The sequence below is a fragment of the Notolepis coatsorum genome, assembly GCF_963971535.1.
Source record: "Notolepis coatsorum genome assembly, chromosome: 4".
NCBI classification, from domain to species: domain Eukaryota; kingdom Metazoa; phylum Chordata; class Actinopteri; order Aulopiformes; family Paralepididae; genus Notolepis; species Notolepis coatsorum.
Window position 1 is genome coordinate 193,399,699 of NC_140168.1, and position 72,089 is coordinate 193,471,787.

The following is a 72,089-nucleotide window of genomic DNA, read 5'->3' on the forward strand; positions in this document are numbered from 1 at the left end:
GGTGTCACAGGGTTGGTGCTGTAGTGGAAGGATCCAAAATGCAGCAGGAACAGGCAGATGATGGAACCCAACAGAGAGTGTATTTATTGATAAGCCACTAAATGACACTAAAAAAACTGGAACAAAGAGGAGACGGCTGACGAACCAGAAATAGCTAAACGGAAAACTAGAACTAAAAGCAGGAACAAACACGAGGACAGTGATGGAAGAAGTACACAGTTACTTTACTTAAGCTACTCAACTGATCTACAAAACACTTTTGAGGCGTTCCAAGACCTCTGGACACAGAGCCCAAGAACATAAAACGAAGATGTATCATTAGACATGTCAACTTTATCTTTATATTTATGTCAAATGTGCACGTGAAGGCACTCGCCTTGTGGGCAAATTATTGCTCCGGTTAAAGTTTGTGAATGTATTATCTTTTTCATTCCGATGTGTTGCTCTTGTTTTCTTCAGGGACGTTTGATTATATTGGGAGAAATGTTATTCGATGTTCCCTTCTGAATAGATATTTCCTTAATCTTTCTATTGTCATTTATTATTTAAACGTCACAGCATCTGGCAGGTTACCAATGGTGTGAATAATAATTAGTGCCTAAACAGTGCATTTAGGAAACAAGCGCAATTAACACTTTCACTGCCACACACGAGATATCTCGGGTTTCCGATAGTTGTTGAAAGCCACTCACGAGATTTCTCGGATATCTTTATTTTTTTAGCGATCTGAAATCATATTGCATTACGCGAGCCTACCAGAGTATACCCGAGCACCGCCGGCGATCATATGTGGAAAAAAGCGCCGCCTATCGTCTCCCAGATGACATAAGGGATTTTGGAATGGACTCAATGAAAATGGATGGGGAAAAAAATCCGGTACTCCACATTTTCCAGTCCACTGATCCAGCCGGGGTTACCACAGTTCATTCTGGAGCCTCTCAGCCTCGCGGAATCATGTGTACTACTGTATCACGTTGGATCCATACACTTATCGATTTTTTCGAATGGTGATCAGGAATTGGAATATACCTGATCATCTGATGTCAGGTAAGGAATCTATGTTATCAGTGTTAGGATAATCAGACTAATTTTGATGAAGATATAGGCTGTTTTGTGAAATGGGCTCTTTCGGTTTCACTGGAAAAGTCAGAGAGGAAATGAACACAGCGATTATCCGTGCGCGGCGCGAATGTGCTTGCGTGCACGTATAATATTGATCATCTAGCGATTCATAAATAGGCCGACGAATATCAACGTTCTGGAATATTCCAGTAAAAGACGATTATCACAGAATGGTCTAGAATGAACTGTTTTTTATTTCAAAACGGGTGCTTTTCAAAATGCTCTGAAACGGAAATGAAGCGATAAAAAACCAATCTGCCTTGACAGCACTGACTGGAAAAGTGTTCTTTGATAAGCGACGGGCAGATTAGACACATAGCCATAATTTAAAACATAGATTAGGCGATATTAACGTTAACATTGAAGTGGACCGTGGCATCAAGGGGGTAAAAAGGAAAACCCGGCGTGGCACTCAAAGTGTTAAGCAATTCTGTTGGGCCAACTTCATTTATTAGTGTACTTTTACTACTGTGAAATTAGTCGGACCAAGCCTATTAAATAAGATGAATCACCCTTAATAAATAAAGTTGACCCGACTCAAGTACATTAAGGTGGGCCAACAGAATTGCTTAATGCTGAAAGAAAGCCATTTAATCATGTGTTAAAGTGTATGTATGACTATAATTTATGACCATAATTCTTATCTCCTGCTGCAGGGAACACCCAGAAGAAACAACCAATACCACAACATATGATCATTAAAACAGTTAAACCTGTGATGTAGCAAACATTTATCTTGATCTCGTCTTATTAACTCTAAAAATCCATCATGAAATTGCATTAGTAGAAGATACGAGGTGAACCCTCCCATGGCTGGGATTCTACAGAACATAACACTTGTGGAGGTGGAGCAACACTGCCATCGGGTGGGCAGGATGAGGAAACACACATCATAAAATCCTCATCTCCCATTCCAAGGGAACAAAACCTACATAATATAATTATGCATTGCTTCGATCTGCCAATTTGTTGCTAATTCTATGCCTGTCTTTTTTATTTATTTTTTTACTAATGTGAAACACTTTGAGCTGCAATTCCTGTATGAAAGGTGCTATACAAATAAAGTTTATTATTATTCTGATAAAACATTTAATGAAATGTTCATCCAAGACATCATAAAAAAAATTTAGTCTTTAATCTTATTTCAAACATTTATACAAAAGGTAGTGATTTGTCAAAAACGAATCACTGTCCACATCCCACTGCATACATCCAATATGGACTCAACCCTTTCACTGCCGCACTACCAAATGGTTAACCCTTTCACTGCGACAATACAGAAGGTTAACCGTCTGTAGTGTGATAGAAAAAGGGTTAACCTTCTGTAGTGTGGTAGTAAAGGGTTAACCTTCCATAGTGTGGCAGTGAAAGGGTTAATAAAAACAACACGTTAGAAGAAGTCAGAAGGAGGAGTCACTTCTCACTTGTCCTTCTTGGCGTCGCTGGCCTTCATCAGAGCCTTGATGGCCCTCGCCCTCATCTCCAGCTCCAGAAGCTCCAGCTGCTGAACTGAGGGTTGGCACGATGAGGAGGAGGCGGGCACCGTGCCACCACCACCGCCGGAGCCCTGAGCGGGTGGCTCTGTAGCCGTGGTCTCCACCTCTTCCTTGGCCTCCTTGCCCGCGCCGGACGACGCCGACGACGGCGCCAAGATCTCGCTGACGCTCCGGTCGATGTCCGTCTCCAGGTCCTTCTTCGTCTCCGGCGGCGGCACGACGATGGTGGCGGCCGGCGGGACTTCCTTGACCGCGGCGGGGGGGTTGATGACAGCGGCGGGCTTGGCGGTTACCGCAGTGACGACCGCGGCCGCTGGCGTTGCCGTCGCGCCTCCCGGGGTTTTGGCTGCCGGCTGCTCCTTGTGCTCCTCCATGTCGCTGTCGTAGGTGTCGGCGTTGATGCTGAGGACGTCACTCTCCTCGCCGGACCCTCCGGCCTCTGGGAGGAGGTCAGAAACAACACATTTAGAGCCTCTGGGAGGACGTCAGAAACAACACATTTAGAGCCTCTGGGAGGACGTCAGAAACAACACATTTAGAGCCTCTGGGAGGACGTCAGAAACAACACATTTAGAGCCTCTGGGAGGAGGTCAGAAACAACACATTTAGAGCCTCCGAGAGGACGTCAGAAACAACACATTTAGAGCCTCTGGGAGGACGTCAGAAACAACACATTTAGAGCCGCTGGGAGGACGTCAGAAACAACACATTTAGAGCCTCTGGGAGGAGGTCAGAAACAACACATTTAGAGGCTCTGGGAGGACGTCAGAAACAACACATTTAGAGCCTCTGGGAGGACGTCAGAAACAACACATTTAGAGCCGCTGGGAGGACGTCAGAAACAACACATTTAGAGCCTGTGGGAGGACGTCAGAAACAACACATTTAGAGCCTCTGGGAGGACGTCAGAAACAACACATTTAGAGCCTCTGGGAGGAGGTCAGAAACAACACATTTAGAGCCTCTGGGAGGACGTCAGAAACAACACATTTAGAGCCTCTGAGAGGAGGTCAGAAACAACACATTTAGAGCCTCTGAGAGGAGGTCAGAAACAACACATTTAGAGGCTCTGGGAGGACGTCAGAAACAACACATTTAGAGCCTCTGAGAGGAGGTCAGAAACAACACATTTAGAGGCTCTGGGAGGACGTCAGAAACAACACATTTAGAGCCTCTGAGAGGAGGTCAGAAAAAACACATTTAGAGCCTCTGGGAGGAGGTCAGAAACAACACATTTAGAGCCTCTGGGAGGACGTCAGAAACAACACATTTAGAGGCTCTGGGAGGACGTCAGAAACAACACATTTAGAGCCTCCGGGAGGACGTCAGAAACAACACATTTAGAGCCTCTGGGAGGAGGTCAGAAACAACACATTTAGAGCCTCTGGGAGGACGTCAGAAACAACACATTTAGAGCCTCCGGGAGGACGTCAGAAACAACACATTTAGAGCCTCTGGGAGGACGTCAGAAACAACACATTTAGAGCCTCTGGGAGGAGGTCAGAAACAACACATTTAGAGCCTCTGGGAGGACGTCAGAAACAACACATTTAGAGGCTCTGGGAGGACGTCAGAAACAACACATTTAGAGGCTCTGGGAGGAGGTCAGAAACAACACATTTAGAGCCGCTGGGAGGACGTCAGAAACAACACATTTAGAGGCTCTGGGAGGACGTCAGAAACAACACATTTAGAGCCGCTGGGAGGACGTCAGAAACAACACATTTAGAGCCTCTGGGAGGAGGTCAGAAACAACACATTTAGAGCCTCTGGGAGGACGTCAGAAACAACACATTTAGAGCCTCTGGGAGGACGTCAGAAACAACACATTTAGAGCCTCCGGGAGGACGTCAGAAACAACACATTTAGAGCCTCTGGGAGGACGTCAGAAACAACACATTTAGAGCCGCTGGGAGGAGGTCAGAAACAACACATTTAGAGCCTCTGGGAGGACGTCAGAAACAACACATTTAGAGCCTCTGGGAGGACGTCAGAAACAACACATTTAGAGCCTCTGGGAGGACGTCAGAAACAACACATTTAGAGGCTCTGGGAGGACGTCAGAAACAACACATTTAGAGCCTCTGGGAGGACGTCAGAAACAACACATTTAGAGCCTCTGGGAGGACGTCAGAAACAACACATTTAGAGCCGCTGGGAGGAGGTCAGAAACAACACATTTAGAGCCTCTGGGAGGACGTCAGAAACAACACATTTAGAGCCTCTGGGAGGACGTCAGAAACAACACATTTAGAGCCTCCGGGAGGACGTCAGAAACAACACATTTAGAGCCTCTGGGAGGACGTCAGAAACAACACATTTAGAGCCGCTGGGAGGACGTCAGAAACAACACATTTAGAGGCTCTGGGAGGACGTCAGAAACAACACATTTAGAGCCTCCGGGAGGACGTCAGAAACAACACATTTAGAGCCTCTGGGAGGACGTCAGAAACAACACATTTAGAGCCTCCGGGAGGACGTCAGAAACAACACATTTAGAGCCTCTGGGAGGACGTCAGAAACAACACATTTAGAGGCTCTGGGAGGAGGTCAGAAACAACACATTTAGAGCCTCTGGGAGGACGTCAGAAACAACACATTTAGAGCCTCTGGGAGGAGGTCAGAAACAACACATTTAGAGCCTCTGGGAGGACGTCAGAAACAACACATTTAGAGCCTCTGGGAGGAGGTCAGAAACAACACATTTAGAGCCTCTGGGAGGACGTCAGAAACAACACATTTACATTTCGGCAGTAAAAAGAAGAAAAAAGCTAACAATGATTGTGGTCACAGGCGAGTGATGTCACCTCTAGACTAAGGGGCCTTTCTCACTCACCATTCGGGGTCGAATCAGCGCCCCCGGGGACGGGGGGGGGGGACGGGGGAGTATTCTCACTCAGACGGACACACCCCTTTTGGGTGCGAAGCGGCGCTGATTCGTACTACCCCCCGCTGAACCTGGGACGCTTGAAATAGGTGGTTCTTGGTGCGCGCCAGTGACACACACAACGTCGTTACTTGCTTGAATTGTGGGCAGATAAAAACACACAGCAACAACTGGACAATACCCACTAAAACGATATTTATATCTTCTATATATCTTCGAAATATATCAGATATAAAGCCCCTGGCTTGCACATAGCAGTCACGGAAAGGGGTAAAGACTTCCCTGGCTCGCATTAAGCCTGGTAACTTTTTTTGCCATAGCTATATGTCTACTATACTTTCTTGTTCGAATGCATTTATTTCTATAGACCAGTGGTGCCCAACTGCCCAACCAGTCGGCCGTGATCGACCGGTAGATCAATTGACATTCAATATAATTGATGCGAGCAATGTTACTACAAGCAACAACATCAGACAAGCATGTGGAGCCTCACAGCTCAGTGGATGAAAACATGAAGCCACGTTACAAAGCACTTCCCTGGCTCGCATTAGGCCTGGCAATTTTGTTTGCCATTGCTATGTCTATACATTGGTTTCTTGTTCGAATGCATTTATTTCTATTAGACCAGTGGTGACCAACCAGTCGGCCGTGGTCGACCAGTAGATCAATGACATGCAATATAATTGCCACGAGCGATGGGGTAATGTTAGCTGCTGAACAGGCTAAGCTAACTAGCGTTAGCCGTTAGGTGCTGGCTGGCTAACTAACGTTAGCTGCTAGCCACAATGCTATACTGTTATACTGGCATATTCCATTCACGTTAGCATGTAAGCTAACAAAATATGCGCCGATGAGACTAAACTCCGCTTTTGGTGTTCAATTGTGTTGATGTTAGTTTTGTTTCATCAACAAATGAGAGGCAGAACACACAGTGAATGTATCCGTTTTGTTTATTGCACGTTCTTTGCTGAAAAATAAGTGCTACAGTGGCTATACTAGACTAGTAATAGGCTAAGCTAACTAGCGTTAGCCGTTAGCTTAGCGTTAGCCCTGGGAAACGCTCAAACGCGGACTCTACAACACCATCTATTAAAGGAGCTCCCCTCTATACGGAGCTACTGAGCAGTTTTGATCCCGCAGCTAGACTGGCTGACGCGCCGTTCTACTTCCTGGTCTCATACCAAAACAGTCCTTTGTCCCAATGATACGTGCAGGCAGCTTTACTGGGAAAATGGTGTTTATTTTCCCTCACCGTCAAACAGAATGTCTTCATAAACTGATAAAATAATAATGAACACAATAACTAATTAGATACAAACATTTCGACCTGTGACCTGTTTCGTGCGTGCGTGCGGTCAAAAACAATTGCCCTTTCCGGCAGTGGCGGCCGCTGGCGCTGGTGCCTTGTAGGTCGCAGTTCGCGTTAATAGGTCGAGTTGAAAATTTAATGCTCTGAGATGCTCTGGAGCAATCTCTCTCTGTCTCTCGGATCAATCAAATCAAATAATTAACACATGTATGTTGTCATTTTAAACAACTCACCATTCATTCATTATGCATCAGCAGCAGCTAAATTATTGTTATAGTTCACAACACAGCAGCGCGTTTTGAATCGCTAGCCTATTAATTATCGTCTCAGCAAGCACAGTCAATACTTTTTTCCGTAGCCGCATTTCGCGGAGACAGCTGTGTATGAATGAATGAATGAATGAAAACTTTATTTAACAGATTGCAGAATGGGTACAATACAGTACGGCTCAATACATACAATTGTTAAGGGGATGCAGACCTGAGAAAGACGTTTGTCTTGTTTCCATCAGGGTCCCCCATTTTCAATTCATATAGACATTTATGACATGCACAACATACATGACATTTATGGCATAGGGACATATAGGTATTTAGTACTGATACATTTGTGACATAGGCGGTATTCAAATATACAGTACTGTTACCCCTAGATCCTGACAGAGTATATACATATGATGGGGAGGGGACTGTACATTAGGAGGGGGTGGGTGGGTGGGAGGGAAATATACATACGGCGGGGAGGGAATATATACATGCGGTGGGGAGGAGACTGTCTATTAGGAGGTGGTGGGGGTTTTGGGCATTTACGGTGGCCAGTTTCGAATTGCAGCCTCCCGTAGGTGCTCTTTAAGAGCGGTTTTGAATGTGGGCAGGGATTCACATTCCTTTACAGCTTTGGGTAGGGCGTTCCACATTGTTGTGGCATAATTGCGAAACGTGTTTAGTCCCTTGTTTGAGCCGAATCTGGGTTTCACATGATTTGTTGAGCTTCCTCTGGTGTAGTGGTTGTGGTATTCACTGACCTTTGGGAAGTATTTTGACATGTACATGGGCACCCCAGTCGTATAGTGTATCTTGTAGACCAGGCCCATTGCAAGTTGCTGTACTCTGTCGTCTACTCTAAGCCATCCTAGGTTGGCAAAGTGGGCAGGGGTGAGGTGGGTTCTGGGGTTCAGGTCAAGCAGTAGTCTGACCAGTTTGTTTTGTGATGTTTGTAATTTTGTTTTAAGCGCCTTTGAGGTGCTTTGGTACCATGAGGTGTACGCATAGTCATAGTACCCTTGAATGAGTGCTCCTGCCAGAGTCTTCAGGGTATTCTTGTTTACCAGAGAGGAGATCCGGTACAAGAATCTAGTTCGTTGGTTGACTTTTTTTATTACATTGGATGCCATTTTGTCACAGGAAAGATTTGGATCTAGGATGGAACCCAGGTAGGTAATTTCGTCTTTCCTTGTGACAATATTGTCACCCACTGTAACTGAGAATCCGTCGGTCTTGCTGAGTTTGTTATTTGAACCGAAGAGAATGGACTCTGTTTTGCCCATGTGTAATGATAGTTTGTTATCAGCGAGAGAGAGAGAGCGAGAGAGAGAGAGAGAGAGAGAGAGAGAGAGAGAGAGAGAGACTCACTGTTTAGTTGAAACGTCCAGGGCAGGAGAGCTTGATAAACGTGTATAATCCACTGTTGAATGATGTATTCCAGACCACTGTCCACTGTCTCCAGACTGCATCCGCCATATAGCTTGTTAGCCAAGTGTTAGCTTGTTAGCACAACACAAGTACATTTCTTTGTCCATTTTTCCGCGTCGAACAGACTGCAAACTACCTGGCGTTCTATCGCCATGCTCTAAGACAAACTCTAACCTTAACCAACTTTGAAAGAGTGCCTAAGCTTAACCATCTAAAGAACTTGCAGTCACGGCACGCTCTGCTGCCTGCATTTCACAACAACACAACAACACAACTATCTCTCACCAACGGACCGGAATAAGCTAGAATTGGAACATTAGAAATTGGATTCGGCCAATCAGAGATCGTCTCTGTGAAATTCTGCTACGGAAAAAAATACTGGCGTCGGCCAATCAGAGAGCGTCTCCGCGAAATGCGGCTACAGACATTCTTGACGCTACTGGCTAGACCGCTTCAAATCGCGCCCGGATTCCAACATAATAGTCATATTTCAACGCACAACGCGTTACGCACTGATTGGCTTCGACGGATACAGCGATCAAACCGTGACGCGCACTCAGAGCGCTATTGCGTCTAGCCCGGGCCAAAAAAAAAAAAAAAAAAAAGTGATGTCACTTCCTGTTCAAGAAAACGAGTATTTTTTTATTTTATATAATAACGTTATATTGTGCATTGGAAACACAAACATACTTAAAATGAGTAAATATTATTAATTTTAAACATGTTTATATTATTTATAGGGCTATAAAACAAAAAACTAAAAAGTTTTATTTTATTCTTCTTCTCTGATTTAACAGCAGTCAGCAGGTGGGTCGGCGCCCTTGCGCCCCTAGTGGCAGAGCCGCCACTGCTTTCCGGGTCAAAACTCCTCCTCATACAGGTGTACCTAACGCTTAAATAAAAGAAGCGCCACCCCCTGGTCACATAAATCCACTGCACATTAAATCCATTTTGGCCGTTACACCATCCATTTGTGAGAAAAGGGGGTGGGTTATATTGAAAAGGCTTGACAACAGAGGTTCAAATATAACTTCATATGTATTGGTTATTTGTTTATTTTATATCAGCATCCAGTCTCCAGCGCCATGTTAACACTTCCTGTGTTTACATTTTCGAGAGTGACATCATCGCCTACGGCAAAACGCAAACCGTAAACAGAACCCGGAGCGCACCAAGACTTGAAGTGTGTACACGAACTAGAGGGGGGGGGGGGGGGGGGAGTTCGCACTCAGAGACGGATCGGACCAGAACGGATCGGAACGGACCCGAATGGGTGAGTGAGAAAGCCCCTTAAGACACCCACCCACCCTGATACAAACACAGCTCTCACCACTAGACGACACCCACCCTGATACAAACACAGCTCTCACCACTAGACTAAGACACCCACCCTGATACAAACACAGCTCTCACCACTAGACTAAGACACCCACCCTGATACAAACACAGCCCTCACCACTAGACTAAGACACCCACCCTGATACAAACACAGCTCTCACCACTAGACGACACCCACCCTGATACAAACACAGCTCTCACCACTAGACTAAGACACCCACCCTGATACAAACACAGCTCTCACCACTAGACTAAGACACCCACCCACCCTGATACAAACACAGCTCTCACCACTAGACTAAAAGACACCCACCCTGATACAAACACAGCTCTCACCACTAGACTAAGACACCCACCCACCCTGATACAAACATAGCTCTCACCACTAGACTAAGACCCTGATACAAACACAGCTCTCACCACTAGACTAAGACACCCACCCTGATACAAACACATCTCTCACCACTAAACTATGACACCCACCCACCCCGATACAAACACAGCTCTCACCACTAGACTAAGACATCCACCCTGATACAAACACAGCTCTCACCACTAGACTAAGACACCCACCCTGATACAAACACAGCTCTCACCACTAGACTAAGACACCCACCCTGATACAAACACAGCTCTCACCACTAGACTAAGACACCCACCCACCCTGATACAAACATAGCTCTCACCACTAGACTAAGACCCTGATACAAACACAGCTCTCACCACTAGACTAAGACACCCACCCTGGTCCCTGATACAAACACATCTCTCACCACTAGACTAAGACACCCACCCACCCTGATACAAACACAGCTCTCACCACTAAACTATGACACCCACCCACCCCGATACAAACACAGCTCTCACCACTAGACTAAGACACCCACCCTGATACAAACACAGCTCTCACCACTAGACTAAGACACCCACCCTGATACAAACACAGCTCTCACCACTAGACTAAGACACCCACCCTGATACAAACACAGCTCTCACCACTAGACTAAGACACCCACCCTGATACTAACACAGCTCTCACCACTAGACTAAGACACCCACCCTGATACAAACACAGCTCTCACCACTAGACTAAGACACCCACCCTGATACAAACACAGCTCTCACCACTAAACTATGACACCCACCCACCCGATACAAACACAGCTCTCACCACTAGACTAAGACACCCACCCACCCTGATACAAACACAGCTCTCACCACTAGACTAAGTCACCCGCCCACCCTGATACAAACACAGCTCTCACCACTAGACTAAGACACCCACCCTGATACAAACACAGCTCTCACCACTAGACTAAGACACCCACCCTGATACTAACACAGCAATAATATGATGATAGAAAGTTATGGTTAGTTTAAGATAACAGTGTGGTTAAGGTTAGGGTTAAGGTAATGATTACCTTGTTTAGCGTCCTCTGGTTTAGTTTCCTTGAGGGACGATGTAGAGTCCACGTTGTTGTCTTGCCTTGAGGACAGAAAGAGAACAGTGTATCAAGACTTCGATAACGTCAACACTACGGATGGGAATCCATGCCATTTTATTGATACCGATGCAGATTCTGCTTATCGGTCTGCTTCTTTATCGATCCCATTATTGATTCCTGATACATTTTCTGCGTGGGGGGAAAGTAGGCCAACACGGAAACAGTTACAGCCTGAGAGGAAGCTTTAACTAGTCTGTCTGTCATCATCAAGAACGGATGAAATTACAGGATATTTGAGCTTAATATGTACATTACAATGATACAGGTATAAAGACACTATGGTAGTAAGTCGTACTGGCCAGCAGCGCAACTAGTAAGAGTAGGTAAGGGATATGTACAGATATAGATATAGTATCTATAGATGTAAAATAAAATTATATGCAGGTATGTACAGACAGATATATGGTAAGAGTATATATATGGTATATACAGCATTATACAATGGTATGCAAATTTCTTGATTCTGATTGGCTGAAACAGTCAAGTTAGACGTTGTTATTTCGTATAACACACTCCACGTGAGCCCAGATCCCTCCCACAACCGAATAACTTTTTTTCTGTCTGAATGAATCCGCCATAGATAGACAAATGGAAGTATGAATCGCTTTTGAACGAATCCTCCAAAAAAGATAGTCAACTGGAATATGTTAGTTCATTACACATATGTTGGATTATGTAATTACCGTAATTCCTCTAATAGTAACCCCGGCTTGTATTTGTTTCAACTGTAGCGGGTACCAGGCTTGTATTAGGAGGAGGCCTGTATAAGAGGGAGGCCTATATTTCAAATTTTCAAACGGATCATAATGAATAAATCAACATTTTGTGTCAGTTTGAACCCAGTAAAATGTACTGGGTTCATTTATTGAAACAAAGTACTGTATGAAATAGTAAACAGTGCAATTACAGGTGGTCACTGGTCATTTCAATGTTTTCAAAGTGAAATCAAGTAACTAGCTCAGTATGCAGCTCAGTATATTAGTAACCGGGCTTGTATTAGGAGGCCGGCTTATAATTGCTTAGCTCAAGAGCGCACCCGGCCATTAATAGAGACCCGGCTTGTATTTGAGACCCGGTTACTATTAGAGGAATTACGGTAATTTGTCATGACCCATTGTGAAACAAAAGAAATCGCGGACTTAAAAAAAAGAAAAAAATGTCTGTCGATCTTATTTCTTTTGTCAGACCATTGGATTTGATTGATTGATTGATTGAACATTTTATTAACGGAATGCAGAATGGGTACAATACAGTACGGCTCAATACACACAATTGTTAACACATTCCCCGCCAGACACGAGTTAACTCGTTATTGGCCGCCAATCGTTGAGCGCCAGACACCAGTTAACTCGTTTTTGGGATCGATATTTCATTTATTCGCTATACTATTCATAATTCATAGCTGCAGCCTCTGTATCCCCTTCAGAGTCGGTCTGAGCTGGCAGACGGTAAACACCGCCCTCTACTGCCAGGCGGAGCTATTGCATCTCATTCAAAAAGGGGCTGGTGTGTTTCAGGAAGCGATCTGAGCCGGGCGGGCGGGGTTTAAATATTCAGGCGAGTCAGTTCTATACAACGATGGCATTACTGTGTGTTTTATTGTATAGCAATAAGGTTGGGTGAATTGGGCCATTGTATAAAGGCATTACATCACTTGAAGTCGTGTGTTATACTCATTAGATCATGCCTAGGGGGGTCTAACAACCCTCCGCTGCGCGTCGGGCCTAACAACCACCCCTACGTGTGATCTAATGAGTATAACACACTCCTGCACGTGATGTAAAGCTTAATTATTTTATATATCATACAGACCGGAAACATCACTGCCTGGTATGGAAACAGCACGGCACAGGACAAGAAGGCCCTACAGAGAGTGGTGCGCTCAGCCGAGCGTACCACGGGTATTGCACTACCTCCCCTGCAGGTTCTATACAACAAGAGGTGCAAATCCAGAGCCTGCAGAATAATGAAAGACCCCCACCACCCCAATAACAGCCTGTTTCAGCTGCTGAGGTCAGGCAGACGCCTGCGAACCCCAGCTACTAGGACAGAGAGGCTTAGGCTTAGCTTCTTCCCCCAGGCCATCAGAGTCCTGAACAATGAACATTGAGTACCACAGAACACTGAACTATCCACACATAAGCACACATGAGCACACACACGACACGCACGCTGTGCACGCTCACACACTAGCAGCCACTTTAACACTTCAACATGAGCGGGCACACACTCATGCGCACACACTCACACTTATTGCCAAAAGGAAAAGCCACTTTAAATCAGTATTAGCAACAGTAACAGTGTATTGCACTACCAAAGCTACCTAGCATGCCCTATATGCTCTGTAAATAACTATGTACAGATACCGATTTTGATGTCACACCATGTTACCTGTTACCTGTTATTGCAAAAAAAAAATGTATTGGATTCTATTATATGTTGTACCCACTGTATTGCACATCGTTGCGGGCAAGACCACCCGCATTTCATTGTATACTCGTATGCCGTGACAAATAAAACTCTTGACTTGACTTGAGTTATATGCAGGTGTGTAAGTAGGTATATAGAAGGATTGTATGCAGGTATATTCAGACAGACAGTGTAGAGTCTCAAATACATTCCTGGGCCCTCATGTATCAACCTGACATACGCACAGATACGTGCTTAAGCCGTGCGTACGACCATTCCTAAGCAAAGTGTGGGATTTATCTATTTGAACTTGTGCTTGACTTTGTGCGTATATTTAAGCACAGGTCGGACCATGCGTAGTTGGCGCCCGGTGGTAGAATATTTTTACAACGCGGAAATAAGCACTGACTGCGCTCCGCGTAACTCAACCCGTTATTATTTTGCGCATATATTGCAGAAATACGGGAACGTTTTGATTATATTTAAAAGGCTTTGCCATTGTTAAACGTAATAAGTGGAACCCCGAAGCTGTAAGCAGAATACAAGTCATATGAACACCCACGATATAAACGCATTGCAACGAGAACAGACAGAGGTTATTTGTTGAGTGTATGTGTATACAAAACCCTTGCAATAAATGTGTCTTAAATGAATGAAAAGCATACATGCTCTGGACACAGAGCATATATCGTGTGGGTGATATCATGACTTGTATTCTGTGTCAAAGCCTAAATCAAAACGTCCCCGTATTTCTGCAATCTATGCGCAAAATAATAACGAGTTGAGTTCTAACAAAGAACGTATTACATGCTGCTGGTAGGCTGATAGAGTAAACTATGATATGAATATGAATATGATATGATATAAAGGTATACTGGTCCGTCCGCGAGGATATCGAGGACTCGAGTTGGGGGACCCTGATGTAAACAAGACAAAAGTCTTTCTCTGGTCTGCATCCCCTTAACAATTGTGTGTATTGAGCCGTACTGTATTGTACCCATTCTGCAATCTGTTAAATAAAGTTTTCATTCATTCAGCCATTAAATGCAATTTGAGAATATAGGCTAAAGCGACGTGTCATGTTTCCAAATAAGATTGGCCACAACGGAATGCTTTCTACTTCAATTTGTTGATTAGAATAGATTACCTCGCTCCGTTGAAACTTCACTGAGCTCAGCACACAGACATGATAATAATAATAACAACAACAATAATAATAGCTTCATTTTACATAGCGCCTTTCAAGAGACCCATGCAAGGTCGCTTTACATAGATGGGGGGGGGGAATAACAAAGTAATAAAGATAGTGGACAGACTATGTAAATATGATGATGGGATTCAAGTTCGCGTTTTTATTGATCATAGGCATGCTGTCATAATCAAACATTCTAGAACATTTGTCATCACAGATCATGTCATAATAGAACATAGGCTACATGGCATGGTCCATCGTGATATTGTGTAGACTGTTATTACTGTACCACCCATTGTGACAACAGCCTTGTGAGCTCCCGCACACAAACATGATGGAATTCAGTTTGTATTGATCACATAGGCAGGCTACATCATATGGCAGTGAGATTCATTGTTCTTGTATATGCTCTCGTATTATTGTTTATATAGGCTACCCAATACTGACATCAAAATAGATTGTATGCCTCTAGAAATCATATGCAGCAGGTAGAAAATTGACGGAAAATCCGTTGCGATTTGGAATAAAATTGAGGAGAACTTTAATCCCTGGGTATTAATCAAACAAAACGGAAAAAGGCAGTCATATTCCAGCACGGTCTTTATTAGTGTTTGTGCTGCCCAGGCAGCAATGGTTAATAGATATCATATCCGACATCACCGTACGTGTACACGTCTGTCAGCCTGTCTCATAACACGCTTCCCTCGGTTTAGTCCATTTTTCCACATTTCATGGGGATGTTCCATTACCGTATATGGTTAATCGGGGCGGTTTTGGTATGCAAATACGTGAAAGTGTGCACGAGCCTCGGCGTAGGACCAAGGTGATATTTATCATGACAGGTGTGCGTAGGACCTGTGTACGCACGTGTGATAAATCCCGTTTTTTTTGTGCGTGCACACATTCTAAATTCTGTGCTTACGTGTGGAAATAGAACATTTTCTGATGAAAATTGATAAATGAGGGCCCTGGAGTTTAAGCCCATATTGCGTAGAAAGATGCTTCAGCATACAGACACAACAAACAGAAAACTAACCTCAGCATCTCTTTCTATCGTAGCTTTCATTTCTCTTGTGCAAAACCAATAGTTTTGATTTGATTTCAGAGCAGGTCTGATGAATTAGCAATAATAATGGTCATTTGACTTAATAAAGTAAACTTGGATGCAATTGAATAATACCACTGCTTGAGTCGAGAGAAAATGTACATCTGACGAGCTTTTAAAAAGAGAACGTAAATTAAAAACACAAGGTAGAACTGAAGGCTTAATACTGGGTCGTCCTCCAATGGTCCACGTCTCCACGATAGCAGATTAATGCATTTTATTAAATAAAAACACGATGCAGGTGCAGATAACACTCTAAAAAATACTGACGTAAAGCAATTCTGCTGCATTTTTGCGACAACAGCGATAAGAGACATTCTTCTTTCGTCAACAGCCCTAGCAACGCGCGGCTGTCAGAAAAACATGCTGGTATTGATTTAAAAAAAAAAAGGAATCCATAACCTCAGAGGCGTATGATTCCTATTCCCAACTGGAACCGGCTTTCGATTCCCATCCCTACTAGTCCCATCCCTTCAGTTCGCTCTACAACAGAACAGAGATGACATTTTAAATAAAATAAATGATTTGAGGTTTTACTCACTGGCTCTCCGGCAGCGTTTCTGTGTCGTCGTCATCAGCATCTCCAGACGTCAGCTCCTCCCCTGAAGACGACACGGATGGATTTCACCGAATGACAATGAGTCACATGCAAAAATGGACTGCTTAAAGTTAAGTGTAAGTATACTGGTACTGATGTTAAAGTAAGTAAGTAAAACTGTATTTGTATAGCGCCCTTCTCAGAACGAGTGCACAGAGTGCTTCACAGAATTTTTTAAAACATCAGTGGAAAATACAAGAAATAATACATGTGGGAGAAAGAAACATTAAAAGATTTGCTAAAACACTTGAATAGACATCGAAAAACTAAAACAAAAAAAAATAAGAACAAAACAGACATGAACAGAGAGAAAACGCCTATGGGTGTTTAAAAGGCCTGCCTGTAGAAGTGGGTTTTTAGCTGCCTTTTAAAGGTGAGCTCTGAGGGAGCGGTTTTCAGGGCTAAAGGGAGGGCGTTCCAGAGCCTTGGGGCTGCAGTCACCGCAAAGGCTGTCCCCTTCTTCTAAAATTATGTTTTTGGTCGATTTTTATTTGTTTGTACTACCGGGCAGTCCGGTAGAGAGAGGGAGAGAGGAAGAACTGGAGACAGAGCGGGGGGAAGACACTCGGCAAAGGACGCCGGGTCCGGGAATCGAACCCGGGTCGGCCGCTTCGCGACGCAGCACGTTACATGGGTCGCCACTTGGGTGCCCGGCTCTGTCCCCTTTTGTCTTGAGTCTGGTCGTGGGCACCACCAGGAGCTCCTGAGGGGAAGACCGCAGTGACCGGCTGGAGGAGAGTGGGTGAATGAGCTCATTAATGTAGCTCATGTAGGGCTCTGTTGCATGCTATACTGGTACTGATGATAGTGTTGCATACTATACTGGTACTGGTGATAGTGTTGCATGCTATACTGGTACTGGTGATAGTGTTGCATGCTATACTGGTACTGGTGATAGTGTTGCATGCTATACTGGTACTGGTGATAGTGTTGCATGCTATACTGGTACTGGTGATAGTGTTGCATGCTATACTGGTACTGGTGATAGTGTTGCATGCTATACTGGTACTGATGTTAGTGTTGCATGCTATACTGTTTTTTTTTAATCTACTTTTTCTCCCCATTTTTCTCCCTTCCCCAATTTCGTATTGTCCAATTCTACCCTCCCCTGTCTCGAACGTTGTTAGGCCATACCTCCTACAAGCCGGCTGCAATGTGGATGAAGCCTTGCATCACGTGTCCCCTCCGGTACTCGAGGATGCAGCCGTCGCATCTTTTCACCTGCACAGCGCAATCTCTCAGCGGCGAGGGTCTGCGTGGGAGGGACACGCCGCCCCTGTTGCTTCCTGATTCTACTGCGCAGGCCCACCAACCGACCTGTAGGAGTCGCTGTCCACAACGTCCGACCCCCACCCACCAGCTTCCCACCCCCTAATACTGCCAATTGTATTAGTATGAACGACCAGCCAAGCTGGTAGCAACGCCGAGAGCTGGGCTCGAACCCAGCATCTCCTGCGTTGGTGGCGAGCGTCTTGCCCACTGCGCCACCTAGCCGCCCCTTATGCTATACTTTTTCAAGTTTCTTTATTAGTTGTCATACAGAAGTACAGAATACTTTTATACAAAATGCTTCTTTCTGTTACGCTCCAGAGACTGTGCTAGACAAAAATAGATAAGTATAAAATAAGTATAGCAAATATAAAATAGAAGTCAAGTACGTGGACAAAAGTGTTCAGTACATATATACAATGTAAAATGCAGAGTAGAAGTAACTGAGTTACAATACAATATACTATACAGTGCAAAGCAGTGGAGGCTGCTGACCATTTTTAGGTGAAGCACAAATTATTATATTATATATTAAATTATATTTTTAAAACATCCCCCACTGTGTGTCAGTGGTCAGTGGACTGGACACAGATGAAAACATTAACATTAGGTGACAGCGCACCTGACCAGATGAAAACATAATTAGGTGACAGCGCACCTGACCAGATGAAAACATATTAGGTGACAGCGCACCTGACCAGATGAAATCATATTAGGTGACAGCGCACCTGACCAGATTAAATCATATTAGGTGACAGCGCACCTGACCAGATCAAAACATATTAGGTGACAGCGCACCTGATCAGATCAAAACATATTAGGTGACAGCGCACCTGACCAGATCAAAACATATTAGGTGACAGCGCACCTGATCAGATCAAAACATATTAGGTGACAGCGCACCTGACCAGATCAAAACATATTAGGTGAAGGTGACAAGGAAGCCACAGACTCATACCCCCCCAACATTCAACTAACCGCCTCGGACGCGTGAATATTTTAGGCAACCAACTTGTGTTTAGCGTTTCTCTGATTGGCCACTACGCCCATGTGACCACGGCAGCGCGAGAGAGCTGCAGCGCGGAAATAGGCTGTCTATTGCCATTCTCTAAGACAAACTCTAACCTTAACCAGCTCCTTAACAGCGCCTAAACTTAACCCTTCTAACCTTAACCAACTCCGAAACAATGCCTAACCTTAACCAACTCCGAAAGAATATTGCCATTCTCTAAGACAAACTCTAACCTTAACCAGCTCCTTAACAGCGCCTAAACTTAACCCTTCTAACCTTAACCAACTCCGAAACAATGCCTAACCTTAACCAACTCCGAAACAATGCTTAAAGTTAACATGCCTAAACTTAACCGGCGAAAGAATGCATGTTAAAAAAAAAAAAAAAAAAAAAAAAATGAAGGGAATCGAACTTGTCACCAACAGACCGCAGGATCCACAGCAAGGCGGCGCTACCAGTTGAGCTAGTTGTCGATGTTAAAAGAGGGGGGATTACTGCTACATAATGCTGCCGCGACAGAGCTCAGCGGCTGCCGCTCCGCTCTGCTGCTGCCGCGTCGCCGCGGGGGCGTGGCTAGACGCAAGTTGGGCGTGGCTAGACACAAGTTGGTTGCCTTTAATATTTAGGCGCCTCGGACAGTCCTTCATACCAGTGGCCATCAGGCTCCACAACAGTGGGCAGGGACTGCTGCCAGACATCGACCTAGAACTAATAGGAACCCAAGTAGGACAATAACACTACCTTATGCATACTGCACCTTATGTGGATACTGTGATACTGTGAATAATGAATAATGTATATTTCAGTTAGTTAGATAGTAAATTATAACACTACCTTATGCATACTGCACCTTATGTGACACTGTGAATACTGTGAAAATATATTTCAGTTAGTTAGATAGTAAATTATATTGACCTATTTGTTTACACTGCTTGTGTTGTTTTCACTACCTAACCCCCCCCCCCCCCCCTTCCCCCATGCTGCTATGATGCCTGAATTTCTCCAAGGGGATCAATAAAGGAATATCTTATCTTATCTTAAAGGGGCTATGTACTGCTATTCCTAGCACTATTTGGGCAACTTTACACAATTCCTGTTAGTCTGTTGAAGATATTTGTAAGTTTTTTTTCAAAAAAATGCATCGTCTTATATTTCTAATCAAATACTCAAAACCATCATTTTTCAGCCTCAAGATTTCAGGCTGTTATGGCCTGGCTCCGCCCATAAGCACTTTGAGTGACAGTCAGTCCACACAGTCTGCACTGGTAGACAGAGAGAGAGAGAGAGAGAGAGAGAGAGAGAGAGAGAGAGAGAGAGAGAGAGAGAGAGAGAGAGAGAGTGAGAGTGAGAGAGAGAGGGAGGGGGTGGGAGAGAGAGAGAGAGAGAGAGAGAGAGAGAGAGAGAGAGAGAGAGAGAGAGAGAAAAAAAAAGACAGGCCGTTATTGACAAGGCCCCCTCTCTCCCTCCCTCCCTCTCTCTTCCTTTCTCTCCCTCTCGGTGATGAGAGTCCGCGCGGCAGCTTGTGGGTTTTTTTTTTCTTTCTTTCAATCTTCCGTTTGCGGGTGTGTGGCGTGCGGCAGGCCCCCCCCCCCCCCCCCCCCCCCCAAGTGCTCTCTATCTCTCTCTCTCTCTCCCCATGCAGAGTATGAGGAAGTGGTTTCCACTCGCTGTGTACAGTCAGTCTAGGTAGAATGTGGGCGGGCATTAGCTACAACCACAGAGCCAATCACATCACTGTCTGCTACCCAGCGTCCGAATGACGTGACTCAGCCGTTCCAATCAAAATGGCCTGATTTACTGGAGGAGGAAAGGGGCTGAGCTGAATCAGAGCAATCCGCCAATATGGTATTTAGACACTAAAACACATTGATACGAACTCCTATTACTATAATACAATGCTAGAGACTGAAAAATGACATTTATAGTACATGTCACCTTTAAAAGGAAAGATGAAATTACCTACCTGGGTTCCATCCTATAGAGCAGGGGTAGGCAACCCTAGGCACGCGTGCCTGCATAGGCACGCGGGGGCATTTTCATAGGCACCCCTAGGGGGCAGCAAAAAAAGAAGTATAATTTTTTTTTTTTTTTTTAATAAATGTTATAGTGAAATATTTTGCACTGTTGTCGCATTTATCTTGTTGAGATCCTCCCACAGGATCTTTTTACTAACACATTTAATTGAGACCCTTTATTTGTTTATTATTTCAATTTAGCTGGAAATACATTGCTACATCATTCAGTAACATTTGCAGAGCCTTATAACAAAAACATTATTACGGTCACCATTGTGACCAGTGTGATTAATCAACAAATTGTATTATTTATTTTTCTATTTCATTGAACATTGCACATGTTAAAAGCAATTGTTTTTACTCAAAATGTGAGTATTACCAAGTCAACTTGTGTTCTTAAAACAATGACAATAAACATAGTTTTATTAGGTTGAAATAATGTGGTTGTGTACTTATTTTTCTGTTAACTTATTATGGATTGAAAACTGAAAACCTTAATGCACAGTAACTGAACTCAATATTTTTAAGTTCTGGTAACTTATTATTATTTATTTTTTTACAGTGTAGTCTTGCGATCAATCAAAACGTATTTACACATATACCTCACATTCACCCTCCATTCACATCCTGGTGTTCTCCTGGTGTTCTCCATTAGGCCTGTAGGTGGAGCTATGACAGCACACGTACAGTACACACACCGATGGTGTGTGATGTGTCCAAAAATGAATGGGCAAATGTGAGTGAAATGGTCGCACTGTATGCAGCTGTTTGTCTGCATTGCATCCCCCCCCCCTCCCAACTCAGATTTAGGGTTGATACAACCATCATAATAATATTGTTAATAATAACAATAACAATGATGTAATAATGTAAAAAATTATCATTAAAAATACCTGATTATGAGAAAAGAAATGTACGATGCATGGAATATTGTTGAGGCACACTAGTTACAACTATATTTCAAACAGGCACTCCATGTCAAAAAGGTTGCTGACCCCTGCTATAGAGGCAAATCTTTCCTGTGACAAAATGGGATCCAATGTAATAAAACTAAGTCAACCAACAAACTAGATTCCTGTACGGGATCTCCTCTCTGGTAAACAAGAATACCTTGAAGACTCTAACAGGAGCACTCATTCAAGGGTACTACGACTATGCTTGCACCTCATGGTACCAAAGCACCTCAAAGGCACTAAAAACAAGATTACAAACATCACAAAAGAAACTGGTCAGACTACTGCTTGACCTTACTCCTAAAACCCACCTCACCCCTGCCCACTTTGACAACCTAGGATGGCTTAGAGTAGACGACAGAGTACAGCAACTTGCAATGGGCCTGGTCTACAAGATACACTACACCACTAAGATACCCATGTGCATGTCGAAATACTTCCCAAAGGTCAGTGAATACCACGACCACAACACCAGAGGGAGTTCCACAAATCATGTTCAACCCAGATAAAATAATTTAAAAAGTAAAAAAATAATAATAATAATAATAATAATAATAATAATAATAATAATAATAATAATAATAATAATAATAATAATAATAATAATAGAAAAATCGTCATAACTTAGAAATTAGATTGCATAAGTCTATGAATCGATAGCGCAATTCTGTTTCGATTAATTGCCCAGCCCTACTGTGTACAGTAAGTTAGCTTGGTGATCATCATTGTGATGTAGGCTAAGCTAAAAGGTAGCTAACAAATTGGCTAGCTACTGTTAGCATACTACTGTGTTGTTACAGCTGTACAGCTTACTAGCTTGCTCTTTCAATGCTGCCTTGCACACAGTCAAAACAGTCCAGCTGCAGTTCCGTAGGTTAGGTTTAGCTGGGGCCAATCTCAAGTTTCTCAAGTTTCTTTATTAGTTGTCATACAGAAGTACAGAATACTTTTATACAAAATGCTTCTTTCTGTTACATTTTGTATAAAAGTATTCTGTACTTCTGTATGACAACTAATAAAGAAACTTGAGAAACTTGAGATTGGCCCCAGCTAAACCTAACCTACGGAACTGCAGCTGGACTGTGTGCAATGCAGCAATCTCTGGTTGGATTTGAAGGTTGTCAATCATTCAACCCGCGTTCGTGGGTGGCTGAGGCAAATCTGCACAGGCAGTGCTTAGATGACTCAAATAGCCTATTTTCATTGGATAATAGAATGAAAAGAACTGCCTGTGCAGTGAAAGTTTCACTTAGTGATTGACAGCTAGCCATGACTGACTGCAGCCCTGACCAAAGAGCTCAGAGCTGTCACTTTTGGCCATTTTTTAAAAAGAAAAATAATTCACTGGCATTTTCTTACAGAGGAAAACATTTCTAATAAAAAAAAATAATAATAATTAAAAATAATATATAATTATATATATATGTAAATTAATAATAATTATGAATTATGAGTGAATTTGTGTTTCACGTGTTGTCATAGAGAAACCTCCACTGGTGCAAAGCAGAAATGGGATGAGTTATAATTTAGGTACAATTTACAGTAAGGTGTAATGAGGTATGGGTTGTAGTGCAAATTCTTTACCAATAAATATAAAGTGTGTTTAGGTGTTCTAAAGTGGGTAAAGTGGGTGCTGCAGTGAGTTGTTTGTTTAAAGTGAGTGTGTGCGTGTGGATGTGTGTGCTGTGCGTGCATTTGATGGTTGTTACATAGTGTTATTGTCATTTAGCATTCTGATGGCCTGAGGATAGAAGCTTCTTCTGAGTCTCTCTGTGCTTGCCATGAGACTCCGGTATCGCTTGCCTGACCGCAGCAGTTCAAAGAGGCAGTTGTTTAGGTGGCTGGAGTCTTTGATAATTCTCTTAGCCTTACTCATGCACCGCTTGTTGTAAATGTCCTGGAGAGTGGGAAGCCCCCCTCCAATTGTGCGTTCGGCTGAACGTGCCACTCTCTGTAGTCTGCTACGGTCTTGTGCGGTGCTATTCCCAAACCAGGAGGTGATATTGCCAGTCAGGATGCTCTCTATTGTGCATGAGTAGAAGTTCTTAAGGGTCTTCTGACTGACTTGGAACTTCCTTAGGTGCCTGAGGAAGTAGAGGCGTTGCCGTGCCTTCTTCACAACACTGTCAATGTGTGTGGTCCATGTCAAGTCCTCGGATATGTGGACTCCGAGGTACTTGAAACTGTTCACTCTCTCAACCGGTGCCCCGTCGATGCTGAGGGGGCTGTAGTCCCTGACCCCCGACCTCCTGAAGTCCACAATCATCTCTTTTGTTTTGCCGACGTTCAGGAAGAGGCAGTTCTACTGGTACTGATGATAGTGTTGCATGCTATACTGGTGTTAGTGTTGCATGCTATACTGGTACTGGTGGTAGTGTTGCATGCTATACTGGTACTGATGATAGTCACTTGACTTAAGCCTTTGCACTCCCTGCGGAGCATAGGCCACTGACGATTTCTTTCCATGTTGCACGGTTTTTGGCCTCCCGAACGATGTTGTGCCATCCCAGTCCAGCCTCTTTCATTTCCCCTTCCCAAGAACGGTGCCAGGCGTTTCCTCTTTCCAGGTGGGTTCCATTGTAGGGCTTGCCGGGTGATGTTTGTGTCTTCCTTTCTCAGCGTATGGCCTATCCACATCCACTTTCTCTTCTTTATTTCTTCTGGCGGGGGTAGTTGTTTTGTGCGCTCCCACAGGTCCAGATTTGTAATGACATTTGGCCATCTCACTCTTAGAATGCGGCGGAGGCAGGAATTTATGAAGGACTGTACTTTCTGCTTCAGCCCTACGGTTGTCTTCCAGGTCTCTGAGCCATACAGGAGGACTGATTTAACATTGGAGTCAAAGATCCTCAGCTTTGTGTTGGTTTTTATTTCGCGAGACCTCCATACTCGACCAAGTAGGTTGTATGCCGTTCTTGCTTTTCCGATTTGCACTCTGATGTCTTCTTCTGTGCCACCCACTACGCTCCCAAGGTAGGTAAAGGAGTTAGTTTCTTCGATGGCCTCTCCCTCTAGTTCAATGTTTTGCTGGCACTTTGTGTTGATCTTCATAATCTTGGTTTTTACCCTATTAATCTTCATTCCTAGAGTTGAGGCTGTTTGCTTTAGTTTGTTGGTCTTTTGTTGCATTTGCTGGTGACTGTGTGATCTAGGTCATCTGCAAAATTGAGGTCTTCAAGCTGGTGCATCAGTGTCCACTGGATGCTGTTTCTGGCTCCTTCTGTTGTCTTCTTTACATTTACATTTAGTCATTTAGCTGACGCTTTTATCCAAAGCGACTTACAAGTTCTGTACGACAAGACAGCAAGAAGGGTACAACTCTATCAGCTGAGTAACAATGTTCATCAAGTGTTGCGTGTTACAGTGTAGGTTAGTTTATTAGGACAAGTGCATGACAGTAAGGTTAGTCAGGGTTAGATTTTTTTTTTTTTTTTTTTTTTTTTAATCATTTCAGATAATGGTTGAAGAAGTGAGTCTTTAATGGTTTCTTCATGGTCCAATCAATGGCCAGCAGGAACAAGAAGGGGGACAGCAGGCAGCCTTGTCTCACTCCGGTCTTTATCTCGAACGGGTTTGAGGGCTCCCCTCTGTGCAGTACCCTACTTGTCATCCCGTCATATGATCCTCTGATGATGTTGATGTACTTCGGTGGGATTCCATAGTGCTCCATCAGGTGCCACAGACTGTTCCTATCTAGACTGTCAAAGGCCTGTTCGAAATCGATGAAGTTGATGTAGGGCTGGGCGATAAAACGATAACTATCGCGATAAATTATTTCCTCGAAATAAACATGAAACGTGGTCGCAAAGTTTCGATATATCGATTTTCCAAGCATGCACGCACTAACAACCAATCAGTGAAGGAGATGGCCGAGAGCGAAGGAGACCCGGAAGGAGACCCAGAGGTAGGACTCACTCAACAACAAGGCTTGCTAGGCTAATTAGCTTGCACTGCGATGTTTTATATATTTACGTGCAGAGTATGTGTGTGGCGTGAATTCTGAGGCCACGTTTATAGTAGTGTGGGGTATACAGTGGACGTCGTTTCAATATATTGTGGCGGAAGAGAGTATTTTAGTGTCATATTTAGCACATTGTCATGGAATACACCGCTTAGAAGCAACAGGCTGGCTAGGATAACTAGCTTGCACGGCGATGTTTTATATATTTACGTGCAGAGTATGTGTGTGGCGTGAATTCTGAGGCCACGTTTATAGTAGTGTGGGGTATACAGTGGACGTCGTTTCAATATATTGTGGCGGAAGAGAGTATTTTAGTGTCATATTTAGCACATTGTCATGGAATACACCGCTTAGAAGCAACAGGCTGGCTAGGATAACTAGCTTGCACGGCGATGTTTTATATATTTACGTGCAGAGTATGCGGGTGGCGTGAATTCTGAGGCCACGTTTATAGTAGTGTGGGGTATACAGTGGACGTCGTTTCAATATATTGTGGCGGAAGAGAGTATTTTAGTGTCATATTTATTACATTGTCATGAGATATTCCGCTTGTCGGCTAACTGCTAACGTGCGCGGACTGATGGCGACATCAACTCGACTCGAGACATTCGCAGCAGCATAAGAAGTTAATTAAACTTGACAGACATTATATCGACGATAATTATCGATATCGAATTATATGAAAATAATTTAATAATTTTATCACGATAACGTTTTTGGTCATATCGCCCAGCCCTAAGTTGATGTATAAGGTGATGATAGTGTTGCATGCTATACTGGTACTGATGATAGTGTTGCATGCTGTACTGGTACTGATGTTCTATATCATACTAGCTTCCGCTCAGCGTCATCTGCACTAACCTCACTTTGTGCATATGCACTGAATAAAAATTCACAATGTACCTTTACATACCAACATTCGTCTGGCCACACCCCCATCCGCTACCTTCATAAGCAGGTGTGTGGCCACACACTCGCCTCCTTCTTCACTTTCACCACAAGGAAGTGCCTGTTATATACATCACTTGACGAGGTTATTAAGCTGAAGAAAGTTGAGAGGAAAACAGAAGACAAGGAGATACGTTGACATTATATCTTTATTTTCTCTCTCACTATTTTCGAGAAAATACGGCGATATTGTCTTCGTCACTGGAGTGTCTGGAAGATGATGATCATTCTGACCTCCACCGGCTTTTTTGTATTAGGGGCTCGCGCCGCTGATATACTCCCCACCTGCAGTCCTCCTTGCTGCGGCTGGATAGGTATTGAACCTCCGGTTATACAGCTGGACTGTGGGAGGCACCGGTTGTTGTGAGAAACCGGTTTGCTTCCGAGCTGGGTGAGTACTGTTTTGCTTGCGAGCACTAGTTGTCTGTTAATGCTATGGGGGTTAGCTGACAATTTTACGAAGGCCGGCCCCGGATTGGGGTCCTCTGCTCGGCTTCTTAAACGGCGGACGGAGGATCTTGGTCTGACGCCCATGATGGTCGACCTAGTGGGCCGCGACGAGACCTGGTTGAACCCAGGATTCTCTGGACAAGCGGATGCTTCTCTGTCCCGTGCAGGCCCCATCTTTCACATGAATGTGGAAGTACACCCTAACGAGGAAATGTGGGCATAGATCTTCGTTATCGGAAGATCCATGCTCAAGTCGGCTGCAGCCCGGATGGGAATTGTGCCAGCTCCGCTGTATGTCTGGTAAATCACCATTGAAAACTGTGTTTGACATTTCTTTTTCTCTTCCCTCTTAGGATGGGGAGGGACTTAGGCGGCGGCCTGTCTGAAGTGTGGCTTATTATGTTGTTGTGTACAGTTCAGGTGATAGCTGCTTAGCTGGCGTGCCCTGAAAAATTGGGCGTGTGCACCGTGGAAATTCCCCCACCATAGAGTACGTCACTGAGCGCGTTTCCATTGGTAAGACTTCCGTGAGTTGTTCAGGTTCCATGTTATGGATCTGTTTCAGGGAGTTGTCAGAGCTCCTCCTCACAAAGCTCCTCCTCAGGGAGAAGTGCCTTCTGTGAGTTCGGACTCTCCTTCCCAGTGAGGGAGCCTCCTCAGAGTTTCAGAGTCTCCTCCTCAGATTGTCAAGGTGAGTAGAACTTCAAAAAGGAGTTCTGCTCTATTGTATGTGTATTCGATTCAATTCGATTATTGAGTGTGTATTGGTTCAGTGCCTCCTCCTCGGAGAGCCTTAACCCATGTGTTACATAGCTCAATGTTGCAATATTTATTTTCAATCTATACAGCTCGCGTGGGAAGTCTCTCTGGGGATTCCCGTCTCCTCCCTGTGGCGAGGGTGGCGGGATGTAAAAATGAAGAAAAAAAATTACCCTCAGCCGCGTCACGTGGGATTCATGTCAGTCTGTGTTTCTTTCTTTTTTAATAAAAAGAGGAAAGAACATGAAGCACGACGGCTCCTTGTCGTTCTCCCAGGCGACTTGGAGGAACAATGTCTGGTGTCTTGTTAGACTATCCATTGATGTGTTTGGGTCTCGACGTGTACATAGTGCTGGCTCGGGGTGTTTCTGATAAGAATCACGCATGAGGCTGGTACGCCTTGGTTGCTCGTTATTAAAACATCGTTTTTATAGGGCAACTGGGATGGAGGTTTTCTCTTCCGAGCGCCTGTTACTAGGTCTCGACGAATTCTCGTTCATATCTGGGGGATGTTAACGGAATAGATCAAAACATAGGTAGAGGGGTCTCAGAAGCCACTGAGCGCGGTACGAATGGGACCGTCTGGGTGGCGCCCTATTTTCATGTTTTAGATCGACACGCGTACCTACCCCCTCTATTGGAGTGGGGATGTCGGCGTGATTAGGGCACAGGACTGGTTCTGGTCACGCTGGTCCAGGTCAGTTAACCCGTTGTCCGCCGGGGACGCAGATCTGCTGTTCTGGTACCCTGAGGGACTTGTGCTTTATTCGGGGGAAGAAATGCCGGGTCGGCCCAGGTGTCACAGGGTTGGGCGTTACGCATGGCGAAGAGGGGGCTGTTGGGGTGGTCTTATGGACCTCCTCTGGCATCCCTGTGTGCTTCCCGAGCCGCCGGGCCCGGTCCGAAGTTGTGTTTCGTCGACCCGTAGGCCTGGAATAACCCCTTTTTGAAAACTGTAACACTTGTACTGCGGTATAGCCAGTGTGTACCCGCAGGTGTGTTTGAGTTTTTTCTTGAGGGGTTATAGGAACAACCACCGCATGTGGTACCAAGAGGGTGGTTGATTCCCTGGTGTGTTGGAGCAGAGTCAACTCCCGGGTTGCCCGGTTGAGTGTGCCCCTGCACGTTCATGACATCTGCCAATCGTGTCAGCCTTCTCTGCTTCGGCCCCTCTGGGTCGGGGTTTCTTGGTGGAGACTTTGTCATGGTGCGCAACAATGCCAGCATACGCCCCTTCCGCCGGGGGTGTTATTTCAGTTGACCCCTTTGGCGCCTGTCTCGTCCGCAGTGCTCCAGGCTCGGGTCAAACGCCTGCTGCCTGGTTTGAGGGATCGACCCCCTCTGGGGTCGTCTCCCCGGTGCGCTGCCTGCTTTCGCTGTAGTGTAGCCTTTTGAGTGCTTCGAGTTACGGCCATGCTGACTGCCTGAGTTTGCCAGGGTCAGTGTGCCAGGCGGCGTGCTAGTGGGGGGAAGGGCCCGCTCTTGGAGGGGCCCTGTCCGAATACGCTGGCGATGTGGGTAGCGGTGTCACTAAGTGACCGCCGGGTGAGGTCTTGATGCTGTGGCGTCCTTGACCTCTCCGGGCCCCCTTTTTCCAGGGGATCCAGTCCCTTCAGTGGGTCTGGGTCTTCCTTTGTGCTCCGCTGCTACGGCCTTGCCACGGGGTTGAGTTGCTCTCGACCCCGTGTTTTTGGGGGCGGTAACAAGGTTTGTTCCTTCCGTTCGTTCCCTGGTGGCATGCGGGTTGTGCGTGTGGGTAGTCGTGGGGTCAAGCCACGGTCTGCTCACCCTGTGCGTTGAGTTGCTCCAGTTTCTCTTCGCACGGTCGGATCCGTCTCCCTCCCGTCCTCTAATAGGGGGGGTATCCTCCATTAGGGAGGGTCGGGGGGGCTCGGTCCTCCCCGGTTCTGATGGTTGTGGGGGGCCTCAGTAGGGTACATTTGTCAAGCTTCAAGCTCCCGCTCAGCTCCCGTAGTGCAGATGACGCTGAGCGGAAGCTAGTATGATATAGAACGTAAGGTTATGAATATAACCAAGTTCTATGAATACTAGTGACGCTCAGCGTCTGGACGCCACTGCGGCCTTTGATCTCGCCTTGTGGTGAAAGATTGGGAAGGAGGCGAGTGTGTGGCCACACACCTGCTTATGAAGGTAGCGGATGGGGGTGTGGCCAGACGAATGTTGGTATGTAAAGGTACATTGTGAATTTTTATTCAGTGCATATGCACAAAGTGAGGTTAGTGCAGATGACGCTGAGCGTCACTAGTATTCATAGAACTTGGTTATATTCATAACCTTACGGTAGTGTTGCATGCTGTACTGGTACTGGTGGTAGTGTTGCATCACTGTACTGGTAGCGTGTATCACTTCCGCAACGGATTTAGTTGGATTTCGGTTTCCGGGTTCGCCTGATTGGCCGGGACGGCCACGTGACACGCCGCGGCCCGCCCCCGCGGCAGCGGCGCGCTGCTGTGTTTCACTGCCGCTTTCCCACTTCAACGCCAGAGCAATATTGTCCCGCCATCTTCTGAGTGCAGACGCGCTGCTGTTTTTTTCCCACTTCAATGACAGCTGCTGTTTAATAATATTGTCGCGTTGTGGAAAGCAGGATGAGAGAGCGTAGATTTCAGTGTGTATCATTTAATCATTTATCATTTAACATTTGAAAGGCATACATTGTTGTCATACAGAAGTACAGAATACTTTTATCCAAAATGCTTCTTACTGTTACTGTTAGAGACTGTGCTAGACAAGATAAGTATGAAATAAAATAGTATAGAGACATATGTACAATGTTCGATGCAGAATAGAAGTAACTGAGTTACCATACAATATACAATATACTATGCAATGTAGCAATATACAATACGCTATAGTGCAACGCAGCAATGGGATGAGGTACAATTTACAGTAAGGTGTACGAGTTGCAGTGCAAATGCTTCTTACTGGCGCGCTCCAGAGACTGTTACCATACAATATACAATATACTATGCAATGTACTAATATACAATACGCTATAGTGCAAAGCAGACGCGGGATGAGGTACAATTTACAGTAAGGTGTACGAGTTGCAGTGCAAATGCTTCTTACTGGCGCGCTCCAGAGACTGTTACCATACAATATATAATATACTATGCAATGTACTAATATACAAGTGATTCTTGACAAAAGGGACACGCCAATATTATTAGATGACTGATGACTGCACAGCAGCGTGGCGCGATATTATTAGATGACTGATGACTGCACCGATGTGAAAGGGGAAGTGAACTCCAGCCTCGCGGTCAAGTCCACTCCGCCGCGAGCGTCTACACAGCAGCAACGCTGCCGCGGGGGCGGGCCACGGCGTGTCACGTGGCCGTCGCGGCCAATCAGGCGAACCCGGAAACCGAAATCCAACTAAATCCGTTGCGGAAGTGATACACGCGTACTGGTACTGGTGGTAGTGTTGCATGCTGTACTGGTGTTAGTGTTGAACGGCCCTTCTAATGTTTCTCTCCTCCACATTGCCTGTGGTGCATTTTTTTCCTATTGCTAGGTTTTAGTGAGTTTTTCTTTACCTTCGTGTGGGGTATGTCTGGGAGTGTTGCATTCATTTATTTGATTTATTTTACATTTTTTGTTTTGTTCTTTATTTATTGTGATGTTTCTTCTTGACTTGTTTTAACTTGACTTGTTGACTCTTTAAAGATACAGTACAATGATGTTTTAAATGTAAGTCATAAATTGTTTATTGTGGAATATTAATATCATGAGGATCATTCTTTCAGCTTCAGATGTTATCATTTGAGTTGTTATAAGTGTTTTAGGTCACCCTCTCTGAACACAGCCAACTCTCAGTAGACTGAGGGGGCGTGGCCTTCTGTTCACTAGACACTGTAAAAAGTGGATGTTCCTCAGGAGTTCCTCTAAGAAGCTCAAGAAGCTACGGGTGCCTCAAAGCCCCAAATGGTGCCTCTGTGAGAACCTTTGGGCCAATCAGAAACAGTGGGATTGACTGATGGGCCAATCAGAGCTACTAGAGGTGATTGACAGGCCAATCAGGGTACCCCATGTGTATTATGCAATATTTCAGAGGAAGCTAATTGGATCTGAAATGGCTTGATTGTGTTGATATCCAGGGATATAAGATTTGGGGATTTTTGTACTAATCCAATAGTTGATTTCATCTGCAAATCTGTTTGGCGACAAGTTCGACAAGTCTGAGTTTTCCTACGTGAATAATAAAACAGAAGGAACTCTTTAAAAAAAAACACGCCAACATGGCGGACATGTGCTTGAGGTCTCCAAAGTCATATGAGAAGATGGACACCAGTTCAGTGGAAAGCTATCTGGCTGCAAGCTATCCTAGCTTAGCACAAAGTAAAGGAAGCGGATACGGACCACTAGCCTCAGCATCGTCTTGTTTGAAAAGCCCTGCAATTGGTATGGACCCCAAAACGTTGGTATTGTGACGACACTAAATACTACAGACAGGCTGGACAGTAGATTCTAACATCCTGGTATCTGAAGGAGGTTCACGCAGCTCAGTGAGGATCATGTTCTTCGACTTCTCCAGCGCATTTAACACCATCCAGCCACTGCGGCTAGAGGAGAAGCTCACTGGGATGCAGCTGGGCCGGGGAATGGTGGCCTGGATCACCGACTACCTCACCAGCAGACCTCAGTACGTGAGACTTCAGGGCAGCCAATCAGAGGTGCTGGTGAGCAACACCGGCGCTCCCCAGGGTACCGTGCTGTCACCCTTTTTGTTTACCCTCTACACCTCCGACTTCTGCTACAACACAAGAATGTGCCACCTGCAGAAGTTCTCCGATGACTCCTCCATCGTCAGCTACTGTACATTGTGGATGATGATGAGGCTGAATATAGTGGAGAGCTTCGTAGGGTGGTCGGACAGTAACCAGCTCCAACTCAACGTCAGCAAGACAAAGGAGCTGGTGGTAGACTATCGGAGAGGCAGGAAGGGTCCCCCTTCTCCCATAATCCTCGGACTGGAGGAGGTAGAGATGGTGGAGTACTACAAGTTCGTTGGAGTTCACCTGAACAATAAACTGGACTGGTCGGACAACACTGAGGCCCTCTACAGGAAGGGACAGAGTAGGCTGTTCTTCCTGAGGAGACTCAGGTCGTTCGACGTGTGCAACCGACTGCTGCTATCTTTCTACCAGTCAGTTGTAGCCAGCGTCCTCTTTTTTGCTGTGGTGTGATGGGGGGGCAACATCAACTCGAGGAACTCCACCAAGCTGAACAAGCTGGTGAAGAAGGCTAGCTCAGTAGTGGGTGGTGAGCTGGATAACCTAGAGGTGGTGGCTGAGAGGAGGATGACGACAAAAGCTAGAAGCCATCCTGGAGAACCCCTCTCAGCCCCTCTACGAGGAGCTAGCCAGAATGAAGAGCACGTTCAGCCTAAGACACCCCCCCCCCCCCCCCCCCCCACAAACCGCCTGGGCCGGTCCGTTATACCGGCAGCCATCAAGCTCTTCAAAAAAGGGCTCGGCGGCCGGATCTGCTGCCAGAACTATCACTGTCACAACTCGGGATGTGAGAACTAGAGACTCACCGTATCACCGTACTGACTATCTTGTATTTTGCACTAGAGACTAATGTCACTGGACTCTCATCACTGGACTATCTTGTGTTTGTACTATTTTTATATTATATTGTATTTGTATCGATACTTTAAGTGTACCTATAGTGTATATAGGACTGTGAAGCTATGCATCCCCCACCCTGTACCCCCCCCCCCCCCCCCCCCCCCCCCATGCTGCTTTGACACCCGAATTTCCCCAAGGGAAAGGATCATCTTATCTTACTAAATACTCCAGACGGGCTGGACAGTAGATTCTAACCTCCTAGAATCTGAAGGAGGTTCCTGGGGGAGACCTGCTCAAGCTGCTCCCAGCACAGCTTCTGGATCTCCTCTAGACTGCAACTCTGTCAAGGACAAAACATCTCTAGTTAATAATAATAACAATAATAACTTTATTTGTATAGCACCTTTCATGCCAGAATTGCAGCTCAAAGTGCTTCACAGCAGTGAAATAGACAACTGGACATCAAATAGACATAGGCATACAATGAGCATGGAATTGACAAGATAAAAGCAATGCAAAAAGTGCAGACATAAAATAGACTAAAAGGAGTGCAATAAAATAGCTCTTGTTTACAACACAATGATCACAGTGTGGATGTAATGAGTATCAGAGTGCATTACAAGGCTAAATCAAATGCAAGGACAGTTTCTTTGACATTGGAATAAACAGCAGCTTGCAGTGTCCCTCACACACACACTTACATTTAGTCATTTAGCTGACACTTTTATCCAAAGCGACTTACAAATTGTGTACAGCAAGTCAGCAGGAGGGGTACAACTCTGGCAGCTAAGGATAAGTGGTATTGTTGGTATGTTGGTAAGGTATACACTGTCAAACAGTGTCAAACTTGAGTGCTACAGTCTTGAGTACATAGTAGCATAAACATATTAGCATAGTAGGTAGTAGTATAGGCATAGTAGGATAGTACATAGTAGTATAGACATAGTAGTATAGTAGGGAGTAGTATAGGCATAGTAGCATAGTAGATAATAGTATATACACATAGTAGCATAGTAGGTAGTAATATAGACATATTAGCATAGTAACATATCATAGTACATATTGTAAGGGCAACCTAACAAGAAATGTTGCCAGTGAGGGAATACTGGGTGAAGCTCTTTCCTACGCGTGATGCTTGTTGATAATAAAATGATGTCTTCTCCTTGGTCACTGTTGAGAGTGTTTTATTACTACTTGCGGTGTGGACAAATATAAGCATACAAAATAAACTCAAAAATGTACTCAATGTAACTGAAAACAAACAAACGAGCACGGTAAAAAGATAGTGTGGCTTCCCTGTGATAATTACCCAAATTCCCTGCCGCTGCACACCTGTGAACCCATACATATAGACTGCACCTAAGCGCACATGAGCCCCGCCTCCTGAGCCCACTGCCTGCTAATTGGTCAACACTTTCATGATGACACGGTGCCTTCATACAGTAAAATAAAAGCAGAAAATCATTAAATTGGCTACAACACATATAGTAGCATAGTACAGTACATATCATAGTAGCATAGTACATATCATAGTAGCATAGTAAAATATCATAGTAGCATAGTAACATATCATTGTAGCATAGTAACATATCATAGTAGCATAGTAACATATCATTGTAGCATAGTAACATATCATAGTAGCATAGTAACATATCATTGTAGCATAGTACATATCATAGTAGCATAGTAAAATATCATAGTAGCATAGTAACATATCATTGTAGCATAGTAACATATCATAGTAGCATAGTAACATATCATTGTAGCATAGTACATATCATAGTAGCATAGTAAAATATCATAGTAGCATAGTAACATATCATTGTAGCATAGTATCATATCATAGTAGCATAGTAACATAGCATAGTAGCATAGTAACATAGCATAGTAGCATAGTAACATATCATAGTACATATAGTAGCATAGTACAGTACATATCATAGTAGCATAATACATATCATAGTAGCATAGTAAAATATCATAGTAGCATAGTAACATATCATTGTAGCATAGTAACATATCATAGTAACATATCATTGTAGCATAGTAACATATAGTAGCATAGTAACATATCATTGTAGCATAGTACATATCATAGTAGCATAGTAAAATATCATAGTAGCATAGTAACATATCATTGTAGCATAGTAACATATCATAGTAGCATAGTAACATATCATTGTAGCATAGTAACATATCATAGTAGCATAGTAACATATCATAGTAGCATAGTAACATAGCATAGTAGCATAGTAACATACCATAGTCTGGACCTAGTCCCGCCACAGTTGTATAATGAACCAAAAAGAAAATGTGATTAAAAAGAAAAAGAAAAATTTGTATATAAAGTTTGCCAATAGGGATGTATCAGTAGTATATTGGCAGTGGTAGTAGTCATAATAGTAATCCACTATATTTTATTTTCTAAAAAATAAACCAGTTCAACACAGGTAACCACTTTTTCTTCATTTCTTTGATGGCTCAAATGTTTGCTCTAGTCCAGTGGTTCCCAAACCTCTCCTCGAGACACCCCAGCCGTTCCATGTATTTGTTAAATTCCACCACCAGCACACCTTGATTCAACTAATAAAGGGCTAGTTAAGTTGAATCAGGTGTGCTGGTGGTGGAATTTAACAAATACATTGAACGGCTGGGGTGCTTCGAGGAGAGGATTGGGAAGCACTAGTCTAGTCGATTTTGTGTTTTGAGCACAAAGTTCATCATAGATCTAGCCTCTTTATTTTGCTATCAAAGTGCACCAGATTGATGCATTTAACTTTAAAATGTACAACAAAAAAAAACCTGGGGGGGCATGCCCCCGGACCCCCTAGAGGGTCGGAGGTTCACCCCCCATAGTCTCTGAAAATCCTGTGGGAAACACTGGCATAGTAACATATAGTAACATAGTAACATACCATAGTAGCATAGTAACATATCATTGTAGCATAGTAACATATCATAGCAGCATAGTAACATATCATAGTAACATATCATAGCAGCATAGTAACATATCATAGTAACTAGATATTATCTGCCTACCGATATTGGCATTAAAATTTTATATCGGAAATTATCGGTATTCAAATATATATATATATATTTTTTTTTTACATTTATTTAACCTTTATTTACCCAGGCAAGCAAGTAAGAACAAATTCTTATTTTATTTATTGTCAAAAGTATGCATAATGTTGTGTTAATTCCACGACAACAAGAGATATGTAATGTTAATTACCTGAAATTATTATAAATAAATTACCTGCATATATCGGTATCGGTTGATATCGGTATCGGAAATTAAGAGTTAATTAAGAATATCGGTATATCGGTAAAAAAGACAATATCGAACATCCCTAATAGTAACATATCACCTTGAGTTCATCCGGCAGCATCTTCTGGAGCTTCTTCTCTCCCAGCACATTGAAACACTGCCGAAGGATCTCCCGCCTGTCCGAGACGTAGGCGCTGATGGGCAGGAAGGGCACGCTGAGGTCCAGTCCTCCCTCCTCTATGTCACTGCCGATCTTGTCTAGCTCTGCGTCTGCCAGGTCGTCCTTGGAGTCCAGCTATTGGAGAGCAGAGGAGAAAAGAATGCAGCTCACGGTCGATGGTCTTCTCAACGTAACTCTGTATGATAGCATGTTATAGTACTATATACCATATATATATATATATATACACATTGATATATTTATATTTACAGCATATATACATATCTGTCTGTATACCTGCATGTAATCCTTCTATATACCTACTTATACACCTGCATATAACCCATATAACTCTGTATGATAGTATGTATAATAGTGCTGTATATACCGTATATATACACATTCATATATTTACCGCATATGTATATCCATGTCTCAATATACCTGCATATAATCCTCCTATATACCTACTTATACACCTGATTATAACCGTGCATGATAGCATGTATGCTATATCTACCATATATATATATATATATATATATATATATATATATATATATATATGTCTGTACATACCTGCAGACAATCCTTTTTACATATCTGTAGATACTATATCTGTACATATCTCTTACTAGTTACACTGCTGGCCAGTATGACTTACTACCACAGTGTCTTTATACCTGTATCACTGTACAACCCTGTACATACATCTGATTAGTACTCAGTAGTACTAGTACTCATTTGTTGAATGAATGAATGAAAATTGTATTAACAGATTGCAGAATGGGTACAGTACAGTACAGCTCAATACACACAATTGTTAATGGGATGCAGAACAGAGAAAGACGTTTGTCTTGTTTACATCAGGGTCCCCCATTTTCAATTCATATTGACATTTATGACATACTCAACATACAAAGTTGTAAAGGAATGTGAATCCCTGCCCACATTCAAAACCGCTCTTAAAGAGCACCTACGGGAGGCTGCAATTCGAAACTGGCCACCGTAAATGCCCAAAACCCCCACCACCTCCTAATAGACAGTCTCCTCCCCACCGCAATTATATTCCCTCCCCGCCGTATGTATATTTCTCTCCCACCCACGCCCTCCTAATGTACAGTCCCCTCCCCATCATATGTATACTCTGTCAGGATCTAGGGGTAACAGTACTGTATATTTGAATACCGTTTATGTCACAAATGTATCAGTACTAAATACCTATATGTCCCGATGCCATAAATGTCATGTATGTTGTGTATGTCATAAATGTCTATATGAATTGAAAATGGGGGACCCTGATGGAAACAAGACAAACGTCTTTCTCAGGTCTGCATCCCCTTAACAATTGTATGTATTGAGCCGTACTGTATTTAGGGTGACCAGATGCAAAAAGTCCAAAAGTGGGACAACAGTACGATTTTGGTGGGACAAAGTGGGACAACAGTACGTTTTTGGTGGGACAAAGTGGGACAGATAGATAATGTAAAACAATTTATTAGAATAACTGCCATGGTCTTCACTGAATAGATTTAAATCAAAGGTTAAAGGTTAAATCAAAATAAATACAAATTAAATACCACCTAACATCTGTTTTAAATATTCAAACGTCATCACTTGACAGGAATGTCTTGTGTTTGATATTCCCTGTTAACACAGAACTAGGGAAAACAGTGTAGTATAATACAAAAATAATAATACAAATAAATTGTGTTTCTATATTAGAATAACTGCCATGGTCTTCTTAGATTTAAATCAAAGGTTAAAGGTTACCACAGTCGGCTGACCTGTATGAATGGGAGTGTTGTACTGTGTGATAGACACTTGTTATCTCAGCTGCAGTGACCTTGTCCGTCTGGCTATCATTGTTTGGTTTAAAAAGAAACTTATCCATAGATCTGGATGTTTCTTTTTGGTGAGCCACTTTCAAGTGAGACTCACGTCCACTGTGGCGCTTCAAGTTGTATTCTCCTCCATGCGCAATTGAAAACGAACTATGACACAAAACACAGAAAGCCTGCTGCGGATTGCCTGCCATCTGCCTCACCCAGTCATGTGTCGTTTGCCAGTCTTGGTTGTAACTGCAGGTCCGTTTCTTTTTACTGCTTTCCATCTTGAACTAGTTCGCTTGTAATGTTGTTGTGTTTTTTTTGACCAATCAGATTTGCGATATCAGGTAGCGTCACGACTCAGTCTCAGTCACGTCACAAGCAGGCAAGCAGCACGCTAAAGTACTATAACCAATCAGAGCAATGTGTGTGGACAAGAGGCGGGTTGCTACGTTTACTGTCTGTAGGGAGGGGCTTTTAGACGCATGTTTTTTTTGGCTTCGAAAAGAGGGACATCCTCTCAATATGAGGGACGCGGGACATTTGGTCAAATGGTGGGACAGTACAACCAAAAGGGGGACACCTGGTCACCCTAACTGTATTGTACCCATTCTGCAATCTGTTAAATAAAGTTTTCATTCATTCATGACATTTATGGCATAGGGACTTTGCTGGTGTCTCATAAACAAAGCCACGAGGGTTTGTTTATTTGCGTACACGACACCAAAATCAATCAATCAATCATAACGTTTGATGTATGTTAACTTATATTATGTTGTTATCAAAACAAACTGGAGTTGAACAGCAGCAGCTCCACCTCCACGCTGGACTCCGTGCCTCGACGCTTCCTGTTGACATCCTGCTCCTCGGGCTGAGAGTGTTTCCTCTTCTTCTCTTTGTTGCTTCTGGCGGATCTCTTTTTCAGCATGTTTGTCAAGCGAGATATATCTTAAGTTCTTCTGTCAATCGATGTTTCTAAGTGTTGTGTGTTTTCCTTCTTCTCCTAACAGCTAACCATAGAATTATAGCAGCTAATAACAGTAGTTATGTCGAGGAATAATGACGTCGATGACGCGCGACTGGCCGCTACTTCCTGGATGCGTGTGTGTGCGTGCGTGGTGTGTGTGCGTGTCTGTGTGTTGATTGATTGAAAACTTTATTAACAGATTGCAGAATGGGTTACAATACAGTACAGCTCAGATAGTTCTTTCTCCACTGATTACACCTAACCACCCCCCCCTCCCCCAACTCTGTCTTGCTCACTTAGAATCGAATAGAAATACTTTATCGATCCCAAGGGAAATTCAGCCCTACAGATTGCTCACAATAAACATTTACGTAGTCAAAAAATTAAATAAGAATAAAAATACAGTTACATTCTAAAATATACAGCCAAAATATACAGTACAAATTAAAAATTTAAATGTAAAATGTCCAGGAAGATACGCAAGAGTTTATACTGTTACTCTGTGCTCACAGTGAGGTGTTATTTAGTCTGATGGCCGTTGGAATGAAGGACTTCCTGTGACTCTCTCTCTCTCTCTGATCGCGGGGAAGGTGACATCATTGACCCCAGGTCCGAGGGGCAGTGTGGCGGTGGAAGTGTCCGTCATTAAGGCGTATAAGGTGGGGCGCCTCGACATCACCAGGTCAGGACCCACTGCGTCGGTCACTCGACATCCACCTGCAAGAAGTGCCCCGGGCTACGCAAAGGTAAACTGACACACACATGAATACAAATACTAATAGAATAGAAATACTTTATTCATCCCGAGGGAAATTTGGCACTACAAATCACTCACAGTAAACATTTCACAAGTCACAAATGAAGAATAAAATAATAATATATAAGGCCAAGGGCGTATAGGTTTGATTTAAACTTGAAAGCGAGGGGTCTGGGTGTCCTCCATCAAACACTTAATTTCCTGCATTCTGGTGTACATTTATGCACCAATTTGTGCCTTTTCTGCATCAATTTATGGTGGAAATGTCTTTATTTATGTTAAGGAAAAGACAACATTCAGGAAACCGCTGACACAAATATAATGCAGTAAGGATCTCGGGCGTTACTGGAGTGGAGAGAATACGATATTTGTGTCTATTGAACTATACATGGGGCCTTTAAAATTATCCAAAGACCTTTTTATGTCTAATTTGTTAGGGCGACACATTTCTAATATTGAGGGGGACATGGCCCCTGTAACTCCCGTTCACACTACAGACAAAAGTGGCCCAGATCAGATTTATTATTATGTGACTCGGATCTGATTCTAATCTGATCTTTTCAATTCTGGGCCATTTTCATAACGTGGTCCGAAATCAGATAGAGGTCTGATCTTTTGCAATGCGACCTCAGTCTGAACTAAAAGTCATGTGACTTTTAAGTAAAGTAGCATTTGTCACAATTATTTTTACATCCATCTTCTTTATTGTTAATTTGTGCATCAGGAGCAGTGACCAGTTTACACTGGAATCTGATCTTGGCAAAAAAAAATCGGATCTGAGCAATACATTTTGCAGTGTGAACGCAGCCTAATATGAATGAATGAATAAATTCTTTTATTTCGAATGTTTACAAATACAAATAAACATAAACAAATAATTTTTCGAAAGTCCTGCTCTCTTTCTCACAGACAGACGCACATAAACACAACATTGTGTTTGATCCGTTTTGTTCTTGTGTTGTACTGACCGATCTCAAGCCCCACCCTCTTTGCTCGATCCCTTCACAACTGTTCTGCAACAGTTGTGATTGGAGGATCAAGAAAAGAGGGCGGGTCTTGAGATAGGTCAATTCACAGGTGGTACCCAGGCTGTTCCAACACAACCTGTTCTGCTGCAAGTAAACTTTCCTCAATTGATTTGCTGACGGACCTCTCTGACCGACTTTCGTGTCTTTTCTAGGAATGCACTTTGTGTTGATGGGGAAGGTGAACGCACTGGGCAAAGGTCAGCTCACCCCTTCCAGTTTCGCTCTCCTCTACAAGGCCGTCCACGCCAAAGCCCTGGCCAATCGTGCACACAAGCCGTGCTGACATCATAAGTAACCCATTCCACCAATCACAGAGTGGGACTCCAGCCTGGGTCTCAGAGAATCAGTGAAGACACAAATATAATAAGATATGTTTTTTTTTTTTTCCCAATGGTATTTTTTTGATTGATATTTTGTATTTGTATATAAATTATATTTCTATGATTAAAGGTTTCATATCACTATACCATGTTGTGTCTATGTTTGAGGCTTATGACAACAGCCATTGGAGAGAACTAGGTTTCTTTTGGGAGGACCAAAATAAAAATTATCATTCCCAAAGGTTCCGTCTTTGTTTATTTTCCGAAATGATCATAGAGAAACGATAACATCATGCTATATTGTGGTTATTGGTTATTATTACTGTTACATTTGCACTCTGGTTGGATTCCAAACTTCCTTTCAGTGTACTGTACTTGTGCTGTATGATCACGATACATTTTAATCAAATCTAATCATGCATTTCAAAATCAAGAATAAAAGATTAGTTTCACAAATCACTTTTTATAATTTAGTGTATAAATAGTATAACAATTATTCCACCAGATTCAGATGATCCCATTCATCCAGTTATGAAAAGAAAAAAAAATGAATGAAAAAGAAAGTGAAACGTGAGGTAGAGAAAAGAACATTCACAGTAAACACAGAATTATTAATGATCAATTATAATAATCAATTGGTCTTTAAATTCATCGCAAAGGCACACATACACACCATTTAGAATTAAGTATGCATCGCTACCAAATAATACATCTAGACAGACTGTTGGCTAGCAGAATGTGATGAGAAGCCAGTGATCTCTCATTGATTGACATCATCAATAGAACGCCAACAGGTGTTTATAACATTATTTACCACTGGCCTGAAACTAACACCATAAAGATGAAACATTTGATGGCGTCGAAACAAAGCTTGTGCAACCCACGCTACAACACGCAGATTATATTTGTTTATTTATATGATTGCCATTAGCTGATGCCAGAGTAGTCTTCCTGGAGGTCCATACGGTTGTGTTTGGACCAGGGAGATTGAGACGTATAGCTCCTGTAGCGAACGCTGCGTTTGTGGCCATTGTGAGATCGACCCGCTGTCCCTTTAAGTCCCCCGGCCTCTTTAGATGTTGTTGTCGTCTGCGTCTGCCCTGCCGAATATGAAGAAGCAGACCAGGACGCAGCAGCCCACGAACAGGAAGAGACACAGGAAGATGTAGACCAGCGTGGTGGTCCAGAAGGCGAACAGGTAGACGGTCTTGTCGCAGTACGGATCCACGAGCGTCGTCGTCTTGTTGTAGTTGGGCTCGTAGATGGAGTAGATCCAAACGTTACCTATAGGGGGCGACGAGACCCCAAGTGTTCAATATATTACATGTGCTTATTGTGTTATTTTACTTTAAAGCCCCTAAGTGTAGGATTGTCAATTCAATGTCCCTTGACACGTCTACCACAAAAACATGATGAGACCATAACAAGACCGGTTTTAGCCTCTATATTGTATTTATACCATGGCCTGGGTGAATACTCGATTCTGATTGGTTGGTAGGTGCCCATTCAAATTTGATAATGGACCTACTACGTAATTCCAACCAAACTGTTCTAAATGAATGTGCTGACTACATAGCGTGGACTAGTATCATAAAGTGAATGTTATGCTAGCAGGAATTACAGTTTTAGTGTTACAAATACACTATGTGACAGTAGGATAGATCTCAGCTTGAACTACGTGGAACTGAATAAACTCCAGAATTAGCCAAAAGTAATGCTACGTTCACACTGCAAGCCTAAGTGCTCAATTCTGATTTATTGCTCAGATAAGAAAAAAATGTGTTTGGCTGTTCACATAATTTTTTAAATGTGGCCCATATCAGATTCCAGTGTGAACTGGTCACTCTCCTGAACTGACCTTCATGCGCAAATGAACAAAGTGTGACCAATGTCAATCTAGAGTCGCATGACTGTTCAGACTGAGGTCACATTGCAAAAAATAAATCAGACCTGTATCTGATTTAGGACCACATATTATGGCTATTTTATGCAAATTGTACATCTATTTTTATGATTATTGCACTGTAAATGAGCTATTTTATTGCACTGCACTATTTTATTCGGTCTATTTCATGCAAATCTTATGTTTATTTTTATGATTTATGATCACTGTAAATGAGAGCTATTTTATTGCACTGCTTTTATTCTGTCTACACTAGTTGTATGGCGACTGTCCAAACAAACTGTAGTCACAGAGAGACTAAATCGGGGAAATAATTATACCTGCCAGACGCGCTGCTTGTCATAAAATCACTGCTCCAGGATACTGCGTTTGGTTAGTTTATTGAAGTTAAAAACAGTTCATATACTAGTATCAAAATAACGTGAATCACGGCTTGATTTATCTATTGTGTAGCATGCGGTCAGCAAAATATGACTTCCCCGTTCACCCCCTCATCATTTCCATACCTGAAACCCGCCGGTGAACAGCTGACTTTTACTCCTACTACGACACCACGTGACTCCTTTGTGAATGGCGTAACCATAACAACCCAAGTTGTCTATACCTGTCACCAACACTAGTGGTGGGGCTACCCGTGATCACTGAGTGGCCCTTTAACCCTGCATTATTTTAGCTGGGACAGACTAAATCTCTCTCCAACTTCCCCGGTAACAAGGCTTCCATTGCGTTGCCATAACGAAACGGCTCCTGAATTTGAACGCACCAGTGATGAACCAGCAGGAGAGAAAGAAAGACACCAGAGTGTTCCAGACGGTGCAGATCCTGTTGAGGGGGCCGGGGGCGTCGTCCTTGGGGGTCTGGGCGCAGGGCAAGCAGGCGAGGACGGCAAGCATCAGACCAAACGCTCCCATCACCACCAGGTAGATGGGTATATAGTGCTGCTTGGGACAGTCCTCCAGGTGCACTGCGCCTGTTGTTGGTGAGAGAGGGAGAGAGAGAGAGAGAGAGAGAGAGAGAGAGAGAGAGAGAGAGAGAGAGAGAGAGAGAGAGAGAGACATATGGAGAGACATATGGAGAGACATATGGAGAGAGGGAGAGAGAGAGATATGGAGAGAGAGGGAGAGAGAGAGACATATGGGGAGAGGGAGAGAGATATGGAGAGAGAGAGATTGAGGGAGAGAAAGAATGAAGAGGATCGAGGTGGGGTGTCTTCAACTTATTTGCCTCGCTTTTATTTAAAAGGTGGAATAGATAACATGCAGCCACTAGATGTCACAGCTAGACACACACACTAGAGCATCAGCATGTCATTTATCCAATCCGGTGCATTCCACGTGGGGGAAATTGGAAGTAGGGAGGGGATACATGCACGCAACATGTAAACAACAACATTCATTTTGGACCCGCCAACATTTTTTAAATGATAAATTCATGAAATCAATATTTTTTTTCTGTTGATGGGTTATATACTGTATCTTTTTTAAATGATTACTCTACATACAAATGTCCATTTCACTACCATACTACAGAAGGTTAACCCTTTCACTACAGAAGGTTAACCTTTCACTACATTACAGAAGGTTAACCTTTCACTACCACACTACAGAAGGTTAACCCTTTCACTACAGAAGGTTAACCTTTCACTACCACATTACAGAGGGTTAACCTTTCACTACCCCACTACAGAAGGTTACACTTTCATTACCACACTACAGAAGGTTAACCCTTTCACTACCACACTACAGAAGGTTAACTCTTTCACTACCACTCAACTGAAACAATATCTTATTCCTTGAGATTTGTGAACACACTCCTCCCGGCTACAGCTGGAACCTTTACCTTTATTTACCCAGGGTTGGTTCGCTGAAGAATGAATGCTCTTTTTCAGCAACGCCCTGCTTCACACAGTTACACACATTCACCACTGGGAGCTGCCCAGTACAACCACAGTCTGACACTGTTGACCACTAGGAGCTGCCCAGTACAACCACAGTCTGACACTGACACTGTTGACCACTAGGAGCTGCCCAGTACAACCACAGTCTGACACTGTTGACCACTAGGAGCTGCCTAGTACAACCACAGTCTGACACTGTTGACCACTAGGAGCTGCCCAGTACAACCACAGTCTTGACACTGTTGACCACTAGGAGCTTCCCAGTACAACCACAGTCCGACACTGTTGACCACTAGGAGCTGCCCAGTACAACCACAGTCTGACACCATTGACCACTAGGAGCCGCCCAGTACAACCACAGTCTGACACTCTTTCTACTATTACCCTGCCCATACCTGTACCTCCCCTCCCCCCCATGCTGCTATGATGCCCAAATTTCCCCAACGGGATTAATAAAGGAATATCTTATCTTATCTTAGGGTGGGGACATTTTAGTTGACCAACCGACCGACCAACCAAAGGACAGTGTGATAAGACTAAAGGTGACATTTTGTGCAGCTTCCTTTACAGTTATTAAAAAATATTATTCTTAGTTTCAGATGATCTGACATGAAAACAATTCAGAGAAGAATAGCAGAGAATATCACATAGATGAATAGATGAAGAGACTCACCGATGGCGATCTGGACAATGGGCATAATGCAGAACATCGCCTTGGAGCACACTGAGAACAGACGGGACAGATAGATAGATAGATAAATGCCTTGTCTCCATTATCCAGGGTTGTGTTGTGGCCTGTCTGGCGCACAGTGAGCGTCTCCATTGTTTTGGCTGGACCCTGACTGAGACAGACACCTTTCACAACCCAGCCAAACCCGGCTGGGACTGTTTCATTATCATTGTTTAGCTTGTGCACCACAGTTGTTGCTGTGAATTTTGAAAGAAGAGACAAGAAACGCAATGGAGACACAAACCCAACCATACCATGCTAGACGATGGCTAGCCCCAGCCAGGCTGAACATGGCTAATGGAGACACAAGCCCAACCATACCATACCATGCTAGACCATGGCTAGCCCCAGCCAGGCTGAACATAGCTAATGGAGACACAAACCCAACCATGCTAGACCCAGCCAGGCTGAACATACAATAACTAATGGAGACAAGGCAAAAGTCTTTACTTTGCAAGTTAGCAACCAACTCCAATTGAAATCACCTCTTTGTGGTGTGTTTCAAGGTGGTTTGAGGATACTTGTAATTACACGTATGTTAAATCAAGTACCATCACCTGTTCACAGCGACAAAATCTTAGTGTCGTATATTCCTAATGAATATCTACGGTTTGATTGCAGCACAATGAGGTTGCTAACTGGATGAAAGAAAAGGAGGGAAAGATCACAGAGTGATAGAATGGTCTCCTCACCTGTCAGATGAGAAATAAGCTTGTACAGCCAGACAACCAGGAGCTATGGTCCAATACTCATTTATTTGCAGAGCGGCCAAGAGTGGATAATGCATTAGTTACATACAGGAATTAATTCAGCATAATACATGATTGTACAGAAGGATTGATGCGGTTAATCCCAATAGCCCTTACACATTGGCTCTCACATCAAGACAGTTTTGCACATAAAGAGTAGTCATGTTATGTCAATGAAATAGACCAATAGTACTTTGTTGCCGCCACATGGTAAACCTGGTCTAAATAGACATCTTCTAAGTTATCACCAACAGTGATTATATATCCAGTTTACTTACATAGCGGCAACGCAGAAACCATGGTCCGTGGGTGATGGAGGCGCAGAACGATGACCCCCTGGGGAACGGTCGTGGCGGGTCACGAGCTGGCCTGCCTCCCCTCACCAAAACCCATTGTTTTATACCCCGACTCCCACCATAGTTTCCTTGCTTCCATATATGGCGTTGCGCTTTGATGACCTTCTGGGGGAGGCTGGCCAGCCCCCCCTGACTTCCTTGTTGGTGTCTTCTTCCAGTTTTCAACATCGAGGAGGTCTGATGACTTCAGACCTTTTAACATTCCCTTAATAGGGCTTGTGTAATGATCTAGCATTAACCCAGTACAGTCATTGCTTCTTAGGTTAATACCATTCAGTCCACAAGAGCCAGCACCAAACCCCATCTACCAAACTGACACTTTGTATTACTCTATGAAAGGAACCAGCTTTGGCATTCCTAAAAATGGTAATCTATTATTGTATAGATTCAACCACATTGGTCTTGTCTCACAGAGGCATCTCCGCTTTCAGCCTCTTGTGCTGTGCTCAACCGTGTCTAGAAGGTGTTTGGTTCCTGGGAGTTTGGAATGGCGCCTCTACAACTGTGTAAACAACCTTATCATTAGAGAGGTTTTGCCTGAAGGTTTCCTCCGGAATGTACTCTGAGAGTCCATGTAATGAACTATTACCACAGATATTTTCAGTTTTCAGGGTTGATCTAACATTTTGATTATGAAATCTCAGTCAAGGGTACCACATTAGGTAACACTTTATTTGGATAGTCCAATGTCCAAACCGAGTGTCAACGGCGTATCATGTTTAATCTTAACAGTTAACGGTTTATTAGACGTTCAACTAACTTTCACTTTTGTATTCAGTGTTTCTCAGTTGCACAACAATAGCAGACCAACTACTGTATATAACAGACAAAAGCACTTTGAACTGCGATTTCTGTATGAAAAGTGCTATACAAATAAAGTTTATTATATTATAAAGTCCACTTGATTGTACGTACTGACCTGTAACTTCCTGTAACATGACTGGCAGTTGCTTCTCAAGAACATCATATCATGTAAAGTTAACATCTAAGAAAGACACTTTTAAATGTTTCAGATTTCATATTTTAATGCAATTCACTTGTCATTATCTCCTTATATTTTATTTAACCTTTATTTTACCAGGTAGTCACTTGAGATCCATGATCTCTTTTTCGAGCAAGTAGGCTACTACATGTATCATTGAATTCAATATTAGAGACATGTTTAAAGTTTAAAGCAGTGATTCTCATGGCTCCCCTGTGTCCAAGGATTTATTCAAGGATACCCCCACAGGGGACATGATCACCTGTCTTTCTGGAGTCACTGTCCCACAGGAGACATGATCACCTGTCTTTCTGGAGTCACTGTCCCCCAGGAGACATGATCGCCTGTCTTTCTGGAGTCACTGTCCCACAGGAGACATGCTCACCTGTCTTTCTGGAGTAAAAGAAAAAAAAATAGATCTAACCCTACCTAACCTTACTGTCATGCACTTGTCCTAATAAACTAACATACGCTGTAACACGCAATACTTTGATGAACATTGTTACTCAGCTGATAGAGTTGTACCCTTCCTGATGACTTGTCGTACAGAACTTGTAAGTCGCTTTGGATAAAAGCGTCAGCTAAATGACTAAATGTAAAATGTAAATGGAGTCACTGTCCCACAGGAGACATGATCACCTGTCTTTCTGGAGTCACTGTCCCACAGGAGACATGCTCACCTGTCTTTCTGGAGTCACTGTCCCACAGGAGACATGCTCACCTGTCTTTCTGGAGTCACTGTCCCACAGGAGACATGCTCACCTGTCTTTCTGGAGTCACTGTCCCACAGGAGACGTGATCACCTGTCTTTCTGGAGTCACTGTCCCACAGGAGACATGATCACCTGTCTTTCTGGATAATAATAATAATAATAATAATAATAATAATAATAATAATAATAATAATAACTAGACAATTCCGTGCGGGGGAAATTGTGAAAGTGTGGGTGACGCCTGTGCACCGCCGGCCAACGGGGGAGAGGGTCTCTCGCGAGTCTCTATGACAAACGGTTCAAAGGATACAAAAAGGGGGCGCGGCCTAAGGATCGGGGGAGTGGTCAACATAGACCATTTGGACTTTTCCGAGTTTAAATTTTTTTTGGGATTTTTTCGAGTTTTCGGAATTTTCAGAGTTTTCGGATTTTTCCGGTTTTCGGACTTTTCCGAGTTTAACTTTTTCGAATTTTTGATGTTTCCGAGTTTTCGGAATTTTCCGAGTTTTCGGATTTTTCCGGGTTTTCCAGAGTTTTTGAACTTTTTCGGATTTTTGATGTTTCCGAGTTTTCGAATTTTTCCGAGTTTTTGAACTTTTTAGATTTTTCCGAGTTTTCGGATTTTTCTGAGTTTTCGGGTTTTGGGATTTTTCCGAGTTTTTGAACTTTTTCGGATTTTAGATTTTTCCGAGTTTTCGGATTTTTCCGAGTTTTCGGATTTTCCGAGTTTTTGAAAGGGGGTGTGGCCTAAGGGGGCGTGGTCTAATGATCGGGGGAGTGGTCAACATCGACCAATGAAAGAGGATATCCCTACCGAGTACAATGGCACAATCCGCAAGTCTCTACGACAAACGGTTCAAGAGATACACTGAGGGGGTGTGGCCTAAGGGGGCATGGTCTAAGGATCGGGGGAGTGGTCAACATCGACCAATGAAAGGTGGTCAACATCGACCAATGGCACAATCCGCAAGTCTCTATGACAAACTGTTCAAGAGATACACTGAGGGGGTGTGGCCTAAGGGGGCGTGGTCTAAGGATCGGGGGAGTGGTCAACATCGACCAATGAAAGGTGGTCAACATCGACCAATGAAAAATGAAAGAGGATATCCCTATTGAGTACAATGGCACAATCCGCAAGTCTCTACGACAAACGGTTCAAGAGATACACTGAGGGGGTGTGGCCTAAGGGGGCGTGGTCTAAGGATCGGGGGAGTGGTCAACATCGACCAATGAAAGTTGGTCAACATGGACCAATGAAAAATGAAAGAGGATATCCCTACTGAGTACAATGACACCCGCAAGACAGAGGGCGCTGTCCAGCAATTCAGTACTGCAACACAGTGATGGGCAATGATGGGTTAAAGTGGATGAGGTCATTGGCAGCTCAGCCACGAGCCACACAGCTGTTACCAATCATGAGTGAGCCACGAGCCACACAGGTGACGCAATCACTATGACTTGCATTTTCTATCCAATGCATTTCTATGGAGGCAGATGCATGACTGCATTGTCACGTTGATTAAAAGAAAACTATAAGAGATGAAGCGTTGTGACGCGCACAGAAGCACTACAATGAGTAGGCGAAGGGTTGTGTGCGATATTGTGGCATTTTGCGCAATATTGTGGCACTCCTTCGGCGATCGGAACAGAAGGCTAAAAAATTGTGAGAAAAAATAGATTCCTAGAGTGCGATTGCATGGCAGTCAATGGGGAGGAGAACCTTCAAACAAATGGTCGTCAGTTGAGATAGAAATGTCCAATTCCATTTATTTTTCTTTTGTGAGCGGGCTGACAGCCGTGTCATCGTTTTGATGTGTTTGTTTTATTTCTACGTCCAAAATTGAGATCACACTCGCAATTCACCCAAGGTAGGGGAAAAAATATTATTTCAGCTGCTACACTCTAAATTGCAATGCATTTCCAATGGGACCGGAATTTTACCGTTTAAAGTCGATTCGTAGCCAGACGGTGCGGTGAAACTTTACGAGTTCGAATACCGCAGTTGCCATAGGCAAGCCGCTCGTTTTGATACCTTTCACGTGTATGGGGCGCGAACGCTCTGGCACGAGTGGTGTTGGCAAAATCGGTGGAATAAAGAAAGAATAACGCTCTGGCACGAGTGGTGTTGGCAAAATCGGTGGAATAAAGAAAGAATAAATAAATAAAAAGACGTACAATAACTACAGTGTGGGTGGCAACCTGGCTTCGCCAGGTCACCCACACTAACTATAGTGTGGGTGGCAACCTGGCTTCGCCAGGTCACCCACACTAATAATAATAATAATAATAATAATAATAATAATAATAATAATAATAATAATAATAATAATAATAATAATAATAATAATAATAATAATTTTATTTATATAGCACCTTTCATACATGGATTGCAGCTCAAAGTGTTTCACAGCAAAGAGCATAAAATGAACATAGGCATATCATTAGCATACTGCATAAAGTGCAGACATAAGAATAGGCATGAAATATGTACAATAAAGGCGGCTGGGTGGCGCAGCGGAGATTGCGCTCATCACCAATGCAAGAGACACCGGTCTCGAATCCGGGTGTCAGCATTGCCTCCGGCTTGGGCCAGCCGTCATACTAACTCATTGGCAGAGTCAGCGGGTGGAAGTCGATGGGTGGTCATCTGGACGTTGTGGACAGCGACTCCTACAGGTCGGTTGGGGGCTGACCTGCACAGCAGAGACAGGAAATGGCGGGGGTAGTGTGAGCCTCCCACACGTTACACCTCGCCAATGAGAGTTCGCGCTGGCAGGTGAAAAGATGCGACAGGCTGCCTCCTCGTGTACCGGAGGGGTCCACCAGGTCCACCCCTCAGATTGTTTTGTGCTACCTTTTTTCAATATTATTTCCAGTTATCCCATACATTGGGCCATCACAAGTTGATAATGACCACCCCCAAATCAGCCCCGTTTGGCCTCAGGGGCCAAAAAACCCTCTCCATTGTACCTCAAATCGAGAAAATAGAACATATTTGTTGTATTTTTTTTTGTCCTTATTTTTTATATCTAAAAAATATATTAAACAAGAGTTGAGACTTAAGTAATGTAATGCTATACTATCTGGAATTAATTACATGAAAAGTGAACAATGTTACGCCCCCTGGTGGAGATTGAGCAAAGGAGGGTTCAGTTACAGAAAACCCGGTAACCAAATATGAAATGTATTGAAGAACAAAGTCCAGGCAACACAATGAACAAAATGACTCTAGTGTGCAGTCTGTTATCAAGAAGTAAATAGAATCAACATGACTAAACTGTAGATAGATATTCTATACAGCCAAATGGAGAAAATAAAATACAGCTCAAACAAAAAATAGAATACATTTCTTTGGTTCTTAAGACCCCTTTTGCTGCTTACTCTATTTGCTGTGATCCATTCGCTGACTATAAAACTATGATGATAATTTTTATTATAATTTTAATCATCATTTTCCTCCTCCTCTTCCTCCTCATTATCCATATTTGTATGGATTTCATCTGCTAATTCATCTTCATCCGTTTCTTCTTCTGCCAAGACATCGACGAGGGCTTTGGGGATGACGTCACCCTCACACCACAGTGGTTCTAGCTTACCAGTCTCTGTGTTAATGTGAAATCCATGGTAGAGAGGGGATGGGATCTTCGGGTAGTGCTCATGAGCCCTCTTCCAGACACTTGCCTTTGAATGCTGATGTGCAGTCAACTCAGCACCAATGAATGCGTGCAAGGCCAGGAGAGCTGAAATGTGTTCCTCTGAGTAATCTTCAGCCAGCTGGTTGATAAGTCTATCTCCCATGTCAAAGAGGATGTTGACAGTTGATGACTTGGCATAATACAGGAGGATGAAGAAAATTTCAGTATTTTGCTCTGACTCTGACTGTTGTGAGGCCTTTTGGTTTGGATATACTGCATGTAAATGATTACCCTCACATCCGTTTCTTCATGTTTTGAACAGATCTCAGGTAGAAGCTCTTTAGACATCACTCCAGCATTGCATGCTTGACCAGCCTCTACGAAAATAACAGGCCTTCGGAGGATGTCTTTCATCATATCTTCAGAGCTCCAGTGATCCAGAAGTAAATGAATGAGGGCCTTCTTGTTTTTATCATTTGTGAGAAAACCATTCCAATCAGTGGGCCAGTGAACATTTAGCCCCTTCACCATAAAACATTCACCACAACCTCTGTGATCCCCCGCAGCTGATTTTGGTGAATGAAGACGGTCAAGGTAAGTGTCTGTACTGAATACTGTTTCAGCTGCAGCCGGTAGACTTTTGAAGGTGCGCTCTGATATATTCTTCATTGTTCGTGGCACATCACGCATGTAGAATGAGGAGCTTCCATCTTGAATGAGAGCACATTGGCTTGGGGAAGGAAGTTGGGCATTCTCAGCATCTTTGATCATGTAGTTCATTCCATTTGCTTTGTTGGTTTTTGCGGGGGGAAAATTATCGATTGTTGAGATGGAGTATGGCATCAGAGTCAAGGGATAGGTAATTCGGTCAGAGATGCTTATTTGTGACTTGAGTTTTTGTGATTTGACAAAGATCTGAAAGATGAACCCACTTGTGGCCTTGGTACTGGATCACTTTCTGGTTTGATGCCACAAGCTTCCTTTTAGGTGTGGTAGATGACATTGTCTTGAATGTGTTCCTCTTGATAGGTTCAGAGAAAATTACTTTTTTTTGCCTGAAGTCGATCACAGATGAACTTCTCTTTTTGAGTTTTGCCATTTTTCAGGGCATTCAGCACATCATTGCGCACCACTTCTGGCATAGCTGCTCCTGAAGTCAAACTTGTCAAGGGCTGAGAAATATCAAGCTGAAATGGGTTGATAAAACTCTGAAATGCTTCAACTGTTTGCTGGACTTGCTTCTCAGACAGAATGATTTCACGTGGTCTTAGATCTCGTTGCTGCTTCTCCGTATGTTCACCTCGGTCGCTTGTCATTTTCCACATCTCTTCTACATACTCTCCTTTGGCATGGGCAGTCAGGATACGACGTTGGCTGGCTTTATAGTTACTGGTGATTCCACAGATCACTGCAGAATATGTTCCAGACCCTTTTTTTTTACTTAAGCCATTTCATAGCAGTCTCTTCTATTGTTTTGTTGGTGTGGCAGCGGTTGGCTGGGATATGTGATCTGGATACACTGATTGCTCCAGCATGCAAACGTTTCTCAGATCCTGGATGTGTTTCCTCAATGTGTTCAAGATAGTATCCCAAGTATGTGAGGAATCTAGCATAGTTCTGCTGGTATGAGCAGAAGAAAAGGTCTGGCATGTTGTTTAGGGTGGCTTTGTATCCTTCATAGTCATTCATTTTGATTGCCTTATTCATTGACAGGACGAACCAGGTGCAGTCCATGTATTCCATCCAAAACTGTCCAGTTTCTCCCAGCTCCCCATTTCTCACGGCTTCTCTGAATGCATGATATTCTGCCATGTGGTGAGATACATCTTCTGATAAGAGCACTTCAGCGAGAGTAGATTCATTCAGAGTGAGATTTTCCAAAAATGCAGTCCATTCTGCAGAGAGTGGTTCATGAGTTTCCAGCTACTTGTCATAGAGGAGTCTCTCTAGAGCAGGGGTCGGCAATTAGGTTTGCCCACGGGCCAAATTTTCCCCAAGCCATTGTGTGGCGGGCCAATGATAATGAAAAATGTTTAACTCTGTCAAAATAAACGACATATACATGTTTGCACTGTCTTTTTTCTATTATAAAGTGCCTCTCACACAGTGCATAACACATGAACAGATCAGTAATTTGATTTTAATGCAGGTGCTTGCATTATAAATCGAATGTATTATTATTAGTATAACACATGAACAGATCAGTAAGGGTGCATTTGATTTGAAGCACCGACGGCGGGTGTATTATACATCGAATGTATTATTATTATTATTATTATTATTATTATTATTATTATTATTATTATTATTATTATTATTATTATTATTATTATTATTATTATAATAATAACACATCAACAGATCAGTAGGGTGCATTTGATTTGAAGCACCACAGCGGGTGTATTATACATCGAATGTACAACTCACCATAATGCAGGCAGACCTGGGCTTATTATTGTTTCTGCTTCCTCCTCAATCCATGCTAATGTTTGAAATATGTCAAATGTCCACTCGCGTTGAATGCCCACCCATGTCCACCCAACTTGAACACAGTTGCTTGCTTCATTGAACCCATTCTGCAATCGGTTAATAAAGTTTTCAATCAATCAATCAATCAATCAATCAGCCTCGTGTTGCCATGTGAACACGCAAGAGACACGTTTTGCGATAAACCCGTATTTTAAATATGACTCCTCGTTTTGTTTGTGTCTTGGAAGTCGTAGTTTCCTCTTCTGGCGCCTGAGTTGGTATTTCCTCTTTGCAAGAAGCTACCTAAAGATGTTTAATTGTATTACTGTTTAATGCCAAATTGTATTTTTCATTTAATTCAAATACCTATAGCGCGGCGCCGTCATTTCAGGAGCTTCTTCAAGCACTCTTTTTCTTTAAAGTTAATTGCATTGTTTTTCCATTGTTTTTTATTGCATTACTGTTCACATGCATGTGTGGTGCCGTCAGTCATGACTCGAGTAAAGATAAAGCTTGAATGATTTACTGAACTGGTGTTTTTATTTCATGGACTTGCGTGTTTCCCATTTCAGCACCAGCGCTGTCCACCTCACTTTGAGCAAGCCTATAGCACAGTACATTGCACTCACCTGTTATTCACTCTCAACATGGATAAAACATAAAGTATGCATATAATAAAAAGAATATATATATATAATATTAATATAATATAATATAATAATAATAAAAAAAAAGAAAAGAAAATAAAATAAATATCATATTCTCAAAATAAACTGACGGGCCAGAAATTATTGCTGGCGGGCCAATTTCGGCCCGCGGGCCGCCTATTGCCGATCCCTGCTCTAGAGCTTCCAGCATGGATTTGTGTGTGTTCATCGCTCTGTCACAGTTCTTGTGTGCTTGTGTGTGGAGAGATCAGTGTTCAGTGTTCTGATGGCCTGGGGGAAGAAGCTGACTCTGAGTCTCTCTGTTCTTGCCGTATGTATGCAGAGGCGCTTGCCTGACTGCAGCAGCTTGAACAGGCTTATGTGCCAATATACATTCATTTAGATCCAATGTTTCACATTTAATTGACATCTAACCTCAGACATGGACTAATATCCCAGATAGGGGGGGGGGGTGGCTGATTCTTCTTTGAAGCACTCTGGCAAGGTATCCAGACATCTTGTCGTCTCTTTGACACCTTGACTATACCGTAGCATTGCAACCATCAGAAAGTCAGTATATTCATTACAACAGCAAAATATTGTACACACACACACACACACCATAATTTATATCCCACTTCTGCTCTCACTAGTCTCCCACTCCCGCTCTCACTAGCTGGCAGCTAACAATCTACAAGCTAACTAGCTAATGTTATCACTCTAGAAGTAGAGTTGCTAATAATTATAATTTATTTTCTTAATAATTACAATTTCATAATTTCTCTCCCACTTCTACTCTCACTAGCTAGCTAACATTGGGCTGGCTATATTAGCTAACAATCTAAAAGCTAACGTTAATGTTATCACTCTAGAAGTAGAGTTGCCACCTTTCATGTAAAAAAATATTGGACAGTCAATCTCTTCCCACAGCCAGAATAATAGATCAACTTACCCAAATTGTCTTGGCTGAATAACTGACATGTGACATGAAACAGGGTTAGGGTTTTGGTTGGTTGGTGTGTGTAACCCGGTCAGCACTGCTTTATGTTGCACTGCGATACCCCGGTCCAACAGGGGTGTAACATTGTTCACTTTTCATGTAATTAACTTCAGATAGTATAGCATTACATTACTTAAGTCACAACTCTTGTTTAATATATTTTTTAGATATAAAGAAATAAGGGAGAAAGAAAGAAGAAATATGTTCTATTTTCTCGATTTGAGGTACAATGGAGAACTTTGGTCATAGCAGGTGTACTATTCTAGATAGAAAGGTCATCTTGGACTTAAATTGAAGCTTATAAATGTGGGCAGTTTTTAAATCCATGTGAGGCAGCAACATGTATAATAAAATACTTGAAAATGATCACTTTTGATGACAATTTGTCAGGCGGACAGAAGTTTTTTTGTCTTTTGGGGTATTCTGAGGGTGATGTTTGACAATAGAAAGGTAGTAAGGCCCAGAGTATTATTCTGATACGTTTCCCCTATGTGTCAGGATACACCATGCAAGGTGTCAGACTTATTTGACCATTTATGCAGTTGCAGTACCCTCATATTTGCAATTACATAATTTCACCAGAAGCGTTTCCCAAAACGAGGGTTTTTTGGCCCCTGAGGCCAAACAGGGCTGATTTGGGGGTGGTCATTATCAACTCGTGATGGCCCAAGGTATGGGATAACTGGAAATAATAATGAAAAAAAGGTAGCAAAAAAACATCCTGAGGGCCTATCTATCCCGGTACCCAACTGTACCTTTTTTCTGTACTTTAGTCTCTAAAAATGTAATCTACCTACCTCAGTTGTGAAAAAAATTATCAAAACTATTATTATTCAAATAACCACACTTTCGACAGTTTTTGGCTTGCCATTGCCCCGACTGCTTTGTTGTTGAATCAAGTCAAATCCTACGTAAGCGTATATTGTGCATGTGAAAGTTGAAAAAGTTTAAAAAAAAAATTATATTTTTAATTTTGTTTACAGTACCGAAATGTGCCACTGACGGATCTCACGTGTATCGGTACTCGGTAGTACCGACGTGATTCGGTAGGTACCTTTAAAAGTACCTAATTCGGTACCCATCCCTACACGTCACGCAACCCCAGGACCTGCAGCCACGCCAAAGGAGCCACGCAGCAAGGTAACAACTCCAAACATTCAAGCAGACAGACACAACAGCGGTCAAATGAGAAGACATGCAGCACCACGGACGGTCCGAGACGACACCGGGACACCCCCGAAACACCGCAGAAGCCGTAGTGAGCCCCCCACGCAAGGAATCCCCAAAAACGCCAGCTAACCGAGGGAGCCCAACAATGAAAACCAACCAAAATCCATCAAAGCACACGCAAGAGACCAGCACCCAACTCCAGGAAAGGTCCGGGAAAGGCCCAGCCAAAGCCATAGGCGCCATAGGACCCCCCCAGACCACCCCCAGAGCCGAACACCAGCACGTGCCCTGACAGACCCCGGCCAGTCTCCACCACTGAACTCCCCCAACCCACCGACACCGCAGGGACTAAGGCTGTTCCCGAACCCTATTTTTGGGATTCGAACTTCGTCAGGGTTTTTCGAACGAACGTTCGAACCTTCGTTTATCATTTAAAAAATATTTAAAAAAAAAAGTTGATTATTTTTAATAATTACATTTTTTATTTATTTTTTTACTATCCTCAAACTAAATCCTCAATTTGAATAAAGTGATCTGATTAAATTAGTCTTTTCTTTTTATTAAATCAACTTTCCAGCCCCAGCCCCAGCCCAGGGAGAAGCCCCAGCCCAACTAAATCAATTAAATCAACTTTCTTTAATGAATCTAACTCATCAGTTTCTTTTAATACTATAATATTAGTGTAGCCTAATCTTTATCTGCAACTGTGAAGAAAAACCCCATTGGTTTAAACAGAATTAATAAAAAAAAATATTAAAAAAAAAAAATATTAAAAATAAAAAATTCGAATGTTGATTTAGAATTCGAATGCCAACGTAACAAACGAAGGTTCAAACGTTCGAACGTTTGGGCTCAGCCCTACCAGGGACCCCCCGCATGAAGAACCAACCACAACCACCACAGCACCCCAAAGTGTCCCAAAGGTCCCAGTGCCATCCCAGACCACCCACAATGCCACACGCCCCCCCATCCAACCACCACCATGTCCATCCAGCGTGTATCCTTTCCGCAACGGAATTCGGTTTCCGGGTTCCTCTGATTGGCCGCGACCCCCACGTGACCCGCCCCCCTATCCACCGCTCTGCCGCTGCTGTGCGCGGCAGAGCGAGCAGCCGCGGACTCGCTCGCTTCCTCAATTTATACGCATGGAAGTATTGACTGAATGAATGAATGAATGAATGAATGAATGAATGAATGAATGAATGAATGAATGAATGAATGAATGAATGAATGAATGAATGAATGAAAACTTTATTTAACAGATTGCAGAATGGGTACAATACAGTACGGCTCAATACACACAATTGTTAAGGGGATGCAGACCTGAGAAAGACGTTTGTCTTGTTTACATCAGGGTCCCGCATTTTCAATTCATATAGAACGACTACGCCGTCATTAAACAAATATACCGTTAACTGGAATATGTTGTGCCTTTACACATATGTTGGATTATGTAATTGGTTTGTCATGACAAACAAATAAAAAAAATTGCGATTTACCCGCTGGCTACAACAACACTCAGTGACTGCATGTAGTCAGAGCCAGAGCTCAGCGATGCCGCTCGCGGCAGCACATTCTCGCCACGGGCTGAGCTCTGGTGTCCGCTGGAGCAAGCCAGAGACAGCCGGCGATGCGATATTTTATTTGTTTGTCATGACAAACCAATTACATAATCCAACATATGTGTAAAGGCACAACATATTCCAGTTAACGGTAGGGATGGGTACCGAATTCGGTACTTTTGAGGTACCGAACCGAAACACGTCGGTACTACCGAGTATCGAATCAAGTGAGAAACCAAAAAATAAATAAAAAAAAAATAAGAAAAAATATTTTTTATTAATTTTTTTTTTTTTTTTTTACTTTTTTCTTTTCATGTCAACGTTCACACGCACAATATATGATACCTAGGATTTGACTTGATTCAACAACAAAGCAGTCGGAGCAATGACAAGCCGAAAACTGTCGAAATTGTAGTTATTTGAAGTTTGGATTTTTTTTTACGACTGAGGTAGGTAAATTAAATTTCGACAGTTTTCGGCTTGTCATTGCTCCGACTGCTTTGTTGTTGAATCAAGTCAAATCCTAGGTAAGCATATATTGTGCGTGTGAACGTTGACATGAAAAGAAAAAAGTAAAAAAAAAAAAAAAAAAAAAAAATTAAGTACCGAAAAAAGGTACCGTTGGGTACCGGTATCGGTTCAAATGTGAAAAGTACCCATCCCTAGTTAACGGTATCTTTTTTTAATGATTTGTTACGGCGCAATCAATACTTCCATGCATTCGGGACCTCCATGTTTTGGGGGTATTCATCAGACAAATCGGATCCGGGGATTCGGCTCCCATCAGTCGGGCAAGAACTGCAGGTTTTCAGCCTCTCCCCTCTCTCCTGGAGCTTAAGGGGGAGCTTAGTATTCCTGCCTCTGAGGAGGTGGCTACAACATCAACACACAGTGACTACATGCAGTCACTGTGTGTTGTTGTAGCCAGCGGGTAAATCGCGATTTTTTTTATTTGTTTGTCATGACAAACCAATTACATAATCCAACATATGTGTAAAGGCACAACATATTCCAGTTAACGGTATCTTTTTTTAATGATTTGTTACGGCGTAGTCGTTCTATATGAATTGAAAATGGGGGACCCTGATGTAAACAAGACAAATGTCTTTCTCAGGTCTGCATCCCCTTAACAATTGTGTGTATTGAGCCGTACTGTATTGTACCCATTCTGCAATCTGTTAAATAAAGTTTTCATTCATTCAGTCAATACTTCCATGCGTATAAATTGAGGAAGCGAGCGAGTCCGCGGCCGCTCGCTCTGCCGCGCGCGGCAGCGGCAGAGCAGAGCGGTGGATAGGGGGGCGGGTCACGTGGGGGTCGCGGCCAATCAGAGGAACCCGGAAACCGAATTCCGTTGCGGAAAGGATACACGCGTCCATCCACCCGAACATCCAGAATCGTCCCCGTCTCCGTTCCCCCCGGCACGGCCACAGGCCATGGAGCACATGACCCACCATCCCTCCGCAGAATCCAAAATATGCACAGATATGAAAATTCGCGGCCGATACAGACACCGATTGTTCAAATAATACAATCGGCCGATACCGATACCGATATTTGTGACCTGGCAAAAAAAAAAAAAAAATCCCTTCTATTTTAATGAAAGTACTGTAATAATTGTATGTCTCTAAATGTTTTGATGAATTGAAAATGGAGGACCCTTATGTAAACAAGCCGAAAGTCTTTGTTGTATTGAGCTGTACTGTACCCATTCTGCAATCTGTTAATACCGTTTTCAATCAATCAATCAATCAGACAAATTTATAGAAAAGCTTTTATTATAACATTCTTTCATATAACAAAAAAATATATTATTGTTTAAGAAAATGTTTTAGCCCTATGCCTGAGAATTATTTTAGGCATGGCAACAAATAAAATAATAATAATAAAATGAATAAATAAAATATTAAATAAATAAATGGGCTACACGTCTCTCTTTTTGTGTTACAAATTGGGCTCACCGATATGAACATAGGCCTCTTTACTTACAAAAAAAGGAAACATCAAGAAATATGTTTATGGTATTGCACCATGCCATGTGTGTTTTATTTTATAATGCTCATGATTATTGCTGAAGTCTGAGTCATACAATACTCACTGGCTTTCATAGCCTAACAGACTAACGTGTCTTGCTCAAGACTTGTTTATGAGTTAAGAGACAGCACTGCATCTCTCTCAACCAAAGCCCCATGTTCTCCAGTGTTCCCATAATATCTGTTCAGGAAGAGACAGCACTTTATCTCTCTCAAACAACGCCACATTTTTTATATATGATATGGAGAGAATGAGGCACTCAACCATCTTCCACTTCAGATTTTTTTTTTATATAGCACATGGAGGGAGAGAGTGAGGCCCTCATCCAGCAAATATCTTCGTTGATTAAATATTTGGCTGTCATTACTAACTAACTCATATTTGTAGCTTAACTCTCATCTTGTTATCTGCCAGGAAATAATTATGCCATTGAAAAACCATGTCCCTAAATACAGGATTTGTCAAACCTTAAGGACCTCATAGTCTTAATTTTTGCCATGAAGACAGAGACTGCATTATGTCCTTGTATCTGTCAATAGGTGAGTTTTAATTTCCTCATCTGTAGTCAAAACATTCTTAACATTCATATGAATTTAAAATCTGTGAGAAAAGGAGATCTCTCTCTCTCTCTCTCTCTCTCATGACGTACTTCTACATGTTGCCAAAGCAATATTAAACATAAACATGGATTACAAACAGATATAAGTACATACAAAATATCATCGTAAAATAAAACATCAAATATTACGGCATAAACATGTCAGGTGACTGTCACTCACTGTCCCTCAGTTTGTGGCAGGCAGCAACATATGCTGCTGCTAGCTCACAGCTTGTTGAGTCCTCCCCTAGTAGGACTGGTAGTTTTTCTGTATCTGGTAGTGCGAGAAAGCCTTTTTGTTATTAATTCAATTTTCTTTAAATGCGTTTCTCTAATATATTTATATTTTTCACATTTGGTGAGGAAGTGCAACTCAGTTTCAGGCTCACTGAGGGTGCAATGACAGCACAGCCTTTGCTCTGCAGGAAGCCAGGTTTTCCTGTGCCTCCCCTTTTCAACAGCGAGGCTGTGCTCACTCAGTCTGTATTTTGTCAAGGTTCTTTTTAGTTGTTGATCAGTCACCATGCTCAAATAATCTGCTATGGTGTACTGTCGATTTAGAGCCAGATAGCACTGCATTTTGCTCTGTGCTTTTGTTTGTGTTTTCCAATAGGTGATGTAGTTTTGTTTTAGCTGTGTAGTAATTTGATTTATTCTGATTGGTGATGTGTTCTGTTCCTGAGGTGTGTTAAGAGAGCAGGTTTGTGGACTCAGCCTCAGGACCAGCTGGGTAAGGGGGTTCCTGATGCTCCTCAGCTCTTGGCACTGCAGGGCTTGATAATGGTACAAGAGGGGGTCACTTCGTTTTAGGTGTGTCCAAAAGTTAATTGCTCTTTTTTGTATTTTTAGTATTAGTGGGTAACGGCCTAATTCTGCCCTGAATGCATTGTTTGTAGTTTTCCTCTGGACATGTAGGAGAATCTTACAGAACTCTGCATGCAGGGCCTCAATGGGGTGTTTGTCCCATTGGCTAAAGTCTTGTTTTGTAAGTGGACCCCACACCTCACTGCCATAGAGTGCAATTGGTTCAATAACACATTCAATAAATTTTAACCAGATTCGAATTGGTATTTCTGTTTGTATATTTCTTTTTATGGCATAGAAAGCCCGGCGTGCTTTCCCTCTCAGCTCATTGACTGCTTCCTTAAAATGTCCAGTTGAACTTAGTTTTAGGCCTAAATAGGTGTAATGTGTGCAGTACTCTACATGTTTTGTACCAATTGAGAACTTTGGTAGGACGTCCTGAGATCTGGATCTTTTTTGTAATATCATTATTTTGGTCTTTTTGGGGTTTACTGCCAGGGCCCAGGTCTGACAGTAATGCTCTAGCAGGTCCAGGCTCTGCTGTAGGCCGTCTGCTGTGGGGGACAACACAACCAGGTCATCTGCAAAGAGCAGGCATTTCACTTCCCGATTGTGGAGACTTACACCGGGGGCAGAGGACTTTTCTAGTATATTAGCCAATTCATTAATATAGATATTGAAGAGTGCCGGGCTGAGGTTGCAGCCCTGACGAACGCCTCGCCCTTGGGTAAAGAATTCTGTTATTTTTTTGCCAATTTTTCCGCTGCACACATATCTCTTTCTCTCTCTCTCTCTCGCTGTGCTAAAGGTCCTGCCAGGCAGGGTCTCTCACCTAGTATTGGAGTTGGAGGTACAGGTGGGTCGCGGAGACGCCCCATCAGGCTTCTGTCTGACATTCTCGGAGATGATGGATCTGACCTACAGGGGGCGACACATTTCTGTGACACATAGTATACAGTAGTCCAGGCTCTCCCCACCTTGAGGTGAGGTGCTATAGATATATACAGTACTGTATATAATATATACAGGCCATATATACAGGCCCAGGCCATCAGGATGCTCAATGACTCTATCATCCCATCATCTACACTCATTGCACACACATCCACATACTCACTTTTAAACAAACACTCACCTTATTAACACTAACTTTAGACACTTTAATCTATTTAATTTATTAAAGAGATTTGCACTACATTCATACCTCATTGCACCTTACCTTAAAGTTATGTACCTCATTGTCTGCATTTGTACCTCACTGTTTACTCATTTTTACTCACTGTACTTAGACTGTACCTAGGCTGTACTTTAGATTGTATATATTGTATATTCCTCTTTTACTGTATGAAGCACACTCTCAGGGGCTCATACAGAACCAAGCATTTCACCGTAAAGTACATGCATTTTATTGTGACAACTAATAAACAAACTTGAACTTGAAAACAAACTATACACACATATTTATTATTTTTATATGACATTATTATTTATATTATTTTATATTATTATTATCTTTTTCCCTGTCTGTACCTCCCAGCCCCCATGCTGCTGTGACACCTGAATTATTTCCCCAAGGGGATTAACACGTCCTTTGCCTGAGAAGAAGATTATCAAAATGAATGTTGTATTTTTATTTCTATTCGATATTTCTTATGCTGATAGAGGCACATTTTTGGAGTGGTAAGTTGGGGACTCATGAAAGCATTCCCAAAGTTTTGCCCAATAATGTTGCGCCCGACAGTTCAATCAATAGTCACATCGCTCTTCATCTCTCTCTCCAAATGCAGTTTCCATATAAACCCTTGTCAATTTCAACATCAGTGACTTCTAGTGTTGTGCACTAGTTATACATTATGCAGTCAGACAAAGACAAGTCACCCACAAACACTGGTTCAACAGGATGTATGCAATCACTCCTCAGCAATCACACACCTTGCATTATCACAGCCCACAAGGAGAAGTCTGACTGCATTCCAGGGAAAGCAGTTTGACCATAAATATAAAACCCTGGTATAGCCAAACGATCGTCCAACAGAGAGACATTATAAATCAACTAACAAAGTGAGCCTGACTCCCACCTAAACTGCACGGACTATAACATATGACGTATATGCACCTGTACTGTATACTTTACTTACTCATAGTATACATTTATATTCTAGTGTTTATTGTAACCATATTTATTGCAATGTATAATATAACTGATAGGGCATATAGACCCTCATCTGCACCTTGATTACACTGCCTATACTTGCTCATGTGCATATATTCAGAGTTAATTATATTGTTTACACTGCCTATTTTTACTTTTCTACTGTACTATAATTTGTATTGCCTGTATTTATGTATTTCTACTATTACCCTGCCCATACCTGTACTTCCCCTCCCCATGCTGCCTGCATTTCCCCAAGGGGATCAATAAAGGAATATCTTATCCTTATAAGTGAACTTTGGATCCAATTAGTTCCCTTGCTGGATGGCACACACTATAGCAGGCCACAATGATTAGGCTGCAATCGCCACATACATCAAACAAGAGCTTAACTTGGGAATTAGATGATACTGTATGCCACAAAGCAGCAATAATTCGTTATATTAATAGCGCAATGTTGTTGATATACATCACCAGTGTAGTTTTGCGAGACAAGCTCTCAAATAAGAATCTTACGACACTAAGAAATTAAAATGTGTCAACGTTACTGCAGCAAAAGTAGCGCTAATATTCACGATATACAAATACTTTCACTTTCAGATGAGATCAGTGCTACACAGTTGACGACGTGCAATAAATGTTGCACGTCTGTTTGAGACATTAAATGCACGTCAACTGTACAGTACAGTAGGTGCAGCCACTGATCTCATCTGAAAGTATTTGTATATCGTGAACATTAGCGCTGCCTTTGCTGCAGACAGTAACAGTTGGCATTTAGTCCAGTTTGCATGTTAATGTGTGATAGACGCGCCCCACCCTATAGACTACACAAACCGAAACGTCCGGTTATTTGAATTATACTCGACAAATACAGTTTTAAGATTAGGCCTTTGTGTGCACAGAAGTTGTTGTATCATAAAAAAAATATAGTTTTGTGTGTCTTGTTGATGAGCCACTTACCCTATGGGGACGTCGTGTGACAAAACAATGCGCTAGTCCGCTCTGACAGCAGCCGAACACATCTGCACCTTCAGTCAGGCGCGGTGACGTCGGCGACACACCTGTCAGGTTTGAGATTCAAGAAAACAAGCGAGAGTAGACCATTGGACAGAGTGGGGACTGATGAGAGTAGGCGTGTTCGAGATTGATTTTGGCTCGCCTCGAAAATAGACGAGTAGCCGAGTGCAGCCGGGGGAGGAGTCAGAAAGAACGTCGGAATGAATGAATGAATGAATGAATGAACAGATTGCAGAATGGGTACAATACAGTACGGCAATACAATACACACAATTGTTAAGGGATGCAGACCTGAGAAAGACGTTTGTCTTGTTTACATCAGGGTCCCCCATTTTCAATTCATATAGACATTTATGACATACACAACATACATGACATTTATGGCATAGGGACATATAGGTATTTAGTACTGATACATTTGTGACATAAACGGTATTCAAATATACAGTACTGTTACCCCTAGATCCTGACAGAGTATATACATATGATGGGGAGGGGACTGTAGGCTACATTAGGAGGGGGTGGGTGGGTGGGAGAGAAATACATACGGCGGGGAGGGAATATATACATGCGGTGGGGAGGAGACTGTCTATTAGGAGGTGGTGGGGGTTTTGGGCATTTATGGTGGCCAGTTTCGAATTGCAGCCTCCCGTAGGCATAGGCGGCGCATATATAAGGCCAGGGGAGGCTATGCCGACCCAGTCTGCGCATTATTAGAGGCAGCCTAGGCTACGATATTGTGTGCGTGTGGGCTGCTGCAGCCCGGTGGTGACAATACGCAAGGGTCGGCCAACCAAGGTGTCAATGGCAGTAGGTGTGGTGGCCGTTTAACATTCCAGACTGCGGGCAGTAACCAATCACGCCGCATCATCAAACTAACCGATGCCAGTCTGGTCTTCAAAACCCTCCACGGTCTAGCCCCACCCCCACTTTCCGATTGTTCACCTCCAGGTTTGCGTGTCGTCTTTTACCAACAAACTTGCAGTTCCGCGTTCGGGTTCAGAACTGTTGTACCGGGTGGCGTCTATTCGCATCCTAACACTAATTTCCATTAAGGACAAGTACATTTAGCAAATCAGCCCTCTCCGTGAGAGCTGCCAAGACCTGGAACTCCATTCCAAGTTACATGCCGCCTGGGCATAACACTGGATCACCTGAGGCCAAGGGCTTGCTCTACGAGGGCATGATGAGACTGAGTCAGAGTTAATCAAACCGTGGAAACTTTTTAGAGCTACTATGTACATTGTTTTCAAAGCATGATGAGATCCAAATTATGGAAAACGTTTCTTTCATTGCCGTCGGCACCGCAAATTGTGAACGGCCTTTCCCAATGAGGCGCATCCGAAACTTTTGCTGCATTAAGGTAAGACAATGGTTAATCATATTGGATGCCTTCATTTGAACAATTAATTTGCACTATATGAAATGAGTGGGGCTCGCTGTAGTAGCCTAGATGTGGGTGTGACATCAGAACCTGGACAGCACCGTTTGCGTGCAAGCAAAAAAGAAAAATTTTGTGCGCTACGCGCGAGTTTCATCCGATCTATAGCCTACCCTAATGTCCAGCTCACCCGCCGCCTATGCCTGTAGGTGCTCTTTAAGAGTGGTTTTGAATGTGGGTAGGGATTCACATTCCTTTACAGCTTTGGGTAGGGTGTTCCACATTGATGTGGCATAATTGCGAAACGTGTTTAGTCCCTTGTTTGAGCCAAATCTGGGTTTAACATGATTTGTTGAGCTTCCTCTGGTGTAGTGGTTGTGGTATTCACTGACCTTTGGGAAGTATTTTGACATGTACATGGGTACCTTAGTCGTATAGTGTATCTTGTAGACCAGGCCCATTGCAAGTTGCTGTACTCTGTCGTCTACTCTAAGCCATCCTAGGTTGTCAAAGTGGGCAGGGGTGAGGTGGGTTCTGGGGGTAAGGTCAAGTAGTAGTCTGACCAGTTTGTTTTGTGATGTTTGTAATCTTGTTTTAAGCGCCTTTGAGGTGTTTTGGTACCATGAGGTGCACGCATAGTCGTAGTACCCTTGAATGAGTGCTCCTGCCAGAGTCTTCAGGGTATTCTTGTTTACCAGAGAGGAGATCCGGTACAAGAATCTAGTTCGTTGGTTGACTTCTTTTATTACATTGGATGCCATTTTGTCACAGGAACGATTTGCCTCTAGGATGGAACCCAGGTAGGTAATTTCGTCTTTCCTGTGACAATATTGTCACCCACTGTAACTGAGAAGCCGTCGGTCTTGCTGAGTTTGTTATTTGAACCGAAGAGAATGGACTCTGTTTTGCCCATGTGTAATGATAGTTTGTTATCAGCGAGCCATATGCAGATTTTGCCTAGTTCCGAGCTGAGGGTTTTTTCAACCTGCAACTTGTTCTTGTCAGAGACCAGCAGGGCTGAGTCGTCCGCAAACAGGAACAAGTTGCAGTCACTTCAGATTTCACGAGAGCCTCTCGTCTAGTCTCGCATGGCAGATACGCGTCCACCAGGGGTGCAGTGCTGGGCATACGCGGTCAAACGACATTTGGGCTTCGTCACTGAGGCCGAAGTGCGTGCATCCTATTATTATGCAAAGTCTAGGTGATAAGTGCCGGCGCGACGACACAAAAATGACTCGTCGCGCCGTATACCCCGGCCGCCGGCACTTATCACCTAGACTTTGCATAATAATAGGATACCGACAACCAAATACAAGCCCTGTAGGTGTGGTGGGGGGTTGCTTGATCTCCCGACTGGAAGGATATCATCTGTTCTGTGCGCAACCGAGGGAACATGTATGCGCGTGCACGCGCGCGCAGGCGTTTGGCCTTCGCCCATATTACGACAGCACCCCTGGCGTCCACGTTCCCACACACACATACACACCTGTCCAGCTCATTATAATGCGAGGGCCGCGTGCAAAATTAGATCAGATTCAAATGTACAGCACACCATATACTGCTATAGTGGAATATACTATTCATATACCATAATGTATATACCATCTTGTTGTACGCTCCTGGCCGCACACACACACAACACACTGCTGAATAATTCTGTTTTGCATCAATATATATGTATACTGTGTATATTGAGGCAAAACAGAATTATATATACAGTATTGAGGCAAAACAGACGACGCATGTGTGTATGTGTGTGTCTGACAGCTTGAAGTTTATCATGATGATATGATGATAACGCATAGCATAATAAAGTTTTCAATCAATCAAACGTCTCATAACTCCCTGGCTGTCACATGGCTGGTGACTGACAACTTTTCTGAGCCAATAGGCGCCAATAGGCGTAGCAAGTCGCTTCCCAGCCGGGAGCAGCCGAGTGAGAAGGCGTGTTCGAGATGGGATAGGCGGACGCAGATCTGCGCAGGTTTTACTACGGCCTCGCCAAGCGCGTTGCATGACGGTTAGAATGTTGTCCGACTTGCTCTGAAAATCTGACGAGGCGAGGCGCGGAACTCTCGCGGGAGCGAGCCACGCACAGCCTTCAGAGCGAGGCGCCACAGTACCTCTCACTCGGCTGCTCCCGGCTGGGAAGCGACTTGCTACGGTCGCGCAAAGCACCTATTGGCTCAGAAAAGTTGTCAGTCACCAACCACGTGACAGCCAGGGAGTTATGAGACGTTTGATTGATTGATTGATTGAAAACTTTATTATGTTATGCGTTATCATCATATCATCATGATAAACTTCAAGCTGTCAGACACACACACATACACACATGCGTCGTCTGTTTTGCCTCAATACTGTATATATAATTCTGTTTTGCCTCAATATACATAGTATAAATATATATATTGATGCAAAACAGAATTATTCAGCAGTGTGTTGTGTGTGCGTGCGGCCAGGAGCGCGCAACAAGATGGTATACATTATGGTATATGAATAGTATATTCCACTATAGCAGTATATGGTGTGCTGTACATTTGAATCTGATCAAATTTTGCACACGGCCATCGCATTATAATGAGCTGGACAGGTGTGTAATGTGTGTGCGAGACTAGGCGAGAGGCTCTCGTGAAATCGAAAGTGTCCGCCATTTTAACTCCTCCCCCGGCTTCACTCGGCTACTCTCGTCTACTAGTCGAGGCAAACCGAAATCAATATCGAACAAGCCTAGAGGTACTGTGGAGCCTCGCTCTGAAGGCTGTGCGTGGCTCGCTCCCGCGAGAGGAGGGATAGGAACCAGTATGGAGGTGGTGTCTGTGTGTATATACACAAAGATACCAAATTCAGCAACCGTACTGACCTTAACCATGACGAGATTGAAACTGTATGGATTGAAATCTTATTTGAAAGGGCAAAATCACTAATCAGCACAATCTATAGACCACCAGAACACAGTGGCTTCTATGACTCACTTGATGGATGCTTAACTGGGGTGGAGGGCGTAGAAAAAAATCCTTATTGGGGACTGGAACACGGACATGCTACGTAAAGCAGCACCCGTCTTCAAGGCCTTCAGTAGGCTTTGTGATCTGCACGGCCTCAGCCAGCTAATCACCCAACCCACAAGGGTGTGTGAATCAACTCAGACTACCATTGACCTCATCCTGACCTCTGACAAGTCCATGATCTCCAATAAAGGGGTTATAGCATGCGGGTTAAGTGATCATTATATGATATTCTGTACCCGCAAAAAGCTAAAGCAAAAGGCTGGCTGTCACAAAACAGTCACATCTAGAGACCAGCGTTTCCGTTAGCCGGTAATTACCGGTATTTGACCGGCAAAATATGTTGAAGTCAGAATATTTAAATCTCTCCGGTCTTAATGTCCGGTGAAAATAATTCCTCTAAGCACAATTTTATTATTTGAATTGTATTAAAATCGGCTAAAATTAAATAGCCTATGCGATGAACGAAACAATAATTCCATTTTCAGTTTCATTGTTGCTTCACTCTGATAGGATGGCGCCGCTCAGATGTGAAACTTATTTTTCTTTTTTTTTGAGCCTGCACGCTCTGGCCACCATAACGACAAACAGGTATACGAGGAAGAGAGAGAGATGGCGAAACAAGCTAAGCTTAGTAAATATTTCATGAAACCAAGCACAAGCAGGTCTAATAATGACAACGAAGATGAGTCTTCTGAACTTGAAGTCACAGAGACCGCTGACGCTGATGCCGTGGTGGCTCCCGCGGAAAAGAAACAAAAATGTCGAGCGTACTTTTACTATTAATTTATTGATTGAACCACAAAGAGCATCCCCAGTCTGCTGCTACCGTTGCGAGCCTCGCCTGTTCCAATGGGGATCTATTAAAGTCGAACCAGCAACTAAAGTCGCTGTTCTCGCAGCCGTCGCAGGTACAAAACGGATAGGCACAACGAGAGACGGGGTGAGTGACGTGTTGACATTTTTTAATCATATGCAACTGTTGGTTGACTGCCGTGTCACATAGTAATGCATATTATTGATTATAACTAAATGTAGGCTATAACCTATAATGAAATTAACAAATGCGTTACACGCATGTGGCTCGTCCTCTCTGCATGTGGCGACGAGCTAGCAAACGAGGCAATGTGATGATCAACTAGTTTGCTGTGTGTGAAGTTGAACATTATGATATGTGTGACGTGTCTGATACAACGAGGTGAAGCGATGTCTACTCGAGATTAATTTGGGGGTGCGTGTGACAGAGCTGCTGCAGCGCAAGCCTGCGGGGCGGGAGCTTGATGCTGGTAGCGTATCGCACTAACTTGAGAGGCGAGAGATAGTAATTTGATTCTG

At 43.2% G+C, this 72,089-nt stretch overlaps 2 protein-coding genes across 2 annotated transcripts; both read right to left on the reverse strand.

The window, feature by feature from the left end:
- Positions 1-2,139: 2,139 nt before the first annotated feature.
- LOC311227204 (caspase activity and apoptosis inhibitor 1-like) lies at positions 2,140-39,919 on the reverse strand. The gene is made up of 6 exons (XM_084312769.1): positions 39,694-39,919; positions 36,988-37,182; positions 33,872-33,956; positions 16,596-16,656; positions 11,265-11,329; positions 2,140-3,057 (listed from the first exon to the last, which is right to left on the reverse strand). Exons 1-6 carry the CDS (start codon positions 39,802-39,804, stop codon positions 2,543-2,545), a joined length of 1,032 nt encoding a protein of 343 aa, XP_084168895.1. The 5' UTR covers positions 39,805-39,919; the 3' UTR covers positions 2,140-2,542.
- Positions 39,920-40,616: 697 nt separating this feature from the next.
- Positions 40,617-66,428, reverse strand: LOC311226966 (transmembrane protein 272). Its single transcript, XM_084312439.1, has 5 exons — positions 66,309-66,428; positions 64,029-64,114; positions 46,422-46,472; positions 44,615-44,821; positions 40,617-43,232 (listed from the first exon to the last, which is right to left on the reverse strand). The coding sequence occupies exons 2-5, from the start codon at positions 64,090-64,092 to the stop codon at positions 43,021-43,023; spliced, it is 534 nt and encodes a 177-aa protein (XP_084168565.1). The 5' UTR covers positions 64,093-64,114; positions 66,309-66,428; the 3' UTR covers positions 40,617-43,020.
- Between the last annotated feature and the right edge of the window lie 5,661 nt (positions 66,429-72,089).

Excerpts from the sequence above, each read along its gene's own strand:
- LOC311226966 (XM_084312439.1), bottom strand. The coding sequence starts at position 64,092 with ATGTCAGACAGAAGCCTGATGGGGCGTCTCCGCGACCCACCTGTACCT. Across the intron at positions 44,822-46,421 it reads CATTGTCCAGATCGCCATCG|GCGCAGTGCACCTGGAGGAC; the intron begins GTGAGTCTCTTC and ends CACCAACAACAG. Across the intron at positions 43,233-44,614 it reads CTCCTGCTGGTTCATCACTG|GTAACGTTTGGATCTACTCC; the intron begins GTGCGTTCAAAT and ends CGCCCCCTATAG.
- LOC311227204 (XM_084312769.1), bottom strand. The coding sequence starts at position 39,804 with ATGCTGAAAAAGAGATCCGCCAGAAGCAACAAAGAGAAGAAGAGGAAA. Across the intron at positions 33,957-36,987 it reads TGCTGCCGGATGAACTCAAG|AGTTGCAGTCTAGAGGAGAT; the intron begins GTGATATGTTAC and ends TGTCCTTGACAG. Across the intron at positions 16,657-33,871 it reads CCTCCTTCAGATTCTAGGAG|GGGAGGAGCTGACGTCTGGA; the intron begins GTTAGAATCTAC and ends TGTCGTCTTCAG.